Genomic DNA, 72,089 nt, shown 5'->3' on the forward strand with positions numbered 1-72,089 from the left:
TTAAGCAGGTTTTGCTTTGTTTTTATGACACTAGAGTCAATTTGTGAATTAGCCTCTGGGTGGCAGTGTTTCTAGGTTGACTTCCCAGGCTCTAAAGCCTCTCCAGCTTTCTCCCCCCCCCTCTCTGCGGCACTGCTCTATGGAGGGGGGGAGGGGGCAAGTCCAAGCCAACTGCAATCTCCCGCAACTTTCCGATATCCCTCTGAGCCAGATCCAAATGTGTTGCTCTTTAGATATCTCCCCATGTTAGGAGCCCCGTCAACTTTCATGGGTGACACCCACCCAACAGCAGGGGCTTCTACTTGTAATCACCACCCCTGTCCTCCAGTTTCTACGTGCTCTGTGCGCACTGGCCTTTGTCTTCGCCATGATCACTTACCACCCTCTCCCCGCGAAATCTGACCTTTTCGCAGAGCAGTGGGGCACTCCAGTGAGGCCAGGTGTTCGCGCTGCCTGGGATCCGCGTTCTGGGGGTCTCAGCTGCTTGGTGGTCGCTGCGGCTGTGGATATTCAGGCCTCTGACAAGATCCTATCTTCCTCTCAAGATGGCGAGATTTCCCCGTCCAAGCCGGTAGGTAGCTCCAGGAAGGGACGTAGCCCCCGCGTGGGTGCTTCCCTGTGAGGAGTACCCCTGTCAGCGGCCCCCCAGCAGTTTCTTCTGGTGTTAGCTGTCTCCCAGCTTGCTAATAAACACTCACAGCACAAGAGCATCAGCTGCTCTCTCTTTCTGCTTCGAGACAGGGCTCAGAATCCGCCCATCTATTCTTCCACCATTTTGTCTCTCTCAGGTTGTATGATTTTTGTCCAGTCTCTTCCTGCACCCTCATACCCTTTTCCCCCTGAGAATTGTCAGTCCACTTCCTTTCTATGCCCCTAAATCTTTTATATTCACCAGTTTATTCTATTTATCAGACTATTTTTCACTTAATTTTTAGATTTACTTGTGGATATATATGTATTTGTTGTTCATAATTTGTATCTTTACCTTTTTTGTTTTCTTCCTCTTCTTAAAGAACACCTTTCAGCATTTCATATAATACTGGTTTGGTGGAGATGAACTCCTTTAGCTTTTCTTATCTGTTAAGTTCTTTATCTGACCTTCAATTCTAAATTATAGCTTTGCTGGGTAGAGTAATCTTGGTTGTAGGTTCTTGCTATTCATCACTTTGAATATTTTTTGCCACTCCCGTCTGGCCTGCATAGTTTCTATTGAAAAATCAGCTGACAATAGTATGGGTACTATGGGTGCTCCCTTGTAGATAACTAACTGCTTTTCTCTTGCTGCTTTCAAGTTTCTCTCTTTGTCTTTTGCCCTTGGAATTTTAATTATGATGTTTCTTGGTGAGGTCCTCTTTGTATCCCTTTTGTTTGGGGTTCTCTGCTCTTCCTGGACTGGTAAGTCTATTTTTTTTTCACCAGGTAGGGAACTTTTCTGTCATTATTTCTTCTAATAGGTTTTCAAAATTTGCTCTCTCTCCTCTTCTGGCACCCCCATAATTCTTATGTTGGTATGCTTGAAGTTGTCCTAGAGGCTCCTTACACTATCTTCATATTTTTGGATTCTTTTTTCTTTTTGCTTTCCAGGTTGAATGTTTTTTGCTTTTGCATATTTCAAATCTTTGACTTCATTCTTTTTAAAAATATTTTATTGATTTTTTTTTTACACAGAAGAAGAGACAGGGATAGAGAGTTAGAAATATCGATGAGAGAGAAACATTGATTAGCTGCCTCCTGCACAGCTCCTACTGGGGATGTGCCCACAACCAAGGTACGTGCCCTTGACTGGAATCGAACCTGGGACCTTTCAGTTTGCAGACCAACACTCTGTCCACTGAACCAAACTGGTTTCAGCTGACTTGATTTTGTGATTCTCTAATCTGCTGTTGGATCTCTGTATATTATTCTTTATTTTAGTCAGTGTATGCTTAATTTCTAGTTGGTCTTTTTTAATATCTTCGAGGGTCTCACTAAATTTCTCAGAAGTTTTTAGAAGATTATTGAAAAACTTTATAACCATGGTTTTGAATTTTATATTCAGTCATTTGCTTTCCTCCATTTCTGTAATTTATGACCTGTTTCTTTGTCTCCACATTTTGGCCGCTTCCCTTTGTTGATAGAGTGGCTTTGTGTGCCAGGTGTCATATAGGGCCCTATGGCTCAGCCTCCCCAGTTGAGGTGGAAACTCTTGGTGCACCCCTTTGTGGGCTGTGTGCACACTCTTGTTGTAGTTAAGTCTTGATTGTTGTTGGTATCACTGGGAAAAATTGAACTCCAGGCCAATTGGCTGTGATAATCAGCTGTGTCTACAATGGGAGGACTTTTGTTCTGGAGACACCCTTATGAGGCAAGACTTGCTTCAGTGGGGCTTTGGTGCTCACTGAATCTGCCCCTTGAGTATGTCCCTTATGAATCTGAGGAATTGCAATCTGGATGGTCCCACTCTGACCACTGGGTACACTGGCTCTGAATCTCTAAGGAGGTCCTAATTTAGCCTCTGCCTGAGGTCACCCAGCAGGAACTATGGAGATATCTGCAGATTTCTCTTCTTTGATTGGGGTTTGGAGGTGCCCAGATGAGGCCCAGCTTTGAAGCATTGCAAGCTGCTGTGGGGTTTTGGGGCGTCTTTTGAATGTTTTGGGTCTCGCCGAAACCGGTTTGGCTCAATGGATAGAGTGTCAGCTTGGGGACTGAAGGGACCCGGGTTTGATTCCGGTCAAAGGCATGTACCTTGGTTGCAGGCATATCCCCAGTAGGGGATGTGCAAGAGGCAGCTGATTGATGACTCTCTCATCGATGTTTCTAACTCTCTATCTCTCTCCCTTCCTCTCCGTACAAAATCAATAAAATATATTTTTAAAAAAATAAAAATGAATGTTTTGGGTCTCTTGGACCCAACTGCAGTTTGTTAGATAACTTTAGATTGCAAAGGGCAAGGCCATTCATATGCAAAAGCCTCTGCACACAGCTTGGGTGGGGTGGGTTCTCAGGGGATCAACAGGGCAGAGCAAACAGCTATGGTTGATCCTCAGCCCTGCCCTAAGAGGCCCTGGGTTTCAGTGTCCTGCGGTAATCGCTGCATGCACCTCTGAGAGAAAGCTGCCCTCGAGTCCCACTTGATGCCAGTCCAGTTTCTCCCCAAATGAGTCTGGGTCCCAGAGTCTTTCCCAGAACTGGAGGTCAGATCAGTTGGGAGCTTGTGTCTCCCTCTTAATTGAAAAAGACAACCAACCGTGTACTCAGTTGCCACCCCTTTCAGATCGCATGCCTCCATACTCTGCACTTTACCTCCTCTGAGTCTCAGTGTGATTTTCTATTTTCTTCTAGTTGTAGAGTTTCCAATCAGCCAGCCTTTCTGTGGTTCTGGATGATGTCAATTTTGTCTTTTAGTTGTAATTTTGAAATGGTTGTGAGAGGCAGCAATTTCAGGTGTTTATGCCACCGTCTTGATTTCTCCCTAGACTGCTTTCTTTTACTTCTATTTTTTAATGTAGGATCTGTGAATATTTCAAATAAATGTTCAGTTATTCATGCATTTCATTAAAAATAAAATAAAATTTAAAATACATATGTTACAGTTCTCCTCTGAAGAACACACAGAAGATTAAAGAACTTCACTTTAATTTAAGAAAACCAATATATTTCCACAGTATGATACAGTTAGATATGTATTAGAATAATTTTTACATATGAGGATGTTCAAATTTAGAGATGTTAAAAAAAGTATCAAGGTTTTTTAACATATAAATACATTTTAAAAATATAATTTATACCTCCTGGCACACAGATTATTACTCTATCTCAGAGATTTTCAATAGGTGTATTGCAAGAATTTTTAAAACATGCAAATATCTGATTAGTCAGGAGCACTGACCACTTTTCCCATAGTTGTCAAATAGAAAAATGACAACAGCCAGTACAACAATAGCCATCCAGTGTGAATACATCAAACTTATACCTCTTTTTTGTCAGATCGGCAAAAAATATATTTTTTGGTATGCTGCAAAATTTTAGTAATTAGATTATGTATGCCAGGAGGTGAAACAAATTGAAAATTGCTGCTCTATCTAGTATACTCTTGTGTCATTGAATAACAAAATAAGTCAAGATAGATAGATTGATATGGAAACATTAGAGACCCGGTGCACAACATTTGTGCATGGGGGGTGGGGAATGGGGGAGGAAGGTGGACAGGGGGAAGTTCCTTCAGCCCATCCTGCACAGTCTACAATTCAGGACCCCTCAGTGGAAGTCTGACTGCCAGTTTAGGCCCAATTCCTGTGAGACCTCTCACAATCCAGAACCACTGGCTCCTAACTGCTCACATGTCTGCCTGCCTGATCACACCTAACTGCCCTCACTCCTAGCTTCATCACCCCTTAATGCCCCCACTGTGACCTGGTCACCCTCAACTGCCCCCCCACTGCTGGACAGGTCACCTCTTAGTGCTCCCCTGCCAACCTGGCCACCTCTCACTGCCCCCTGCAGACCAGGTTGCCCCCAACTGCCCTCCTGCAAGACTGGTAGTCCCATGCAGACTGCTGCTCAGTTGTTTGATCGTCCTTCACTAACCCTCTGCTGGCTTGGTCACCCCACCTAGACTGCTGCCTTGTCATTTGGTCACCCCTCACTAACCTCCCTGCTGGCCTGCAGCCCTGCAGCCAGTTTGGTCATCTGTTCTGTTGTTTTGGATGCGATGGATGCTTAGCCTTTTATATATATAGACTAGAGGCAAAATTCATGCATGGGGGAAGGGGGGAGTGTATGTGTCCCTCAGCCCAGCCTGCACCCTCTCACAATCCAGGACTGCTGGCTCCCAACCACTCACCTGCCTGCCTGCCTGCCTGATTGCCTTTAACCACTTTTGCCTGCCAGCCTGATCACCCCCTATCTACTCTTCTGCCAGCCTAATCGATGCCTAACTGCTCCACTGCAGACCCAATTGCCCCTAATTGTCCTTCCCTGCTGGCCTGGTCCCTCCAACTGCCTTCCCCTGCCGGACATCTTGTGACAGCCATATTGTGTCCACATGGGGATGGTCATCTTTGACCACATGGGGGTGGCCATATTGTATGTTGGAGTGATGGTCAATTTGCATATTACCCTTTTATTAGATAGGATGATTGATTAACCTAAATACATGAAATACTGACAATTTTAAAGAATATAATCTGAAACAAGGAAAGTAGTCCTTTGCATTACCATTACATATTATATATGCACATTAAAACATATAACTATAATATATAAAAATAATACATAATATATATTATTGTTATAGTTATAATAATATCAGGAAAACTAGGTAGAAATGCAGGAAGCATTATTAGAGGTAAAGGGAGCATTTTATACTGATAAAATGTCACTCTAGCTAGAATATATAATAATTTTTAATTTGAGGCTTGTTAGGTCACTGAAGGAGAAATGCATGAGGCCAAAAAATAAATAAATAAATAAATAATTTTAAATTTACTGTTATATCTGCTAGCAGAAGGGCTGAGCCCAAAATGTCATCAGCAGGGCAAAGTAGGGGGAGCGGGATATTTGTCTCTTGTAAAAGTCAGTCAGAGTAATCAGTGGGACCAGGTGCAGGTGGGGGCCAGATGTAGGTGGTCACTGGAAATTGGGTGAGGCGGTTTAGCAGAAGCATAAGGCCTTTAATCCTGAAATTAACAATGAGAAGAACAGGATAATTGCCGGTAGGGGCAAGAGGCCCCATCAAAGGCATAATAAGCACAATAATATACCTAACCTTCCAGAGAGGGGAGAGCTCCAAGCAGAGCATAATGGAGTGCATGAATGTGCCTAACAAAGCTTTTACAAATAAAGCCTCAAATTATATTAAACAAACAAATTATATATATGATCTTTAAATAGAAATAGAGACATTTATAATCACATTGGTAGTCTTTAATATGCCTTTCTCAGTAAATATTATACTAAACAGATCAAAAATATGTTCAGATTTAGAAAATTTAATTGACATCCTTACAAAATGTGACTTTATTCACATCCTATATAATAAAGGGGTAATATGCAAATTGACCCTTACTCTGTCATGTTATCACAAGATGGCTGTGCCCACAGTGGAAGCAGGGTTCCCATAACAAGCCTTAATGAGCAATCAGCAGGGACCTGAGGCCAAGTGGCATCAGGCTGGGCCAGGGGACCTGATGCTGCACAGCCTGCCCAGCAGGGCTTGACTGGGGCCCTGAGGCTGCACCCCCTGCCTGGCAGAGCTTGATGGGGGTGGGACCAGCCGGGTCTGATCTCACCCAATGGGGGTGTGGCCGGCCCGGTCTGGGTCTTGCGTGATTTCTGGGTGCACACAGGTGGGCGGGGACTTGAGTTTGGGTCCTGCAACATGCTCCAGACTCTGATAGGAGGAAGATTTTCATATACATTTTACTAATTTTCTCCCATCTATGACACTTATATTATAGAGAAAAGGCAAATAACAATATTAAAATATTTCCTCTAATTAATTCATTTTTAACGTGTATAAATTTCCTACACTGGGCCACTAGTATGTATAATATTTATTCAATTGCAAAAATATGCCTTTTTTTTCCAGTGGCATATGGGGCATTTATAACATTGACCATATTCTAGGCAATAAAGCAAGTGTCAACAAATTTCAATGGGTTTAAGTTTTATAGAGCATGTACTCTGACCTGAGCAGAATTAAAATAAATAAATAAAAAGATATCTAGAACACCACCAACCATTTGAAATAACCAATACATGAATCCATAGATGAAATATATAGAAAATATTTTTAAATAAATAATAAAAATTACACATATCAAACCTTTGTAGCTAAATCAATACTTACTGAGAGTTTTAAATCATTAAATATATACTAGAGACCCGGTGCACAAAATTCGTGCAGGGGGGAGTTGTCCCTCAGCCCAGCCTGCAGCCTCTCCATTCTGGGAGCACTCAAGGGATGTGAGGTGACTGGGCTGATCAAGAGAAGGCACCAGCCCCATTACCCCACTACTGCAGCTACTGCCAGCCACTGCAGCCACCAAGATGTTTTCATCACATCAACACAGACTCTCTCTAATCCCTTCACTGTGAAAAAATGACAACTTTCTTTAAGCATTATCAAAATGTGTCTTTCATAGGATATGACATTTCTTTTTCTTTTTCTTTTTTTAATCCTCATCTGAGGATGTTTCCATTGATTTTTAGAGAGTCTGGAAGAGAGAGGGAGAGACAGAGGGAAACATCAATGTGAGAGGGATACTTTGATTGGTTGCCTCCTGCATGAGACCTTATCTGGGCCCCAGCCCGGGAGGAGCCTGTAACCTAAGTACATGCCCTTGATCAGAATTGAACCCGGACCCTGTGGTCAGCAGGCCGAGGCTCTAACCACTGAGAAAAACAGCTAGGGCAGGATATGGCATTTCTTAGCCCTCCAGTAGCAGAGGGGCTAAGAAATGTCATTTTTTCCTCCAGGACTGTGGTGGAAAAACCCTAGAACACCTTCTTGGACTCGTATTACCTAAATTACCAAGAACAATGCAAGTGGTGGGCTACAGGGAGCTTAGCCAATGAGCTGTAAGAAAAGGTGTTTACTCTCAAACTGGTTTGGCTCAGTGGGTAGACCGTGGGCCTGCAGACTGAAGAGTCCCAGGTTTGATTGCTGTTAAGGGCATGTACCTTGGTGGGAGGCACATTCCCAGTGGGGAGTATGCAGGAGGCAGCTAATCAATGTTTCTCTCTCATTTATATTTCTAACTGTCTATCCTCTCCCCTCTTCTCTGAAAAAAAAAAAAATCAATTTTATATATATATAAAAGGTGTATTCTATGCAGCTCATGCAGCCCCTAGGTTGTGTCCACTGGGCTAGGGGCGTGTCCCTGCCACCTGGTGGTGGCCACCGGGGGTCTCTGCACACCCCAGAGGCCAGCAGCCTTCCCCCTGTGGAGGACACTGGGTTGTGGGCATGGACACGAACCACCACTTAGTGTGGGAGCATCCTATCTCCAAACATCCCCGAGGCCAGCAGCCAGCCCCACCATGGGCGCCAGGCTGGGGGCATGCAGGGACCCTGGGCAGCATGCAGCGGTGGCCGCCAAGGTCTCAGCACATCCCAGAGGCCAGCAGCCAGCACCCACTCCCCCCTGTCCTGGGAGCTGCCTCCTGGTGGTCAATCTACTGGGAGCGCCACTGAGCTAGAAGCCAGGCTCACAGTTGGCAAGCACAGCAGCAGTTGTGGGAGCCTCTCCAGTGGTGCTAAGGATGTCCCACTGACAGCTTAGGCCTGCTCCCCCCTCCCCCCCACCAGGGAGGGCTCCCAGACTGCAAGTGGGGGCAGGGCAGGCTGAGGGAGTGTATGAATTTCGTGCACTGGGCCCCTAGTCAATAGCATTGTCTTGATATTTATCAATGCTTACAATATGTCAAGCATCTTCTAGGTGCTTTATCACTTGGTTCCCACAACAGCTCCATGAGATAAGCACCATTTTGAACACCATCCCTGTCTACCTTTCCCTTCTCTCTTACTCCCCAGTATAGTCTGTTTATGGATGGACGGCTTACCCAGAGCACTTTGTCTAAACCTCACTGACTTCCTAAAACAGAATGAAAGGTAGTTTCTAACAGTGCTGGGAAATTCAGATTTGCAACCACAGAAGACAAGAATGGAGTTTGGCAGAGAAAAATATAAAGGGGGCAACAGGAATAAATAATCCTGAAGTTTCCAACTCCAAGGATGTTGTTCTGGTATTCAATTATTAGAAATTATGAATCCCTCACAGTGGTTTAAGTTTGCCCCAATTAGAGTGAGAAAGGTGAGGCAGGTATAAGCACAACCAATCTGCAGATGCAAGATAATGCTGAATTGCCCTTTCTTCTGACAAGCATCATGACTCTGTCCTTAAATTATAGCTTTACAGAGAGTTCTTTGTTCTGATTCTTGATGTGCAAATCTAGTTGCTCATTAAACAAATGTAATGGGTTAGAATATAGCTTCTCCTCTCTATAAAAATAAAGATATTTAGTAGTTTCTCAGTGCTTCAAAAGAAAATCACTAGCGAAAGGCACTGTGGCAAATGCAAATTATTACTAATATTATTGTACTTCATTTTATACTAAGTCCTGGTGAACAAAATTCATGCCCTTGGGGGTTGGGGGTTCCTCAGTCTTGCCTATGCCCTCTCACAGTCTGGAAGCCCTCAGGACATGTCTGACTGCTGCAGAGGCAGGAGAGGCTCTTGCCATGCCACTGTGGCTACACTAGTTAGCCTGGAGCCTGGCTTTTGGCTATGCAGTGCTCCCCTGTGGGAGCACACTGACCACCAGGGGGCAGCTCCTGCATTGAGCATTTGCCCTCTGGCAGTCTGTGCATCATAGCAACCAACCGTTCCCACATTCGATCAATTTGCATATTAGCCTTTTATTATATAGCATAGTGCCTTTCCTCTGAATTGCTACAAGCCCTTTCACAGAATATTTATTTGTAAAATGTCTATAGTCTGTTTCTTCTGAAGAGTTTATTTCCTAATGTCCTGAACATGAACATAAATTATAAGGCTCCAGATATTCCAAAACTGACACTCTTCTAATCATTGAGTTGTATGGCATTTCTATGGTACTAAGTAGATACAAAAGTGGCTATGATCAGACAAGGTTTATTCAGCATCCCAAAGCACCTACTCCTAAACCAAAACATTTTAATCTATTTTTTGTTTGTTTCTTTATTCTTGGTTTTTGTTCTGTAACATTTTGTTCTTATTTTTAAGAGAGAATTTTATAATTTGACTGGTATAACCTGAATACTAAATATTTAAAATTATTATTATCAAACTGATAAATTAAGTATGCCAATTTAGTTTAAATATAACTTCATATATCTATATAATAAAAACTTAATTCGAATATATGCAAATGAACTATTTGTGATATAAACTGACATTTTGAAAGTAACTTCTTTATCAATATATATATATATATATATATATATATATATATTGCTAAGTAATTTTTTTCTGCTAAGAATATGGATTACTTAATCTTTTTACTAAAGAAAGCATTTTAAATAGTTATTTCTGATTATTTTAAAATAAAATACAAATTTATTTTAAAAATTTAAAAACAAGCATGTGCCATTTATAATATGTTTTATTTAAAAGTTGAGGGATTACCTAGACAATTATTTTCCTACAAATACTCTAAGATCTGCTGGGCCCAGCTGAGATGTTCTCAGCTTGGGTCCTGGCCCATGGCTTATACTCAGGCTATTCCACAACTACTCCCATTCTCCTGAACCTGAGCTACTCCAGGCATCATCTTCTCTTGCAGATGGTAGAAGTGTGAGACATCAGGAGAAAGCATGGGTGCATAGTATAGCCTCCATTTCTATTACATCCACTAATATTCCATTGGCCAAAGCAAGGCACATGGAGAAACTCAAAAGTCAATGGTGCAGGGAAATTATGCCTCACCTATTCTAATGAGATTTTTACAGAACTGCAAATTCCATAGCAAAGTGTGCATGAATAATACTTTTACAGACAGGGCATGAAGAATTGGAAACAATAATCCACTACACCATTTTCAGGAAATCCCCATGCCCATATTTCTTAAAGAATAATTTCTGTATGCCTAATTGTGTGTTTTCAGAAATGAAAAAAAATCATAGTTATAATTTCATAGTTATATGTCCAACATATATATTTCTTGTGGAAACCTGGGAAACTAAATGCTTAGGTGAATTTTCTATCCATTTCAGTGGTTTAAAACCAGAGAAAAAGATTATCCAAGAAAATCAACAACAACAAAAATCTTTGTGGTAGAAGTAAAAGTGGACAGAATGCAATTGACCCTAGACATACAATGCAGTGGTTTCTAAAGATTCCTTCCCTGTAATATTTATTAAATTCTAAATGTGTGCCTCTCAATCAAAATAAAGTTTTTACATAAAAACATTGTAAAATATAACTTGAAATGTAAGAGTCCTACTTATCTTCTAATGAGTTTATTAATATTCCACTAAAAGTTATGTATAAAAATATTAAAACAAATTGCTTCACAAAAAAGTCTCTAAATATATTTTATTATATCATTTACTGTAACAATAACCCTAAATATATTTAAACTGAAGCAGCGGGATGAATAAAAATGTTGTGACTTTTTGTACATCACAAATGTTTATGAGAAGAAATTTGTATTCAATTAGGTTTATTTCAAGTACAAAGAACATTTACCTGTTCTATAATGCTTATCTTCTATGGATTTTTTTTAACATGGTGGATAATACTTTTTGAAGTAACAGAATCAGCTAATACCATTTCTTTTAATGTTACATAACTGGGATGTCACAGATTTAATAGCTTGATACAAATGAGTTCAAATATATAAATACTACAGGACTAGTGCACAAAATTTGTGTTCAGGGGTACATTGTCCCTCAGCCCAACCTGCACCCTCTTCAATCTGGGACCCCTAGGGGATCTCCTAAACATGCAGTCAGACATCCCTTCCACAATCCAAGCTTCCAACTGCTCGCCTGCCAGCCTGATCACCCCCTACCACTCCCCTGCCAGCCTAATTGAAGTCTAACTGCTCCCCCACCAGCCCAATTGTTCCCAACTGCCCTCCTCTGACAACTCGGTCACCCCCAAATGCCCTCCCCTGCATATTACCTCTATTAGATAGGGTTTTTCTTTAACATATTGGATAGCCCTAACTCATTTGGCTAGGTAGATGGAGCATCGGCCTGAAGACTCAATGGTCCCCGGTTTAATTCTGGTCTAGGGCATGTACCTTGGTTGGGGGCACATATCCTTTTCCCTTCCTCTCTGTAAAAAATCAATAAAATATATCTTTTAAAAAAAGAAACATTTATGATTCCTCCATATCTGCCTGGCTGGTGTGTCTCAGTAGTTGAGACCCTAGGCTGAGATCCAAGGCTGCCACTGCTGGGAGGGGATCTGGCCGTCTGGGGAATTAATCTGTTTTATATATATATATAGTTAGGAGGGCCTCTGGGCAGCATTCCACAAGGCCGCTTACTCTGCAGGCTCTCAGCAACAGGCCTCCCTGAGACTGGGGATTCCAATGGGGCTGAGAGGACTGGGCACCATCATCTTGTAGCTATGGGTGCCACCATTTTGTCATGGAGTGTCAGTTAATTTGCATATTTTACTCTTTTTAGATAGGACTAGAGGCCCAGTGCACAAAATTTATTCTCAGGGCAGGGGGATGTCCCTCAGCCCAGCCTGCATCCTCTCCAATCTGGACCCAGTGGGATTAGGCCTAAACGGGTTGTTGGACATTCCTCTCATAATCCAAGACTGCTGGCTCCCAACCGCTCTCCTGCCTCTGCCTGATTGTCCCTAATCACTTCTGCCTGCCAGCCTGATCACCCTCAACCACTCCCCTTCCAGGCTGATTGATGCCTAACTGCTCCCTGGCCAGCTCCATTGCTCCTAACTGCCCTCCCTGCTGGCCTGATTGCCCACAACTGCACTGCTTTATAGGCCTGGTCCCCCAAACTGCCCTCCCCTGCAGGCCTGGGTCCAGCCTAACTGCCCTTCTCTACTGGCCCAATCACCCTTAAATGCCCCCCCTGCTAGCCTGATCATCCACAACTTCCCTTCCCTGCTGACCCGGTCTCCCTCAACTACCCTCTTCTGCCAGACTGGTCACCCCTAACTTCCCTCCCTGGGTGCCTGATCACCTACAACTGCCCTCCCCTGCAAGCCTGGTTCCCCCCCCAAACTACCCTCCCTTGCTGGCCTGGTCTTCCGCAACTACACTCATCTGCTGGCCTGATCACCCCCAACTGCCCTCCTCTGCTGGCCTGGTCACCCCTGCAAACAACTGCCCTCTCCTGCAGGCCATCTTGTGGTGGCCATCTTGTATCTTGGAGTGATGGTCAATTTGCATGTTACTCTTATTACAGAAAAAAAAAAAAAAATATATATATATATATATATATATATATACACACACACACACACACACACACACACACATACACACACATACACACACTCACACACACACACACACACACACACACACACACACAAGGCCGCTTACTCTGCAGGCTTCAAAGTGTCCCCTTTGGAGTTCAGCATGGAGACCAGAGTTTGATTGCTTGCTATGACGTGCTGACCACCAGGGGAATATGCAGAACAAAGGAAGGCCCTGGCCAACAGCTGAGGAAAGGAGGTCCCATCTGACAGCCAGATGGCCCTCATTGGCCTTGATTGCTGGCCAGGTCTGGGGACCCTACCCGAGCATGGATTTCTAGTCCCATATATGATGCTCCAAACCATTACCCTAACTTAATCATACTCTAGTCTTTTTGTTTGATTCACCTCCCTAATATTTTAGAGAACATTCAGGCATACTTGAATACACACATGAAATGGCATGAATAATATCCAAATGAGCATAATTGAAACACACATAAGAAGGACAGAAGCTTCACTGATTGCCTCTGACCACAATTATATCTTGACTAGAAGCCTACTGCACAAAATTCATGCACTATGGGGGGGGGTGTCCCTCAACCTGGCCTAACCCTCTCAGAATCTGGAGACCTTGGGGGATGTACAACTGACAGCTTAGGCCCTCTCCCCCATGCAGTTGGACACCCTTAGTGCTGCCGCAGTGGAAGGAGAGGCTCCTGCCACCACCAGTGTGCTCGCCAGCCATGAGCCCAGTTTCTGGCTGAATGGTGTTCCCCCTGTGGGAACATACTGACCACAGAGGGCAGCTCCTGCATTGAGCATCTGCCCCGAGGTGGTCAGTGTACATCATAGTGACTGGTCCATTTGGTCGATTTGCATATTAGCCTTTTATTATATTATAGGAAAATATGCACAAGTGTTACACTGCCATTGCCTCTCAATACTCAGTGTTCTGAAAAAAAAATTCACAGAAGGACATTTACCATGTTCTCTCAGATATTCCAGAAAATGAGGTTACAAAGTGTGTCTAAGGACAGGCTTGTGTCTGATTTGTTAAATTTCCCAAAGCATTCACCCATCCAAAGTGGTTGAACTAAGCTGGGTAAAAGCATCCATCACTGTACCTGGTAGCTAAGAACTTTCTCCAGTTCTTGAGTGCATTTTGTTTATCAAGACCATATTGTCCTATTAAGTTTCATCTCCAGGGCCTTTTGTTTTCTTCTTACTAGTTGACAAAAGTTGAAGACTACTATATTCCATTATTCATATTTGCATACACCTAAATTGCATGGGGTCAGAGTAAAAAAGTTCATAAATTAATAATGCAAACAGAAATGTGGAAAATAGTCAAGACCCAATTCCACCAATCAGTAGGATTCAAGGCCTAATTAAAGTGGATATGTTTGAGATACAACCAAGATGGCAGCCTAGGTAAGTGCCTAAACTGCCACCTCACACAACAATTTCAAAATAACAACTAAAAGACAGAAAGGACATCACCCAAAACCACAGGAAAGCTGGCTGAGCAGGAAATGTACATCTAGAAAGAAGGAGAGATGCTCACAGATCGGACCGGGAGCTGCAAAGTGTTGAGATAGGGAGATACTCGTGCAGAGAGGAAGGGCTGCTGAGTTCAGGACTGGTGGGAGGGGAAAGGAAGCCGCCAACTGCACTGAATCCCAGCCCCAGCTGAAACCCCATGGACCAAGGCTCATAAGGATAGAGTCTGGACTATAGAGAAAGGCACCTGGAGGCTCAGAGACTGGGAGACTTGGGGGAGCCAGGAACCGCAGCGTGTGAGTGAATGCACGCAGAGTTGTCTGACAGTGGAGGTTGCTGCCTCTTCATAGCGGAAGGAGTCAGAAGCTCCTAACTGCACTGAATCCCCAGTTCCGACTGCACTGAACACTGAAACCCAGTTTGGAGAAAGCCCTTGGGGCACCCAAGCTCTTACAAGGGGAATCTGGACTGTCAAGCGGAAACTCAGGGAGCCATGGAAGGCAGAGGTCTGAGGCGAGTGCACAAGGGCAGGACTGACGGGAAGCAAAGACAGGTGCTCAGTCCTTAGACTCTGTCCCATCCAAGCAGAGCACAGAGGCTTTTGCAATTTTTTAAGTCTGATCCTATAAGACTGTCTCCAATATAGAAGGTATCCAGGTATAGACACAGCTGATACTCACATCCAACAGGCCTGGAGGTCAATTGCTCCCAGTGATACCAACAACAATCAAGACTTAACTACAACAAGGCTGTACACACAGTCCACAAAGGGGAGCACCAAGAGTGTCTACCTCAGGTAACTGGGAGGCTGACCCACCAGACCATACAGGACACCAAGCACACAAAGCCACCCTACCAACTCAGGGAAGCAGTGAAAATGCTGAGACAAGAAAAGAGATCTCAAACAAAAGAAATGGAGGAGAATAAAAGACTGGATATAGAGTTCAAAACCAAGGTTATAAGGTTTTTCAAGAATTACCTAGAAAAGGCTGATAAATTTATTGAGACCCTCGGGGATATGAAGGGAGAAAATGGGGAACATGGGAGGGGAACCAAGCAAGGCGAAATTGCTAAGGCAACCCAACTGGGCATGGAAAGAAGGGCACATGCAAGAGGCAAACTTTAAAATGTAAGAATGTTACTAAGACAGGCAGCTTTCAGATAGTATAACCAATCCTAAGAATGTTACTAAGGCAGAATTCATTGAAAATATCAAACAGGAGCTAGCAAGGCTATATCCACCCTCTAGATTAAAAATCCAGTGCTTCCTCTCACGCTCTCTACTCCCTGGGTACAATGGGTCCTGACTTTCCTATGGTTGGAAGCACAGCCCCTGAGTCCACGTGGCTTACGGCCATGTGGAACTCTACAGACAGACTCATGGACTGTAATACCTAACTGTAACATGAAAAGGAAGCTCTGCCACTGACCTGCTCCTGGAATCCCAGCTGCACCTATCCAGGACTGACTTCTCTCTATAAACTTTACCTTCGTTAATATTTTTGTCCATAAATCTATTCTTAGGTTTTTGGGAGGCAATGAATTTGGACTCAAAAACACCCCCACATTTTTGTTTCAATGGAAGATCATAGATAACTAAAGGACATAACTTCATAAGCATATTTGAGAATTTAAAACTATCTATACTAATAAAAGAGTAATATGCTAATTAGACCAGATAGACAGGACAAGTTCTGGACATCTTTCCAGACAAAGCCACAGTGGCAGGCCCAAGGCAGAGGCAGTTAGGGATGATCAGGCCAGTAGAGGAGAGTGGTTAGGGGTGATCAGGCAGGCAGGCAGTGGTGGTTAAGGGCAATCACACAGGCAGGCAGAGTGGGTAGGGGTGATCAGGCAGGCAGGCAGGTGAGTGGTTAGGAGCCAGCGGTCCCAGATTGCAAGAGGGTTGTCCAACTGCTAGTTTAGGCCTGATTCTACAGGTATTGGGCCTAAACCAGGAGTCAGACATCCCCCAAGGGGTCCCAGTTTGGAGAGGATGCAGGCCAGACTGAGGGGAACACCCCTCCCAATGCATGAATTTCATGTTCTGGGCCACTAGTAATTGTATAAAACACCTTAACTTCACATAAATTCATAGTAACATATACCAGAGTAATTAAACTTTAGAAAATCATTTTAACATGAAAGAAACCCATTATAGTTACCTGCAATTGCCAGGAAGGCGATAATGTAATTTATGTAATGTTAAAAGCTAAAATAAAAATAAAAATTTAAAAATGGGTAGCTATAGAAATAGATGTGGTGGTTAATTGGGTTTTCTGGTTAATTGAGCACTAAGAGCTTTTACTGCAATGCTGCATTTGAATTGAAATTTTATTTTAGTATAATCATATATTTTAATTGGCTACAAAACTAATTGGAGATTTCCCTTATTGTTCTTGTTGTGAATATAACATTTGGGAGGCATACATTCTAATAAACTTTTCAAACAACTGAAAGAAAAGCCAGTGCAAATATTTTAAATATAGGGGTATTTTAAATTTCTCTTTAGACTTACTCATTGACATTATTTAAGTAGGACTACCACCTGCTCTGCTGTTGTTCAGTGTTTTAGTGTTTTAAATGCAGGGGGACCTAACCCTTCTTAAAAGTCTTCCCAGAGGACACATATTTTAGCCTGTCATTTTACAGAAGATATTATTAAAAGTGAGCTTGGTACAATGTGCAATTCAAAGCACATTTGTTGCTGACGTTTTCAACATGCATTACATTTTTATTAGTTGCTGATGGAGGTAGAGGTGGGAAGTAGTCAGCTGATTCATCTGACTAAATGAAATTGCTTTCCTTTCCGTTAAGAGCAAGTCAGCTGTTCCTCTTCATTAAAACAAGATGTGTGCACTTTGAGTGCATTTGTATTTTTATCCTGTGCTTCCTGACAGCATGGATAAAAAGAAAAAAAAAATAAGTTACATAGCTCTTATTATATACATATATATATATATATATATATATATACCATCAGGAGAGAGAAAATTATTCCTAGAAAAATTACAAAAGAAGGTTCTTACATGAAGAGTGAGGTAGAAATGATCCGACACAGGAAACTGATGAAATAATTAGCAACCGTATAGTTAAAAATGAAACAAAATAACATTTTATCATTATGTTCCTTGAAAAATGAAGGCAATTTATCATTTACTTACATTTGAATAAGATAAATTATTTTTCTTTGCCAGGCTTCTATGGCCATGTTATAAAGAGTTAATGTATTGATAGTTGCTTGGGCATAAACACCCTACTTTTGGTTCCAAATGATATATAGTAGTTTTAAATGCATGCATACATCAAAAGACCTGTTGTTCTCCACATGGTAAAATTTAAATTAGTTTCATTTCCCAATATAGGTGTATGAATTACATTTTAAGGCAAGCTTAGTAAAAATTTCTAACAAAAATAAACTGTAGTGACATTTCAAGCATAATTATATATTGGGTTCTGCCTCCAGACATTTGAAGTCATACTATACTTTAGAAATGGTTGTGTCTGGAAATACTCTGTGGTATAATATACAATAATGAAAACAAGATAAAACACATACCTGAGGAAATGACTTGTAATTTTTGCATTGAGAGCATATGAAAACTTCAAAAAGTAGTGTGATTTTTTCCCTCTTACATCTATACTAATAAAAGGGTGATATGCTAATTAGACTAGGAGACCTTCCAGGAGACATTCCAGACAAAGCCATGGTGGCAGGGCTGAGGCAGAGGCAGTAAGGGGTGATCAGGGCAGGAGGGGAAGGCAGTTGAGGGTGATCAGATGGGGGGGGGGACAGTTGGGGGTGAGCAGGCCAGCAGGCAGAGTAGTTAGGAGAGATCAAGCAGGCAGGCAGGTGAGCGGTTAGGAGCTAGTGGTCCTGGATTGTGAAAGTGATGTCTGACTGCTGGTTTAGGCCTGATTCCACAGGTATTGGGCCTAAACCAGCAGTTGGACATTCCCCGAGGGGTCCCAGATTGGAGAGGGTGCAGGCAGAGCTAAGAGACACACACCCCATGCACAAATTTCATGCACTGTGCCACTAGCATTATATAAAAAGGGACATAGTTATATTATGTTGCTTATAACCCACTTCCTCTCTCCCAAACACATAAGTTAGACTTAATTTAAGATTTAGAATGGAGGGGTGGGTAATAAAACAATAATTAAATTGTTACTTTTAGAAATGAGCTATTTCTGACCATTCTGTATCTGGTACTTAACTCTGGTCTACAAGACTAAAAATTAACATAACATATGAGCCCCAACTTAAGAGTATACCTAAGTGAAAATTCTAATAGGATCTTAACAACAGAGAAAGACAATGGTGCTCAGGTTTTTTTGAGTGTTTTTTTCTTCTTAATAAACTTCAGTTTTATAACTATATAAGTAAAGCAAAAAGTTAAAAAGTTTGAGCTATAGATCCAGATTTCCTGATTTATCTGGGGCCTCTATTTACTAGTTGATTGCATTGGATAAGTGACTTGACTACTCTTTCTTATAGTTTCTTGCCTATATTTATAACATAAAGATGATGGTAGTATATAACTTGCATCATTATTGGGAAGAGTAAAGTTACTTCAGGCAAAGCGTTTAGAATATTGCCTGGCATTCACTGTAGTATGAAAAAAATGTTGGATAATTTATGATGATTCATAATGTTTTATAAGGGAAATTATCATTTCCTTTAATGTAAAGAGGGAAACAATAACAAAATTTCAGGTCAGTATTATTTCGCTGGAATGGTACTGACCAGGTGACATTTGGTGGTGGTGAACTGGGGTTATTGACTCAGGAGGGAGGGGAAGGAGTGCTTCCTGCCGTCATTTAGAGAACAGAGAGAGGAGAGGCTAAAGGTCCCGCGATGTGCAGGGAAGAACCGCAAAATGATAAATCTTCCTGTCCCAAATGCCGATAGCTCCCTAGTTGAGACACATTACTATAGGAATCAAACTTTAAAAACAAGTGAAAGGTCACTGTGGATGCAAGAGGTATTTAAAAAATAATCATTATGTGAGGTTATAAAAGGCATGTCTGGAGAAATAGATTGCAAAAAGGACACTCAAACATGTGAAAATAGGTTAAATGGTATGGGAGAGAAGAAGAGCATTAACAGGCATTTTTATATAATTCATTTCAGCTAGTTATTCAAAAAGAATGTCCTTGTATAATCCTAGTGAATCAGGAAAGCAAACTGTTGAAGTTTACAGCATGAATAGTATACAACCTGGGTTTAAAAGTAAAAACAGCCTCTCTTTATTAAATAGATAAATACATTTTTTTTAATTATTGGAAATAAAACATTTTCAGAAAAATACCATTTTAATGTTTATTATATATTGCTATATGGACTAAAAGCATTTCTCCTAAAGAATATTTGCTTTGTGAATTGCTAGTAATCACATTAATTAGGAGGCTTTCTCTGACCCAATTAATTCCTATTTTCTTTGTTACTGAGACTTATTTCTCTGTTACTAAGGCCAGTTGGGGGCTATCCCTCTCTTAAAAGCTAAGAAACATTTCTTAGTCTTTAGACAAGAAAGCTAACAAGTAAATTGAGATGCAGAAAACAGGTGCCATTGTAAGGTGCAAGTTTTCAATATATGTAAGCAAATCAAGTTATGAGACTTTTATGTAAGATCAATTCTAGAAAACATGTATAACAGCACTGTCCAGTAGAAATATACATACGAGCCACAGATACAAGCCACACAAGTAAATTTAAATCTTTAGTTTCTAAATTTTCTAGTAGCCACATTAAAATAAATTGAATAATCATTGGTCAAATTAACTAATTATTTCTATAACATATTTTGTATATCCAAAATATTTCAAAATATAATTAATGTAGAATACAATGAAGTAAGATTTTTTAATTATATGACAGGGCTTATGTCTTAAAATGAATTAATATTTAATAAAATTAATATTTGTACCATGACTCTATTTTGCAGTATTTTCTTTCTATTCATATTTCCATATCATATCATTTCTCCCAATACATGGATTACTAACAATGGGAATTTAATTTATCTTAGTTTCAAAACAGTTAAAGAAATTGAATATGTTCTTTATTTTAACAATCACATAAAAGTAAGAATTGTAAAATATATTTTATATGATAAAAACATGAATCTCAAAATAAAAATCAATGCTAGCAATCATTGAGGGAAGATTATAAAGGAAAATAAAAAAGTCAAAGAATAATTTATTCCCAAAGGAATTATTATATATACCATTATCTTTTCCCCCCTATTTATCTGATTTAAGTATAAAAAATAGTAACCCTCTGCTAATAATGGGTCTACAGAAAAATTCAGGATAAGCAGTTATTCCTTCAGCTCAGTCTTCATATTCCTTTTCATGCTATTAAATGTGGGAATTTTATTCTGCCCCCTTTATATATAAATCTTTAGTCTTAGCAACAAGTAAAGTCATAGAAGCTGAATGGATTTACGCTTTGCTGTCTCTGACATTTAACACTTATCTGTGGAATGTATATATAAATATCTGTGTTATTCTATGGGAGTTATATGTGAATGTTTATGCTTTATTTAGTAGTTATTTAGTTGAGGATTACAATGAATGAACAGATATACTTGCATCTCATACAAGTAGGGAGACTGCTTGGAGACCCAACTTGGAGTTAGAATGTCAAACACTATAATTGAGATTTTATTTTACTTGAAGTGCAAAAGGCCAATTTGACCTGCCCTGCTATTTACTGAATAAACAACACTAGTGGTATGTACTGTTGGAGGTATACTAAGTCTCACAGGTTACCTAAGCAGTAGGCATGAATTGGAAAAGGAAGCCAGTTCCTATGACTAAATTTCTATGGATTTGAGGTAGTTTTTCTCAAAGTAGGACAGGATAGAGTTTTCAAACTACAGAGTTTTGAGGATGAAGGTTCTCTTTGAGAGGAAGGAAGGCCTACCTATAGAGCATTATGGCTAGGAACCATGTTCCACAAGAGAATTCCCATGCATTAGGTTTAACCTTTGTATGCCTTGTCATTGGAATAAAGAAACATTCATATTTATCAAATATGCAATTATTTAGGTTTTAATACTGGTATGCAATCATCATACATTTATTTAATTTTCACCCACTTGTAGTATAATCTGATGCACTTGACCAGCCCTCAGTGAGGGTGGTGGGAGAGAAAAGGAATATGGGACATAAAGAGAAATGTGACCTGCTGCATATTCTTTCCTAGCCCAAGGCTCATGCGAATGTAGTGCCTTGTACTATGAGGACTGGCAGGCAGAAGTTTGAGCAACCGCAATGGGTCCTGGTGAACCTAGAATCAGCATGGAGGAGCATGAGCCACTGGGATGGAACTTCAGGTGCGGAGCCAGGGATGCATCTATGAAACATCCCACCTTTTTCGTGTATCCAGAGAAGGATACTTTTTATTGAGCAGAGATGACATAGCGTATAGAAGGGAAACTGGTAGAAGATGCACCTAATTTCTACCATTGTTATCCCTGAGGAGAACAAGATAGTAATTAAGAATTTGGATCTAAATTAGATATATTCTTGTATCCTATAACTACCCCTCTATATATGTGTGAACTAAGTCAAGTATCCTCTCCTGGTTATCTATCCATAAAAATGAAAATAACATTAATCCTCCTCTGAAGAAATAAGATATGGAATATAAAAATTTTAGTAGATTGCCTACCACAGTTAAATGTTTAATATATTTGGGCTTTTTATTTTAGTCTCTATATTTTCATGTTTATATATTGAATGTTTATTACTTTAATAATCAGGAAATAATTCAGCATACCACTCTGAATATTAATATTTCCATGCTGTAAAAAAAAAAAAAAAAAAGCCACTGGCCATTAAGTGAATGCTCTGAAATTTTAAAGTAATAGGTTTTTATTTTAGCAGAAGTTTTTGGTACTAAAGAACTCTTTAGCCAAATTGCAAATCACTATTAAAATACATTTATTTACTCTTTTATTATTCAATAATCACCCTAAGAAAACTTAAGACATATACTAAAAAGTCATCTTTAGAGAGGTTATTGTTGAAACACAAATAAAAGTAAGCAAACAAATAACAGAGAAATCTAGGAGACATGAAGATTGTCAAAACTGGGTAAACAAGAAACAGACTAGAAACTTCAAAGGGATTAGAGAATAAAAGAAAGTAAATATGTTGGAAGCTAAGAGGAAAGAATTTCAAGAGAGAAAAGATAATCAGTGCCAAATGCTACAGAGAGAACAAGGAGAACTGACAGGATTCTGAAATTAAATCTGGCAGACTGTCAAATTGAAATAATGAAGAAAAATCCACAAGCAAATTGCATAAATGTCAATTTTAGGCTATTTTCCAAGAACTTTGAAAAAAACTTAATAGATAGTGGGAGAATAAATCAAAGGAGAATCTGAAGGAAAAGGATGTTTTTGGTGTATAGGAAAGCTGATCAGTGTGGAGGCAGAGGGAAATTTGCATATGCATTTACTGGCCCTAAGACTTTAAGGATTCAAGCCTTTAAAATTCCTGAAGGGATGTGCAACCACCAAACTCTACAAAGCTGCCCCAGCACTCCAAAGTAATAAATCTTGGAAACAATCTAGATAGAAAAAGGAGCAAACATGTGTTTGTCACCCTCTGTTCAGGGTGGGCCTATCTGCATAGTGTTGTGCATAATAGCTCTCAATTCGCAAACCAAAACCACCAGAATCATTTATCTAGATTTATTATCTCTGATAAGGCTGTGCAGACTGTTAGGTCCCTTCAGTTTCCTTTCAAATCTTCCCTATCTGGAAAAGTGAGTGTACCCTCCTGATAATCAGAGGTTTTTCTTCATCAAACTAGAACCAGAGGGAAACTAACTTTACAAGTTGTTTCTCTTCTGAGATGGATCTCTCCCCTTTGAATCTTGAAAGGTTCATAAACCGTGCAGTTTTTGGAAAAGGGTTAAGAAAATCTCCCATGCTAATCCCACTCCCATACCAGCTCTAATACTGATATATTAAGTTTTTTAGAGAAATATCTTTAGAGTCACCATCATCATCTTACATATTTATACCACGTTAATGTTTTAGAACAAGATGAAATGTCATAGTGATTGACTTGCCCAAATTAGCGAAGCTCCTCATTGAATGTACTAGTATGTTTCCTAATTATTGGCTTTTTCAAATGAACCAGATTGCCTCTTACTTAATTTTTGAAAGGACTAAATTCTTAATACAAAACAACAAATTGTGGGATACTTCACTGGAGAATTCAGACTTTTTATTATGCCTGAAAATATTTCTAGTAGGCATCCTATTTTCATTTACATGTAAAAATGTTTTTATTAATATAATACATTCTATTAATAAATTACATGCCATGAAATTAATAGAATAGAAAAATCCATATTTAATAGATTAATAGGATAGAAAAATTATGAAGTAATTTATATGATGTACAATTTTTAATTTTTGAGAAATGTTTCTACCTGTCTAAGTAATTAGTTAGTTAAATGAATGTGCCTTTCCTTGCCATAACAAAGTGTACAATGCATAACTTTGACTCTGAATAAAATGATGTGAAAGAGATATGGTATACCTCATATTTATTCCTGGTATACCTCATTTTTTGAGTAATATCAGAGTTTTAGATTAAATTGAAAAGTTGTCTACCTGGCCTGGAAATCAGTATGTTTGAATAAAATAAGTTGAACTAGGCTTTGATGAAAAACATTTTAATTTTAGTTTTCTAGCTAATAGACTCAAATTCTGTAAGTTTTTATTTTTAAAATAAAGTTTTTAAAGAAATTTTAAGTCAAGATAATGTCATTATGAAATTGAAATAAAAAAAAACCCTTGGGAAAGTTAACATATTGGACTGTAATTCTGTCTATTTTTAAAAATTATTCTTCACAAGTTGGTTATTTGAATACAATAATAAAATCTATAACCTACTAACAAGACTAGTTAAGGACTAGAGAAAGAAAATTAAAATAACCATCATCAGGGATTACAAATTCTATGAAAAATAAAAGTAATAAAAAATGTAATCAACTACTTTATACCAATAAATTTGACAACTGTTGTGAAAAAACAAATTCTTTGAAAGACACAATTTACAATAAATAAATAAATAAATAAATAGACCTAAGATTTTAAAGCGGTGATTCTCAAAGTGTGGTTCCTGGACCAGGAGCGTCTGCATCACCTAAGAACACACTAACCATGTAAATTCGCATGCCCCACCCAGTCCACTAAGTCAGAAACCATGGCAGAGGGACTTATCAATCAGTGTTCTAACAAGTACTGCAGGTGATTCTTGTGGGTAATAAAGTTATTTGTGCTAATAAGAATAAACCTAGAGCACAGTATGCTAAGTGAAATAAGATAGTAACAGATGGACAAACATTATATGATTTCACTTATATGAGATATCTATGATAGTCAAACTCATAGAAGCAGAGATTAGAATGAGCTGGGGGGGGGGCGGAAAATTATTGTTCAATAGTTATAAAGTTAGATAGTATGTTGTACCACATATTTCTAAGGCTCATTTATCTTATGATTTATCTTAAATGAGCCTTAGAAATCTGTGGTACAACATACTATCTAATACACTATTGTTCACTTCAAAATAAAACAAAACAAAACAAGAGGATAAATGTTATTAAATATTCTTACCATTAAAGAAATACCACCTAACAGAACAAATGAGAAACTTTTTGGAGGTGATGAATATGTTTAATACATTGACTGTGATAATGCTATCAGTGGTGAATGTATATGTTCAAACTATTCAAAATGTAAACATTAAATATGTGCAACTTTTGTATATCAATAATACCTCAATAAAATCTTTCAACAAAGCAAAATACAGGCAAAAATGTTTCAGAGGTAAACTCTACCAAATATTTAAGAAAGAAATATATACCAACTTTATACCAACTCTTTCAGGTAATGTAGAAGCAGGAAACCTTCTGAATTTGCTTAGTAAGGCCTTTCTAACTGTACCACTAAAACCCAACAAAATAATAAAAAATAAAAATGTACAGAACAATATCCCTTAAAAGTATGGCTATAGCCCTGGTCAGCATGGCTCATTTGGTTGGGCGTCTTCCAGTACACTGAAAAGTTGCCTCCAACATTTCTCTCTCGCCCTTCCTCTATCTCTAATAATAATAATAATAATAATAATAATAATAATAACAACAACAATAATAATAAATATATCAATATATATAAATTTAGGGGCATAAATTTTCAAAATCAAATCTATAACTATATACTTGCTATATATTTTCCCAAATTTAAAAATCATCGTTTCCTATTACTGCTTTAATAAATTACAAAAAAAGGTCATGACATTAAAACAACACAAAGTTTTAATTTTTTAAAAGTTTTCTATTTCAGTTTATATTCAATATAAATTTCTATTAGTTTCAGGTGTACAGCACAGTGCTTAGATAATCATATACTTTATGAAGTGTTCCACCTCGATATTTCCAGTACTCACCTGGGACTATACATAGTTATTACGATATTATTGATTATATTCCCTATGTTGTACTTTACATCCCAATGGCTATTTTGTAACTACCAATTATGTACTTCTCAATTCCTTTACCTTTTTCACCCAGTCCCTTAACTGCCCTCTCCTGAGTCTGTTCTTTGTATCCCCTTCTCTGTCTCTCATCCTTTTATCTCCCTCCTATAAGGATCCTTGTGATTACTTTAGAGCCACTAAAATAATACAAAATAATTTCCCCATCTGCAAAGCCTCTTTTGCAATGTAGAGTAACATATTCACAGATTTCGGGAATTAGAATGTGGACATCTTTGGGATATTATTCTGGCTACAACAATACATAGAAAGATTACAAATCATGATCAACTGAGGGTTATCAGGTTATCTCAGGATTGAAATAATGGTTTGACATATGAGAATCAATACTATACCTTGTTAGCAGAATAAAGGAATATATATATATATATATATATATATATATATATGTATATATATATATGTATATATATATATATAGTCAGTATAAACCCAAGTAGCATTTGATCAAAGTTCAAATGTCATCAAGATTTAAAAAAAGAAAATTCCCCCAGAGAACTGAGATGCAAACTGCAGGCTCCTGATCCTTGTGACCTCCTGACACTGCAGCAGCTGCTACTGGTGGCCCAAAGCAGCTCCCCTCCTCTCCCCTTCTCCAGGCCCCTGGCCTCTCCTGCAGGGAGCCACGAGCCAGTGAGTGCTGGGGCTCCATTCACTGCTTTTGCCCTCAGGAGTGCCCAGCAAGCAGCAAGTGTGGGATGTGGGCAAGGGGCCACCTGAGCTTGGAAGAGAAGGAGGCAACTGAGCCAGAGGCTGGAGTCATGTGGGAGAAGCCCGCAGGAGGGTTCAGGCTCGGGGTTGGCAACCTGCTACAAAGCTTTAGCGGATCAACCTTGTACCAGGCTGCTATTGCCATCTTCCTTGAATTCTTTGCATGGGGCTTACTGACAATGCCCATGTTAACTGAGGAGTGAGAATCAGATATGCTTCTGAGCTGATGCAAGTGAGGGAACTGATTTCCACCCACATAGTCATCTCAAAATTAGAATGAAGAGAGTTATAAATGTGCAGGGAAGTGCTTGCAGACCAGCTTCTGTCCATTTTTAAACTTCTCCAGTCTTTTCTCCCAGCACAACCAGGTGCAAAGGGTTTTCTGCCCTGCCCAGTTGCTGCAGTCACTGTTTTGAACACCAGTGAGAGCTAAGTGGTATGGGGGAACAGAAAAGCACACATGGTTAGAGATGTGCAATGCCGCTGACAAGATAAAAACAACAACCTGATGGTCAGTCCCATTCAGGCATCAGCCACACACTTGCACAGTGGTGCACACACACATGTGTGCAACGGTCCATGTGTACACAAAGTGAACATGTGTGAACATGTTTTCATATTACCTGTCAGAAGGTTAACCAAAGGGTATGTATATCAGAGGCAGGTTTATCTTAAACAGCGTTTTCTCTGGCCAAGAAATGCATCCAGTTTTCAGGCAATTCAAGACTACACTGGTTTTTCCAGGAATGAGAACTGCAAGGAAGGCCAGATTTTCCAGGAAGGTCTTTCAGGATAACGGGGAAGAGAAAGATGACACAGTCGGTGAACACCATGCTCCATGGACACCAGGTCACATGCTGGTTCCTACAGCCTAAAGCAGCTCAATTTCTTCTGCGATAGACATTGGGTGATAAGCGCCTTTCCAAAGAGGCCCCAAGGTGTTGCAGCAGCATGGTGCTTTCCTCCACACTGACACCCCAGAAGTACTCCCCAAGACCACCTTGAAATTTAACTCTGACACTACATGCTCACTGAGAGTTGTTCTGGCAGGGCAAAAAATGGAAAGAGGTGTGACTAGTTCCCACTTCTGGGAGCTAGAAGTGGTTGTCAGATCAGCACTAGCCAGAGATGCAGGATAAAGACCTAATCATATTGCTTTCCCTGGGACTGAGGAAGAAATTCCTGCATGAGAAACATGTGAGTTATGAGGCAATGACCTCATTCTGCACTTTCACAGGGGAGCATCATCTGAGGGCACACAAGTGCCAGGGAGGCCAGAGCACCTGCCAGTGAGGGAGGAGATGAAAGGAGATAAGTGAGGATTGATGCAGAGCACTTTCCACAGGGAGCTCAGTGGCTTTCTGTGGTCACCATTAGGGCTCTTCCAGACAGAATCCTTTTCCATCTTGGTTTAAATGTTTTATAAACCTATGTGAAGTGCCTGATGCTTCCCATTGAGCAGATGCATATGTCTAAATGTTTTATTTCAATTTTGATTAATTAATAAATTTAATTAAATGTATTAGGGTGGCATTACTTAATAACATTATGTATGCTTCAAGTATATAATTCTATAATATATCATCAGAATATTTTATTGTGTGCTTGCTGCCTCAGGCCTAGTCTCCCTCAGTCACCGTATATTTGACCCCCAATACCCTTGTCCTCCTCCTCTAACTGATTCCTCTTCTAACCACCATATTGTCTATGTCTTTGAGTTTGTTGTTTTCTGTTTTATAACCAACATCTTAGTGCAATCATAATGTTCTTGTCCTTTTCTATAGATTTATTTCACTGAGCATGATACGCTCAAGTTCCATCCATGTTGTTGCAAATGTCAGTATTTCATCTTTTCTTATGGCTGAGTAGTATTCCGTGGTATATATGTACCACATCTTGTTCATTATGGCATTATTCAAGGTAGCCAAGACATGGAAACAATCTAAGTGTCCTTAGATAGATGATTGTCTGTGTGTTTGAATGCGCACCTCTTTCCCTCAGAGAGGCAACTAAAAAGAGCGATGGGAGTCTATTATGTAAATCTGTTTTTCTGCATGATTTTGACTGCCAGATTCTGAATATAGATAAGAGAATTAAACTGTGTCACAGGAAAGAGTTCTGGTCATATTCAGTTTTTATTTCCTTTGTGTTGACTCAGGCATTTTATACCTGTAATGAAGTGTTGGAGGGGCCTTGCCTGTAATTGGTATTAGATGAACGCCACACAAATTTTATTTGAGCTGCTAAAATTTTAAAAATACACATATAATATAGAGAGAGGCTCAAAGCAAAGATAGGCATGCATACTTTCTCTCCAGGCTCCCCTGCCTTCTCACTGAGGTCTTTCTAATTTGAAACAAAGCAGTCAGTTGGGGGCCTATAGACCCATCCAGCAGGGAAGAGGCCAGGCCAGTGAAGGAGAGAGTTGGTTGTCCCCAAGGTGCTGAGGCTGGAGGTGGCCTGCTGGGCTGAATCTCTTTCCCCATCTCTGAAAAGTTTGGGCATGGAGGCCCAGACTCCAGGGTGAGCACCTATTGGCTAGTGAGAATGTAAGAGTCTGGTGAGTTTCTGTGAATCCCCAGACTCACTACACTGGCCAGAGCACAGTGGCGTGACCACATTTTCCTTCTTCTGGATGGGCTGTCCCTGAGTACATAAGTGTCCTGCAGCTGCCTGGGGCCTTCAAGCATGTCTCAGAGTCCTACACACAGTAGGCCCACAGACAACTTGCTGGGCTCTACAGCCAGAGATGAAGGAACAAAAGGGCTGGACACACTAAGACAACAGAGGACCCCAAACTCTGCAGAAACTAGGAACCCTCTGACAGGAAAGAGTTGAGAGATGCAGGCAGCTGTTTCACATTGAAGACTGAAGTAAGGATGGAAAAGGCCCAGCATGACTGAAGGGCAGGAAGGTGCCGGAAGGGAGTCACTGGCCTTTGAGCACAGCGAGCATCTGGCTGCACAACAAGCAGCCAAAACAGGCCTTGGCACTTGTGCCTTTCTGTTTGAACATAAACACTCGAGCTAAGGGAACCAAATTCCCCCAACACACTAGAAAGAGGGAGAAAGAACTTCTCAATCTAATAAAGAGCATGTGTGAAAACATACAGCTACTATCCCACTTATTGCTGAAATGTTAAATCCTTTCCTCCTAAATTGATATCCTGGTAGGATGTGCATACACAAAAACTATAATTCAACACTGTACCGAGTGCTCAACCCAGTGCAATAAGAAGAAATAAAACCCATGAAGAGTGGGGGAAAAAAAGTGTAATTTCAGATGACATGATTGTTTATATATTAAACCCTAAGTAATAAACAAATCAATTATCAGAACTGCTAATCCAATTTAGCAAAATCAAAGAATGGGCAATCAGTATATAAAATTAATTGTGTTTCCATATGCTAGCAGCAGACAATAGGAATAAAATTTCAGACATAATTAATTTACAATAATCTGAAAAACATAATTCTTAAGAATAATTTATCAAATATGTATAAGATCTGAACAGTAAAAAATAAAGAATTTTTCTGAATGTAATTAAAGAAAACTTAAACAAGCAATATTTCATTCTTTTGTGTTGGAAGATTTAAGATGTCAATTCTCCACAATTATATTGATAGATTTGTTAGGGACAGGAGGGGGGAATAGAGTAGTGGGAAGTAGCTATAGTTATCTTCCTCTCTAAAAAAGAGAAACATACAAATTGACTGTATCTTCGCTATACCCACAAGCCATGCCCACCAGCCAATCAGGACAAGTATGCAAATTAACCCAACCAAAATGGTAGTTAATTTGCATATCCAGGCCAGAGCAAAGATAGAAGACAGCATAGAAAGAAGCCAAGCGCTGCAGAAGGGAGTGAACCTGCAGAAAAGCAAGAAAGTGGAGCAGGGAGAAGGCAGGGAAGCAGGTGGGGCAGTAGAGACCAGGAAGCCCTATTGCAGGAATCTTCCTTCAAGGGGCATCTAGTATCTAATAAAAGAGCAATATGCAAATAGACCATACCTCCAATATACCCACAAGCCATGCCCACCAGCCAATCAGAGTGAGTATGCAAATTAACCCCAACAAAGATGGCTGTGGCCACAGAGAGCAGGAGGGAGGCTTGGGTTTCTTTGTCAATGGAAGAAGTGAAGCTTTCTGCTTGCCCTGGCTGGCCTAGGCCTCCACTCAAGGCTATAAAGTTTTATTTATAGAAGGTAAACAAATCCAAATAGAAATGGCTGCAGTCACTGAGCAAACAAAGGCTTGGCTCCACTCCAGGCTACAAAGATTCAATTGTAGAAGGTAAATAAATTCCAGATACCAGGGCCTCTGCTTGGGTCGCCAGGGGATGTGGCTGGCCTGCAAACAACCACAGGCCCCTCGCCTAGGCCACCCCACACCCCAAGGGAACCCCCATTCTGATCCAGAACACCCTCAGGGAAAACCAGCTGGCCCTTACCTGTGTCCCAGGCCTCTATCCTCTCTAATAAAGGAGTAATATGCAGATTGACCATCACTCCAACACACAAACTGACTACCTCCATGTGGTCAAAGATCCGGCCCCATGTGGACACAAGGTGGGGTACCACAAGATGACCAGCAGGGAGGGCAGTTGGGAGGCACCAGGCCTGCAAGGGAGGGCAGTTGGGGGTGATCAACCCTGCAGGGAAGGACAGTTAGGGGTGACCAGGCCAGCAGAAGAGGAAAGTTGGGGACAAACAGGCTGGCAGGGGAGCAGTTAGACATCAATCAGGCTGGCATGGGAGTGGTTAGGGGGTGATCAGGCTGGCAGGCAGAAGCGATTAGGGGCAATCAGGAAGACAGGCAGGCCAGCAGTTTGGAGCTAGCATTCCTGGATTGTGAGAGGTATGTCCCAGGTTGGAGAGGGACACCACCATCCCCCTCCCCCCATGCACGAATTTTGTGCACTGGACCTATAGTAAGAAATATTAACCATGCTCTGTTAACCACGGTTGTTTTGTCCTAATTAAAGAAAACATATTCTGACCTGGCTGGGGTTGTAAACTCCAAGACCTGGAAGTTACTTTGAAATGTGGACCATTTTCCTTATATGAGAACTACCTATCATCATGAAAAAATTAATGATCTTGTTATTAAGACCTGGCCAGTGTGGCTCAATAGTTGAGCATTCACCAATAAACCAAGAGTTCCAAGTTTGATTCCTGGTCAGGGCACATGCCCGGGTTATGGGCTCAATGCAAGGAGGCAGCTGATCAATGATTCTTGCTAATCTCATCTGGGAGCTAGAAATGGTTGTCAGATCAGCACTAGCCAGAGATACTGGTTTTCAACAGGATAAAGACCTAATCATATTGCTTTCCCTGGGACTGAGGGAGAAAATTCCTGCATGAGAAAATGTGAGTTATGAGGCAATGACCTCATTCTGCACTTTCACAGGGGAGCATCATCTGAGGGCACACAAGTGCCAGGGAGTGCCAGAGCACCTGCCAGTGAGGTTTTTCCATCTCTCTCCCTCTCCTTTCCTCTCTGAAATCAGTAAAAATATATTCTTAAAAAGTATCAATCTTGTTCCTGAAACAATAGAGTCCCAGAGCCGCCTGCCCTTTGCAACTCCCCAGTGTCTGCTATCTATAATCATTTTACCCATTCATATTATTTTTGCCTGCTTCCCCATGCCTGTAATATCCCTCTTTTTCCCCCCTTTTGCATGCCCATTCTTATCCTTTTGCCTACTTCTCCATGTAATCTTTGTTCTTCTGCCCAATATAAACAGCAGGTTAATGGGGGTAGAGCAGATTTTTGTGGATGACTTGCTGCTTTCCCAGGCTGTCTGAAATATTATAAAATAAAAATGCTCACATATTATTCAACCCTGTCTCTGCTTAATTAGCTCAAGTAGTGACAGTCAGCCCAGACCCATTCATTGCCTGGTTTCAGAATTTCAGTCAAAATTCCAAAATTGGCAGACACTCACAAGCTGAACCTAAAAGTATTTGGAAATGCCAAGAACCTGGGATTTCCAAATGACTGAAAATAGCAATGTCAAAGTTGACCTGATTTCAAGATTCACTATAAAGCTTCAGTAAGACAGTTTGGTATTAACATAAGGCTAGAACAATGGAACAGAATAATAGAAATAGACCATCTATATAGATTCAATTAATTTTCAGCAAAGATATCAAAGCAAATCAATAGGGAAAAGAAAATATTTTCCAAAAAGAAGTGCTGAAACAATTATATATCCATATGAAGAAAGAAAGGAAGGAAGAAACAAGTGAAGGAAGGAGAGGGAGAAAGAAGAAGGAAAGAACTTGATCTCTACCTCACCCTCTCAAAAAAAATAATTTTATAAGAATTGTAAAAAGAAACATAAAGTATAAAGCTTTTCAGGGAAAAAACCCCACTGAAAATGGCTTTGCTAACTTACGGTAAACAAAATAAAGAGAAAGAAATATCATTGTTTAAAAAGCTTAAGCCTAACCAGTGGTCACAGACAACAAGTGGGTGGGAGCATGTGTGGGGAGGGGTTTGGGATGGGAATGGGGAGATGAAAACAAATATATGATACCTTAATCAATAAAGACAATTTTAATAAGTTAAAAAAAAATTAAAAATGTAAAAAAAAAAAATAAGCTTAATATGTAGAACTTTAACCTTCTCTAAAATCAGCAAAACAAAAACATGGTTAAGAAAATGAATAATTAGCCCTAGGCGGTTTGGCTCAGTGGATAGAGCATCAGACTGCAAACTGAAGGATCCAGGATTTGATTCTGGTCAAGGGCACATACTTTGGTTGCTCTCAATCCTGGCCCTAGTGGGGGGTGCATACTGGAGGCAACCAATCAATGTAGCTCTCTCACATAACTTTTTTCTCTCCCTGTCTCTTCTCTTTTACTCTTTCTAAAAATCAATGGAAAAATATCCTAAGGTAAGAATTAACAACAAAAATTAATAATTAAGACACAGACTTGGAGGAAATATTCTCAGAGTTAAACAATGCATAAAGAATACCAAAAACACTAAGAGACAACACTAATTTTATTTAGTGAGCAAAAGATTTGAAAAATTCACAAAGAAAGATATACAAAATTTGATAGACATTAAAAAATTCTCTATATCATTAATTGTCATGAAAATTCAAATTAAAACCACAATGTGATACTGATATGGACACAGCAGAATGGCTAAAATTAAAAACCCTGACAATGCCAAAGTTGCAAGAGACTCATACCTTGCTGGCAGGGGTATAAAATGATACAATTATGTAGAAACAAATGCTTTTTCAGTTTCATATACTGTTCATCACAACTCTAGCTTCTAGCAGTTCCACAAATAAGCTTTTACTCAAGAACAATTACAAGATATGTCCACAGAGAAGGCTTATGAAGGACATTTGTAATTGTATTTATAATAGCTCTAAACTGCAAAAGGAACCAAATTCTATAGAAGCAGAGATAAACAAATATATATATCTAGATAGATAGATATAGATATATAGATATAAATATGGATATATAGATATAAATATGGATATATAGATATAAATATGGATATATAGATATATAGGTATATAGATAGATATAGATACATAGATATTCATATGGATATATAGATATAACTATGGATATATATTGTAGATATAAATATGGATATAAATATAGATAGATAGATAGATATCTGCAAAGATACAATAGATTCAGAGAAAGAGAAAAAAACTAATGTTTGCATATGTAGTATATACATGAATCCCTAAGATTTGAACTAAATGAAAGAAATCAGATACAAAAGAGTATATTGTATAGGATTCCATTTAGATGAATTTGTAACAGGGCAAGACTGATCTATGATGAAAAAATTCAGAAATGCTGTTGCTTCTTAATGTTATGCGGTGACTGGGAAGTTGCACAAAGGATGTTACTTATGTGATAGAACTGTGTGTGCATTTGCCAATACAATGATTTCTAAATTAGGGCTTGTTATTTTCTCTAATGTATCTAAAAATAACTGTAAATACACTAAAGTTTAGTCAGTAAGTTTGTTTTTTGAACTTTTGTAGGTTAATAATTCTGAAAGTACTTGTTTTATATTCTACACTTGAACAAATAGGTTAATAATGAGAATTATGTGAGTTCAGTCTGTCATTGCTCAAGAAAGGAGCTACATAATATAAAAATTAAATAACCACTATGTGGCTGAAATAGAGTATGAAATGACAGTATTTATAGATCTAGATATAGATATATAAACATATAGATAAAACATATATCAAAATTTAGATGTGTGTGTACATACATGCATCAATACTCACACACAAACAAACAGCTCTGTACAGTGATTAGTCTTAAAAGCAATGGCACCAGTAACAACCAAAGATCTTGATTTATTTAACCAATAGGGCCTAGAAGCAATAATACACAAGTGGCAATTTACACACCTAATGTCCAGACTTTGGTTTCAAAATACCATTATTCACTAAAAGGATGTAGGTCTCTTTTGGCAAAATAGCTTATTTTATGGATAGGACAGGGAAAGTAGATGAGCCCAGAACATATTTTGTGCCTCAAAGTGGCAGAAACCTATCAAAAGGAACAGGAAGCATCTTGAAGAGGTTCCTATTTCTTAAATCTGGGACAATTTGAGCATCAAAACAAAAACTACAGCAATTTTCATAGACTAAAATAAGATTCTATGATACTGTTTGTCTATCTTTCTATCTATCATCTATCTATCTATCTATCTAACTATCATCTATCATCTGTCTAATCATCTATCAGCAAAGAAAATAGAAGAGATATTTCTTCCTTAGAATAGAATGGAAACTAATAAATATAGAAAAATCATTAATAGATGCTATAAATATGGATAAAAGTTTGATAAGTGCAGTATATTTATAAATTTTAAAAATATCTACTAACACATTAAATTAAAAAGACTTTAACCATCACTAATATCAGAACAAATTGACATTTTATGCCTCCAGATAGGACATGTTGAGTAGGGCATATCACTTTTGTGGAAATCTTGTCAAAAATTTATAAAAATAAATCTAATCATATAGAAACTCAGATAAACCCAAATAAGGAAAATTCTGGCAATTTAAAATGTGAGTAAAAAAAAAAAAGACTATAGCCGAAACTGGTTTGGCTCAGTGGATAGAGCTTTGGCCTGCAGACTCAGGGGTCCTAGGTTTGATTCCGGTCAAGGGCATGTACCTTAGTTGGGGGCACATCCCCAGTGGGGGGTGTACAAGAAGCAGCTGATAGATGATTCTCTCTCATCGATGTTTCTAGCTCTCTATTCCTCTCTCTTCCTCTCTGTGAAAAATCAATAAAATATATAAAAAAAAAAAAAGACTATGGATGAGGAATGAGTCCATTAAATGCATGACAATTAAATGCAATGCTTGATCTTGAATTAGATTCTGAACAAGGGGATTAAGGAAACTGACATGACAAAGATTAATATGTAATGTTAATTAGATAATATTATATCAATACTAGAGGCCCAATGCAGAAAATTCATGCATGGGTGGGGTCCCTAGGCCTGGCCAGGATCAGGGCCTATCGGGGCCATCTCGCTTAGTCCCAATTGGGTCCAGGGGAGGGGAGGGACCTGGGGAGGTTGGCTAGCCATGGGAGGTTGGTACATCATAGTGACTAGTCAACTGGTCATTCCAGTTGTTTGGCTTTTATATAGAGAGCGATAAAAGTTCTTATTTGAAATTTATACTGTTGCTATGTGAGAGAATATCCTCTTTAGGAGATACATACTGAAGTATTTATTGAAAAAAGGTACTATATTCTATATCTCTAATCTGCATGAAAATATTTTAGGAAACAAATGTAACTATATTGAGAGCTGCACATATTTGTGTGTATACATAAATATATATTATAGGAATACATAGATAGATAATAGATAGAATGATAAAGAAATAGAAGTAGAGCAAAATATAAACAAGTGTTAAGTCTGGGTAAGAGTATTTAGAATTTTATTGTACTGTAAATATAACAATTTTAAAAAAATACAATTTTTAAAAAATATATTTTTGTTGATTTTTTACAGAGAGGAAGAGAGAGGGATAGAGAGTTAGAAACATCGATGAGAGAGAATTATCTTTCAGCTGCCTCTTGCACACTCCCTACTGGGGATGTGCACGCAACCAAGGTACATGCCCTTGACCGGAATCAAACCCAGGACCTTTTAGTCTGCAGGCGTATGCTCTATCCACTGAGCCAAACCGGTTTCGGCAGAATAACAATTTTTTTGTAAAAAATTTATATGTGATATAAAAAAATATTTGATAACTAAAAATTATTTTAATATGTAATGTAGATTATTAATTTATAGTCTATGTTATAAAGAATTAAATAAACACAACAGGTAATTTCTACTATTTAAGCTTTGATAAACTAAGTATTTATTTTAAAAGTGAAATTTCTAAATAACATCTACATTTTCCTCAACTAAATTTTGCTATCACCAGTTCAGATTTAATATCTGTTATTTTTATTTACAAACATTATGAAAATGAACATTGATTAATAAAACAATTATTTATCTCAGAAAAGAATTAACATATCTAAGTGGGCAGTGTATGGGTCCATCTCTAAGCAAAGTACAATTTAGAGTAGAAAATAAAATTACATTTTGCCTCCATTATGCACAGAAGTCCAACTTTCTTAGGCTTTCAATTGCCTTTACACATCATTACCCTGCTGACTAGGCCACTAGCCCATGAATTTCAAAATAACATGGGATTTCACCATGTAATTTCTATGGACATTACATGGACAACATTCTTGCTTTTGGCAATGAAAACCTATAGGGTTTACGGACTTTGGAAATGAAAACGTTTCATTTGGTCATCCTGACCATTATTTTGAAATATTTTTACTCATTATACAGTCTCTATTTCCAAATTGTTTACCCAATCAGCCTTTTAACAACTCTGCCATTACAACTTTCTTTGCTGATATCTGAAGACCATTTTATAGTACACTCCAGATTCCTTTAAAGCCTATATGTATATTTTCCACAAAAAAATTAAAGGATAAAGTACCACATTTTCTTGTACCTGCATCTAAACTGAATTTTTCCATTGTGTCTTTATTGTATTTTCTTATTCTTTTTTTCCAGAAAGTCTCACAAGTAGAGAATCTAAAATGCTATTGGTGAGATTTTTTTTTAATGCTTGTTATTTGACTGGTCAATGAATATGTACCACAAAAATAATATGGTTGCAAATGCTTCAGCCATTAAGAGAAGTTCTATCAATTATAATACAATTCAAAAACTAACACAGTGACTATATTGTTCTCTAAAGTAAAATTTCACAGCAAAAATAACTTTTGTTTACTATGTAATATGCTCAGATAAATAAGCCACAAAATAAAGCTCAATTTTTCTCAAAAGCATTATTTATATAAAATGACACTGGACCAATTTTTATTTACTTCATCTATATCCTAGCATTACTTATAAATTGGCATTTTGGAAACTAAAATATTCTTCTTACTTAGATTTTGCCTCCAGAGAATGGTTTCACAATTGGATTTGAGATCAGGGATTACAATCTTCACTAAAGTATTTGAAAATAGCTATGAAGAATAAAATATCACATTTCTAAAATATTTAATAATTGAGTCTATATTTCTATATTATTTTTATATTAATGCAACATAAATAGAACATTTTGCTATTGCCTAGAAAATGTTAGTTTCTGTGATAGCTTAAAATTAATCAAATTATATGGCTGTCATATTTAATCACCATGAAATATTCACTTTGAAATGTTTCAAATAATGACTTAATAAAATTATTTAATTAATTTACAATTACTTAAAAAAATGCAGTATAATCTCAGACATTTCATGTAGCAATATTTCTTGCCACTACATCTTCTAAGGCAAGAGAAACAAATGGGTCTACATTAAACTAAAAAGTGCCTGCACAGCAAAAGAAAACATCAACAAATGAAAAGGGAATCTACTGTATGGGATAGAATAACATATTCACCAATGATACTTGTGCTAAGGGGTTAATTTTTAAAATCTATACAGAACTTATACAACTCAATACCAGAAAGACAAACAATCCAGTTTAAAAAGGGGCAAAGGACTTGAATAGACAATTCTCCAAAAAGGACATATAGATGGCCTATATTCATATGAAAAAAATCTTCATTATCACTAATCATTAAAGAAAGGCAAATTAAAACTACAGTGAGGTATCACCTCACAACTGCCAGAATGGCTACCATAAAAAAAAAATCAACAAATGTGTGCTGGTGAGGATGTGGAGAAAAGGGACCCTCGTGAACTGCTGGTGGAAATGCAGACTGATGCAGCCACTGTTGAAAATAGTATGGAATTACCTAAAAAATTAAAAATGGAATTGCCTTTTTGACACAGTGATCCTACTTCTGGGAATATATAGCAAGAATCCTGAGACACCAATCAGAAAGAATATACACACCCCTGTGCTCATATCAGTGTTATGTTCAATAGCCCAAGTGCCCATCAGTAGATGACTGAACAAAAAGGCTGTGGTACACTTGCACAGTGGAATACTAAGCAGCTGTAGAAAATGAGCTCTTTCCCTTTACTATGCTAAGTAAAATAAGCCAGTCAGAGAAATATAAATATTACATGATTTCACTTATATGTGGGGACTAATCAACAAAATAAACTAATGAACAAAATATGTCCAGAGACCTAGATGTATGGAACAGACTGACAGATCCCAGAGGGGAGGAGAACCCAGAAAAGATTAGCAAAGAACACATATGCATAGCCCATGAACACAGACAATTGTGTGAAGGCCTGAGGTGGAGTGGGGGCTGGGTGGAGGGGGACAGAAGGGGAAAGAAGGGGACATCTGTAAAACTGTCAACAATAAAAATATAAGTTTAAAAATTTAATCCACAGTAATCGTCAGCTGCAGCTTCAAGAATTCTATAACAGATTAAAGGTCAAAATCAAAATCTTCAATATTTTTAGGAAGACCTGACATAGAATCAGCAAATATAATTTGCATTTCTTAAATCTAAGGAAAAAGACCTACTAATCATAACAGTAATGTGAAATAAGTGTAGTTAATATGTACATAAAGATAAAGAAGGGAGCATATTCATGATAAAATACAGTATTATAAAGAAGGAAAAAAGTTACAAAAAGCATAAAATTCAAAGCTATCAATTTAAATACATATACATACATATTTATTAAATATATACATAATTGTTAAAATCCAAATATGTATCCTTATATTTTTGAATAGCATAATGGACAGAATGAGTTAGTGTCTTTCATATTTAACCTGAAAATCACATTTCCATAAATTTCAAGTTGAGAAATGAGAAAAATATCAAAAAGTTTCAATATCTATCTAATGGGATTTTTAGAAAAGGAGCCATGTAATTTTTACATACTTGAGAAAGTCATTGACCTTCCATCAAAAACACACAACTTGAAGTGACCTCCAAGGGGAAGAAAAATTCTTCTTCCTCCCAACTATCTTCAGCAGTTAGTTGGTCAAAATCTATACGTAGACAGAGACCATGGGAGTCCTCCTGATACAGTCACACAAGTTAGCTTCATGGGTGAGAAAGTACCATAAAGAAAAAAGGGAATCATACCAAGAGAGACAAACATGTCCACACATCTAATTGGGTTGTCTTCTTCTTGCTAATTCTAAGATATAATATTTTGTCTTCACTCATTTGGCAGCTTAACCTTTTACTCTTTGAGTTTATTTAGAACAGAGACTTTACTTTTATATAATTAAACTTACATTTTTCTCTACTGACATTTTTATGAAATATTATTTTTAATTCTCACAGAAAATATATGTTGTACATACCACTGGTTTTTCTTAGTTTAATGGATAAGAAAACAGCCATACAGATGAAAAATTAACCTTAAAAAAAAAAGTCAAGCAAAATATAGAGGCACATCAGTAATGAAAATTACTTAATTGTTTACTTAAAATACTGCTATAGTACTTACTGTCAATCACTAAGTGTCTTACAAAAGTCAAGTCATTAAATACTCACAACTCTATAATGCAGTTGAGAACTTGATTTGCTAGCCCAAAGAGTAGGAGGGATTCAATTCCAGGCAATCTAGTGTCAGATCTACCAACACAACTATTGTTTCTCTTCTTGGGCTGTAAGACAGAGGACCAATCTTCTCTCTTGCCATAAAACGTGGTCATTTTTATTGTCTAATCAGACCTCGTCAATTTTATCAGTTACCTATGATAGGAAATCACCAAACTTAAATTTCCAGCCCGATCCCTTACCCTAACTTAATATAAATAATTTTGTTTATTGCTTTTCCTGAGTTATAAAATTAATTCATAGTCATTATAGAGAGTGATTCATTGTTAATGTACATTTGAAAACTGGATATATTTTAAAGAATAAGATAAAATTTTTATTTTATTTATTGAAACATATTTGTTACATAACATTGTATAAATTTAAGCTATACAATATGTTTATTTGATATATTTGTTATTATAATATGATTGCCATTGTACCAATAGTACCTCTATCATGTCACAAAATTATTTATTTTTGTGTATGATGGAAATAATTAAGATGTAATCTTTTAGCAAGTTTGATAATTATAATACAGCTGGAGGCCCAACACATAAAATTTGTGCAGAGTAGGCCTTCCTTCCCCTGGCTGCTGGCACCGGCTTCCCTCTGGCAGCTGGGACCCAGGCTTCCTCCAGCCACAGACTTCGTCCAAAAGGTGGACCAGAAGGATGTCTGGTCTAATTAGCATTTTATGCTTTTATTATTATAGATATATTGTCTATATTCACTATACTTTGCATTAGACCTCCTGGACTTATTATATATTATTAGTGTAAGTTCGTACCCTTAAACTCTCCTATTACCTCATCCTCCGGGCTACAAGTTTACTCGTAGATAAAGATTTTTATCTTTCTCATGTTGTGATGTACCCAAAATCTCACAAAGGACACCTCAAAAAAAGGTTGAATTATGGAGTCATTTATTAAAGGCTGGTGGCATATGAGGGGCTAAAGCTCCAAATCTCGCAACCTCAAACAGCTTGCCACATCTGGCTTATATTAACAGAACATCACAAAGGTATCAATTACATCTTTGGGTCTGGAATGAGGAACTTGTTTCGTGCAAAACTTTTACAGAAGGGAAATTGAGCAAATTAGTTATCTAAAGTATCTAAGAATCACTGAATCAACAGAAACACATTATCTGGGACCACCAGCACAATTTAGAGTAATTGTGCTGTCCAGATTCCAGGACCACTGAGTAAACAGGAATGCATGATCTGTAGCTACTGAGGTAATTTAGGATAATTGATCTGTCCTGGGTCCCAGAAAAATGCGCTTCGATGACCAGTGATATCACAATCAATGGGACATTCAAACCATATCAATGGAGTATTGAGATAGCATTCATAAGTTCAGAAAATCAAAATAACTTTTAAATGAGTACAGAACCCAAAATAGCAAGGTTAAAATATTAAACAGCAATTTTTACCCAAGTATGGTTGCTACCATACTTCAGTTGCCAAATAATATTCCATTGCACCTGTATATCACATCTTCTTTAGCCATTCATCTATTGACAAGCATGTAGGTTGTTTCCATATTTTGTCTATTGTGAATAATACTACAATAAATATGAAAGTGCATATATCTCTTCATTATCCTGTTTTATTTCCTGTGGGTATAAACCCCTAACCGAAATTGCTGGACTTCTTTCTTTCTTTCTTTTCTTTCTTTCTTTCTTTCTTTCTTTCTTTCTTTCTTTCTTTCTTTCTTTCTTTCTTTCTTTCTTTCTTTGTCTTTCCTTCGTCTTTCATCTTTCTTATTTTGAGGAAAGTGCATACTATTTTCCATTGTGTCTGAACCAATTTATATTTACATTCCCACCAACAGTGTACAAGTTTCCCTTTTCCCTACATCATCACTAGCACTTACTAGTATATTTTTTGTCTTATTTATTTTATTTTATTTTATTTTATTTTATTTTATTTTATTTAGAAAGTGAGAGAGAGGAAGGGAAAAGGAAAGAAGGAAAAGAGAGATAAGTATTGATCTGAAAGAGAAACATCAATCTGTTGCCTCCCACATCCACCCCAATCGGGGATCAAAGTTGCAACATGGGTATATGTCGGAACTGATAATCAAACCAGCAACCTTTTTGTGCCCAGGATGATGCTCAAGCAACTAAGCTTTGTCTCTTAATGATGATCATTCTAATATATGATGACTCTTAATGATATGATGACTCTTAATGATAGCTCATTGTGTCTTTGATTTGCATTTCCCTGGTGGTTAGTGATAAGAATCTTTTCATGGACCTGTTGGCAATTTGAATTTGTTTTCAAAATTTCCTACAATTCCATCACCCATAATAAATATTATTAACTTATAATGTATTTCTTTCTGGTCTTTTCACTGAACTATATATATTCATAAAATTGATTGTACTATGCAATCAGTTTGACTTCCTACTAAGTATAACATTATTTTATAATAAATTTCCCATTTTGATATATTTCAGCAATAATAAATAATATTGCATTTTATGGGTGTACCAAAATTCATTTAGAAATTCTCCTGTTGTTGAACATCTGAATATCTTACAATTTTTTCTATTATAAATAATTATTACAAAGCCATGCTACCTTTCTTGATCCCATCTTACACATATTATTCATTCTGCCCTGACTGTATTTTCTCATTTTTCTCCCTGAAAATCTCTCACCTTCTAACACTCAGCTCAACTGCCATTTTTTGACCACTATACACTATCTCTGTAAATATAATTATTCTTTTTTTAGTGTTCTTATATAAATTTGTTAATGAGTCTGCTATAGCATTTATCATTATGTGTTACAATTTATCTTTCTGAATGTCAACTTCTGTGAGACCACAGGATACATTATTGTAAATATTCTGTCATACTCATTGATCTTTCCCCAATACCTAGTACATTATCCAACTTACATAGACCATCAAAAATCATGTGTAATTATTAAATGAACAGGTGAATAATGAAATAAATGAAGTATTGAATAAAAAAGCACACGAATTGAAAAGTAGTACATACTTATGTTGACAAAGGTCTGTGGGCCCTGAAAAAGTGTTAGCCAAATATTTATAGACTGGAGGCCTAGAGCATGACATTCATGCATTCAGGGTGGGGGATGGGTCCCCTCAGCCTGGCCTGTGCCCTTTAGCAGCCTAAGCTGACAGTGGGACATCCTTAGCGCTGAAGTGGAGGCAGGAGAGGCTTCTGTTACCTCTGCTGTGCCTGCCAGCCACAGGGGGAGTGGACTGACCACCAAGGGACAGCTCCCTCATTGAGCATCTTCCCCCTGGTGATCAGTGCACATCATAGCGACTGGTCGTTCCGCCATTTGGTCGATTTGCATATTAGCCTTTTATTATATTGGGTAATTAGGAGCCAATAAAGTGTAAAGCAGGTTAATGCCCTGATTATCATCACTTTTGTGTTCACTTCCTATCCTTTACTCATAAAGATCTTTTTATATAATTTACCCATTCATAGCATAGGCCACTATATACATACCAATATGTATATAGTATATATTTCCATGTATGTAGCAATACAAAACTATATAAGTCCAAATTCCAACATACAGCCGGGACTGGTTTGGCTCAATGAATAGAGCATCGGCTTGGGGGCTGAAGGGTCCCGGGTTCGATTCCGGTCAAGGGCATGTGCCTTGGTTGCGGGCATATCTCCAGTAAGGGGTGTGCAAGAGGCAGCTGATCGATGACTCTCTCTCATTGATGTTTCTAACTCTCTATCTCTCTCCCTTCCTCTCTGTACAAAATCAATAAAATATATATATTTTTTAAAAATCCAACATACAGATAACTTGTGACAATGAAAAGATTTAATAATTGGCATTACTTTATGATTATGAAATAAATAATAGCAGCAATAGCAAACAGAATTACCATTTACTTGATGCCTTCTCTAAAGAGAGAACTATAAAATTGTTATTATAAAATATCCATATAAACATATGAAGCATAGTTTTAATTGCAACTAGAGACAAAAAAAACACTGATTTAGAAAGAATAACTAGGTTCCATGGGGCTTCATGGAAACGCAGTGGAACTAGTATTCAAACTGGAATCATATATCTGGTCCTAAAGTTATTTTTTTTTTCATCTCATGGCAAAAAGGCAGCTTGAACCTGTGTTTTACAAACCTCTTACACATACCATGTTTTCTCTTAGAAGTGAACCAGTTATATTTTGTTCAACAAATAATTTCAATATTTTTTACAAGGATAATTTCTGAGAATATATGAATTTTCCTGAGGTTGTAAATGAAACAAATTTATTAAACAACGAAGAGTTATCTTGTATAAATGTCAAAGCATCCCCAAATTGTTAGTAATTTATTATTTAATTTTGAAGGGGAAAAAAAATAGGTCATAAACTAGCCTGATAAGAAGTTTAAGTAAAAGCTGCTCCTGGAGTAATTCCAATTCCTTCTCCTCTTCTAACTATGCTGCCTTCACAGTGAGCCTGTTCAGGTCACATAGGAGAGATGGGAATTGTCCATAATGCCTACTCATATGTCTTGAAAAAGTAAAAGGTCTTAAACACACTGAGCATTTCCCCTCAACTAATTATCCTGAAATTTAAAAAATATTTTTATATTACCGCACTAAGATAATTTAACTTTGTGGCACTACTATAATAAAGGTTATTTTACAAAACTGCTTTAGAAAGACATCATTGCAATTGGAAATTCATATAATTTTTACACTTTTTATTTGACTGCCAGGTAATTTGAGATATAAAATGCACGGTTACTAAGACAAGCTCAATAAAGAGGGAGTGCTGGTTGTGTAGTTTATTTATTAAAATTTTCCAAATAGTATAGTGTATTTTTTAATAACACTGCAGAAGATGTTTTTATGCCAAAGCTTACTGTATTAGCTTTTCTGTATGCATTACTACATCACAGAATTACTGATGAGTTCTTTATGTATTCCATTTACAAAACATAATTATTTCAAGAGCTATCCATCAAATTATGAATGTTGTGAATACTCAAAATTTATCTCTTTTCACTCCTGTGTAAGTTTTTAAGTAAAGTCTGTACTAAACTCGTCTGTTATTGAATGCATTAGGAAACAGCTGCAGCCTGGTGATTGCACGGATATTTTATGTGAAAATTTGCCCAATATTTCCTATAAAAGATCATTCTCTTAAATGTGATGAGAGTTTTTGGGAAATCATCATAAAATTAAAGTTAGTTTCCTATTTTCCAGAATGAATGGCTTTAATTCCTAATGTAAAATAGTCTTTTGTAGGTTGCGAACAATGCCTTCTTAAGGGAGTGCTTGTAATTATGCTTGAGCATCAGTGGGAAAGAAAAATAAATAAAATTAGACAATGTGCATAGAATGTCAGAGCATTAAGTTGTCAATATATTTATGTTCTCAAGATTATTCACATCAGGACATTACATTTAAAGACCAAAGTAAAGTTCAGTGAGAGCTGTAAGTCTCTGCCAATGCCTTTAGGAAGTGAATAGAAAATGTATTGTTTCAGCTTAGAATAACTTTGTATAAATGAAAGCTTCCAATGCTTTTAAGTTTAGACCTTCACAAGAACAAACTGTTCCCCTGAAATTTCAACATGTCTCCTATTTCAGCCCTTAATGTCACATGCTCCTCTCTAATATTGGTCATTCTGATCAAATTCAGCAAAATTATTCTGGAACAACACATTTATAGAGAAGGGTCTCACGATGAGGAAAAGTTAACAGATGAGAACAAAACAGATTGTTGTAATTTGTTAGTGTATTTTCTTGATCATCTTTTAGTAATGACACTGTGCTATAGAAGTCCTTATATCCCTTTAAAAAATACTACACAACATGTACTAAAATAGATGTACATTTTCTACATGAAATAGGAAAAAAATAATGTGAAAAAAATAATGTCCCATTTTATTCTTTTGAGTTATCTTTTCCATGAGCTGTTCAATTCATCAGTGTTGAAATATATGTACATATATATTGTGTGTCTATGCATACCTTAAAAGATATTTGTAAAATTACATTTGGTGAAGTGAATCACATTTCTCCCTAAAACAATAGCAATTGAAAAAAATCGTTCTAAATGCCTGAGTGAAGAATTACTGCAGCTGAACCGAGGACACAGAGAGATTCCTAACTCCAACTCCATTACCTTCCAGCATGGTTTTGGCAAGTAAGTAAACACTGGTATGCCAGTGCTTCAACTAATCCTATATACTAAAAGGCTTATCTGCAAATAGACCAAAGGGTGGAATAACCAGAACAACCGAACAACAGAACAACCTGTTGCTATGATGCGCACTAACCCACCAGAGTCATGTGTAGAATATGGCGGGCATTTGCTGCAGAGGATGGTGGAGCAGGTGAGTGGGGGCACCATTGGGACGAGCCTCTGGTGGTTATTGAAAATTCTTTGCTCCCACTTGTGCACTGCAGTCCCACCCAGCACTCTCACCTGCTGCTGGTGCCCAGCTCTGGTTCCAATCACTCAGCGGGTGCAAGTGGTGGCTGCTGGCCCAATCACCCCTGAGGGCTTCTCCACCTCCTCCTGCTCCTGAGGGGCTATCAGGGCAGCAGCCACTGCTGATGGTGCTGGACCCACTTGCACCAATCACTCTGTGCTGTGAGCAGGTGCAAGCAGGGTCAGCACTCCCTGTGTATGGGAGCAGAGGCAGCAGGAGCAGGGCTGCCAGCAGACAGGGGACCAGGGTTGTGGCAGGAGAATGGGTTGAGGGCATGGAGGATGGTTTGAGACCCGCCCCTGTGTCTACCATAGCTCCTAGGCCCACAGCTTCTTTAGTTTCTTTCAAGGTGCATGAACTCATGCACTGGGAGTTTATACAAAGCAGAAATGGCTAATAGGTTTTTCTTCATGGGAAAATTCTGAATTGACAGCGGTGGTTGCATAAAATACATGTTTAAATATAATCAAAGGTTGTATGACCTTAAAACTCAAAGGGTAAGAATGTGATGTGTTAGAAACATCTGCTTTAATCATGTGATGGGTCTGAAATTAACCTTCACTAGGCTACATGACAGCCAAATGTCTCCTAAATTTGTCTACAAATCCAGTCCCTCTGCAAATGTGCTTCAGGGACTGCAATAGGGAAAGAAATAGGGTCAACTTATTAGGACTCCAATCACCTATCTACAAACACATGCAAGGAGAGGAAAAGGGAGAGAGAAAGAGAGAGAAAGATTTTCTTTCAGGTTCTTTTAAATATTAAACTTCTCTTTAAAGTTGTTTACTGCATACATAACATATTAATGCTTTAAGTCATTGTATCAGAGTAAAGAATGATTTACTTTTATGAAAAATTTAGCTTTCTCCTGAGTAAATGCTATGAAAAACAATTCTATGTGGATAAAAAGACTTAAGTTCCCCCAGCTCTTAAAGCCTCGGGTAATTAGAGAGAGGTTCTGATGGGAAAGATATCAATTCATCTCTTTCTCCATGAGTGGGCTATAAGGTCAAACCACTTTTCACAATCCCCTTAAAAGTAGAGATTATCTTTCTACTGACAACACTGGAGAATCTAGATTTAATTTTATTATATATTTTTGCAGATTATTTAATATATGGTTCCAGGGGTGAATTAGCAAGTAATTCTCAAGAAAAGATGGATCTTGACCATAATAGCTGATTGCAAGGTTGAGCCACTGTCTGTAGAGGAGATTCTGAAAATCTTGAAAACATAAACTTTATAGCAATCAAAAGTCTCCCTTATAAAAGATGTGAATAAATACAGTGAGGGGGTGCTATATATTTTATCTCATCTGTCATAGAAAATAAATCTTGAAAGGAATTTATATACTGAACAAATTAAATTATGTTGATAAATATTATAAAAGAAAACTCTGGGGACATAAAACAATACTTATCTACTTTCTAGGGGACTTAAGAAAGCATCTTTGAGTTAAAAAGCTTGAAGAGTGTACCAGGTAAAACAATAGGGATGAAAGAAGCCATATGCTGAAGGCAGTATGATAAAAGATAGCTTCTAATAAGAAGGAATTCTCATGCATTGCTGGTAGGAAGGAAGATTGGTGCAGTCAGTGTGTAGAACAGTATGGAATTTCCTCGAAAAACAAAAAACAGAACTCCCATTTGACCTAGTGATCCCACTTCTAGGGCTATATACCAAGAAATCAGAAACACCAATTAGAAAGGATATATGCACCTCTACATTAATAGCAGCACAATTTACCATAGATAAGATTCAGAAACAGCCTAAGTACACACCAGCAAATGAGTGGATTAGAAAACCATGGTACATCTACACAGTGGAATACTATGCTGCTATAAAAAGCAAGGAACTCCTACCATTTGCAACATAATGGATGGAGCTGGAGAGCATTATGCTAAGAAAAATAAGTCAGTCATAGAAAGATAATTATCACATGATCTTACTCATTTATGGAATTTAATGAACAACATAAATTGATGAACAAAAACAGATCCAAAGACATAGAAGCATCGATCAGATCGTCAAACCTCAGAAGGGAAGGTAGGGGAGGGTGGGAGTAAAGGGGAGAGATCAACCAGAGGACTTATATGCATGCATATAAATCTAACCAAAGGACACAGACACCAGGGCGATGAGGGTATGAGCAGCAAGTAGGGGGGTAGAGAAGGGGATAAGGACACACATGTAATACCTTAATCAAAAGAAAATTAAAAAAAGAAATGGAAAAAGTCCATGAATGACTAGAACAAACAAAGAAATGGAAAGGATTATAGAAAACTAGTGGCATGGAGGGGGGCGGGGGGGGGGGAGGGGTGCCCTTAGCCTAGCTTTCATCCTTTCCAATTCAGGACTCTTTGAGGGATGTCCAACTGCTGATGCCCTTGGGATCACACCTAAATCAGCAGTCAGACATCCCTCTCACAATACTGGACTGATGGCTCCTAATGACTCACCTGCCTGCTTGCCTTATCTCCCCTAATTAACCCCTCATGCTGGCCTGGACACCCCCAACTGCCCCCCCCCCCACCAGCCTAATCGCCTCTCATTGCCCCCCCTGCCAGCCTAATTATCCCCAACCGTCCCCCTGCTGAACAGGTCACCTCCTACTGCCCCCCCTGCTGGCCTGGTCACCCCCAACTGCCACCCCCCTTCCCCCCCTCCGGCCAGCCTCATTGCCCCACACAGCCTGCTGTTCTGTCTTTGATCATCCCTCACTAACCTCTTTGCTGGCCTGGTCATAGGCAGCCATCCTGTGATGGTGTAAGGGTTAATTTGCATATTTTTCTCTTGGGACTGGGGGCTTAAACAGAGATCTTATTATAGAGAACTTTAGAATGATATTATGGACTTCAATTAAAGCAATATATGTTTTAAGCAAGCAAATGCTTGATCATATTTGTATTTTGTACATAGCATCCTGGCTACAAACTAGATGACAGGCAAAAGTAGATGCTAGAGCTGAAACCGGTTTGGCACAGTGGATAGAGAGTTGGCCTACGGACTGAAGGGTCCCAGTTTCGATTCTGGTCAGGGGCATGTACCTTGGTTGCGGGCATATCCCCAGTGGGGGGTGTGCAAGAGGCAGCTGATCAATGACTCTCTCTCATCGATGTTTCTAGTTCTCAACCTCTCTCCCTTCCTCTCTGTAAAAATCAATAAAATATATTAAAAATAAAAAAGTAGATGGTAGAAAACCCCTTAGATTAGAAGGCTATTGCTTTAGCAATGCAGGCAGGAGTTGATAATAGACTTGGTTAGGGTGGTAGTAGTGGGTTTAGAGATATATATGGAATTTTACATTTACTTAATAATTTGAGATAAAAATGAACTATGGCCTCCACAGGAAAACATGGCTTTTTCTTATTCAACTTTGTACCTGCCACCTACATGATATAAAATGGAAGTTCAATGAATTTTACTGAGTTGAATGTAAATTGAGATAAATCATTTAATTTACCTGTTTTTATAAGCACTAAATAAATCTACAGGGCACAACAACAAAAATTTTTGAAACAATAAATTGCCATTACAATGTATATAAATATAATTGAAAGATTAAAATTAAAAACCTCTATTTTCTGTTTTATTATTATAAATCATATAAATGTAGCCATATATTCATATATTTGATGGTAATAAAAGAGAGTTGTGAAAAACATGCTATTAATATTCTCAGAGTGCACTGGCAATTTTCTAGTTAGACTTTGATTTTTAATTTTTTTCACAAGGAAATATGATATCTGTCATGATGAGAAAGCAAGATTACATCAACACTGACTAAAATAATTGCAGTATTGTAATAAAAGTGAAACCCATGAGTATACATGCTTATAACAATAACATCATACATAATTATGAATTAATTAAAATTCTTGTAATTATATTGCATAAATGACTGAGTGAAAATCCTTTCTAAATTATACACATGAGGAGAATACCTAACAGCAGTTTATGTGAAGCACCAACCTCAACTGGAAGTAACAACACAATATTTGACTATATATATGTACAATATGAAATAATTATGGGGCAAATCTGGGAAATAAAGTTGATTTGAATCTCCTTCAGTATTAAAGTCATTCTCAGAAGTATAGCATATATATAGGTATATTCCACTACATTGCCGAGATAATGTCTGGCAAGAACTTTTAATAGGCATAGTGACATAACTGATAGACTATCTTTAGCAAGTTGAATCATAGAGTAAGGTCAGAGCACACTTCCATAAATCATGGAAAGTCATCCTTATTCCCTTCCTGTGATAAGAGACCTTCTATCTGTGTGAGGTCAAATATTAGTGGGATGCTTATTATGTCTATAGTGGACAGTCTTGCATATGTTCTCTCATAAAAAGAGAGGGAAACCCACCATGTTTATAGGACCCACACCCCTGTTCTCTATTGGACAGTCTGAAAGGTATTCCTTAAGATAAGGGGGATATCTGTCTATATTATTCCAAACTATAAAAATGACTTATAGGTGTGTTATGACACAATAAGCCTGGTCTCCCAACCTCACAGATCTTTATTGAAATCTTCCTTAGTTGTTCCCTAGCTGTTTCCAAAACATACGTCCAAAGAACCAGGTGGTAGGGTATGCCCCCACAACCTCTTTCTGATTCTGCCCTTCACAGATAATCTTTAATGATCCTCTATCATCAGAATCACCACATTGGATTCTTCCTTTACTCATGAAGAGTATTCTATCACCTTTGGGGTTCTTGAGTATTATTTCCTATCACTTTCCAACTGTCAGAGCCACCTCAGTCCATGGAGATATTAAACAAGAACTGATCTGCAAAGAGAAGAGTCTCAATAGCAGTCCTCCCAAAAGAGCTCTTAGTCTCTGTGCAAATTGCATACCACAATCTCAAAACTTTGCATTTTGTGAGTTCAATTGGTGTGACATGTAGTTCAATATAGACATAAAGCTGGAATTTTAGCCTGTATACCTCACTCAGAACAGTTGGTATCCATTCCCTTTTAACTGCATAATCAAAATGAACCGCACAGCTGGATAAATGATTATTCATGGGAATGCGATGTCTTCACTTCTAGAAATAGAAATGGATGCCACCTTCTCTTATAAAAATGCAAACAATGCCACCAACAATAGCAACAGGAATGCAGGGACTCACAATTGTGATTTGGGTTGTTTTCCTGAGCAAGATGCAAGGGTGATTTCTTTCCCAGGTCCTTGTCCAGATGGGTTTGAAGAATGAAGCCACGTTCAAAAAGTGGTAGATGAAAAGGGTGGAAATTTATTGGAAGCAATTACAGACTCCAAGGTAGGGAAAGGATCTTAAGGGGATAGAGAATTCTCCTCCTTCAGTGGAGAATTCTCTATTTCCTATAAAAATCTGTTTTCCTCTTTCTTCCAATTTTTGGCATTTCTCTATCTTCTGTGACAGTTTGTTTCCTCTTTCTCCCCATACCCTGTGGTTTTTCTCTGTCTTCTGTATGCTTTCTGGCAGTTCCAAGCTCTCACCTATGCCTTCCTCCCCCATGGACCTCTTTGTTCCTAAAACTCACTAAACCTGCCTATTTTATCCCTAACACACCTTTCAATTTTATTCACTTTTTAAATTCTGAAACTTAATTTGCATGAATAGGTGTTCAACAAATATTTGGTGATCAACTGCTAATTACAATGTGAGGTAATAATGTACTCTAAGTGCATTGTGCTACTATTTCTTCTTTCAATTTTTAGCCAGGGGTGAAAACAGCAACAACATGCAGTTTCACTAAAAATATGTTATCAATTAAGTATTGAAAGGTTTGGTTTTAAGTATATTCATAACAGTGAAATAATATAGACTAACAAATCAGACTTTTTAAATTTGATTAATGATTTCTAAATGATAGTGAAACATGCAAAATGGAGGAGTGAAAGATCAATTCTGAAAAGCATATAGGGTATCATTTGCACATAGATGATACAGAGCTGGCACACATGTGGCAATGGAGATCAAAAGTCCTAGAAAAAGATCTGCCTCCTTCTTACCTGGTTATATTACCCCAGGGATTTATGCTAAGAAAATAATTCAAAGAAAGAAAAAGAATTTTATTGCTGTATATATTTTTAAAATTTTATTGTTACATTACATATGTCCCCTCCCCCTCTCCCATGTACTTCTTCTAGCTCAGCCCCCACCCTTACCCCAGGCTTTACCACACTATTGTCTGTGTCCATGGGTTATGAATACATGTATACAAGTTCTTTGGTTGGATGTTTGTTTATTTTTTAAAGAAAAAAAAAGAGGGAATAGAAAATGCTAAAGGCTCATGAGAAGCAAATGGAACTCGCATTCATTGCTAGCAGGCATACAAGATGGCTGAACCACTTTTGGAGACAGTTTTGCAGTTTCTAACAAAGTTAAATATGCTTGTACCATACAATCCCCCGATTGTAAATAGATTTTTATAACAACTTTATTAGCAATTGACAAAAGTTGGAAAAACTAAAATGTCTTTAATAGGAAAAGGATAAATTGTAGTACATCTGGACAATGGAATATAATTCAATGAAAAAAAAAGAAATGAGTTATCACATCATGAAAAGACATGAAGGAATCTTAAATGCATATTACTAAGTGAAAGAAGTAAATCATAAAGGTTGCATACAGTGGTGGGCAAAAATAGGTGTGCAGATGAGATTCCATGAAACACAAAGCTTATTCTAGTATTTTATTTATTTATTTATTATTACATTAATTTCTGTATGAACAACTATAAACGTACTTTTGTACACCCCTGTATATTCTACAGAAAAGACGTATGCAAAACTTACCTTAAAACAAACAAATAAAATGGGTGTCTCTGATCTGTTAGGAGGTGAGGAAAGACTTCAAGGAGGAGACATGAGCTGAGTTCAGAAAGATGAGTCAACATTAATTAGGTAGAAATGGGAGGAAAAACACACCAAAGAGAGAAAATCAAGCATGTGAGAGCCCTTTGGGCTGAAAAACAAGTAAACATGGTAAATGGATGAGATTAGGTAAGTTTAGGGTTACTGCAGACAGAGATAAGATAGGTACAGCCTAGTCAATGCAGAACTTCAGGGACATGGTGATGATTATCATTCTAAGAGCCACCAAAAGCCTTTGCGAAATTTTAAGAAAGGATGGTGATAATTTAAAATCTAAATTATGAAAACATCGTGGTTAATAAAATTTTAACTAAGTTGATATAGAAACTATTTCAGAGTTTTAGACAAAAGATTGGAATATTTTAGACCAGGTGGCAGAGATAGAAAAAAGGAACAGATTTGAGAAGTAAATAAAATTCATCTAGTGTATTGACATGGACAGATGAAAGACAGGGCCCAGTAGGACACATGTCATTTTCCTTAGTATGTCCTAGAGGGACTTCCCTAAGTTGTTTCTAAGCTACCACTATCTTCATGTTTTACCATGACCTTTTTGCAGCCTCTGCTCCATTCACATCGGACCACTCACTCTCATCAGTGGAAATTGGTCTCTCCCCACTGAGTGCTGGGTGTGGGTTCCTTATGCTATCTCAAGAAAAATAATTTTCTAAGACTCAGAAGGGAGGATGAGTGGTTTTTATTTGTGTGGAATTACATCCCTGGGTTTTCAAAGTCCCATTTTCCTTAATCCAGTCCTGGAAGAAATATAGCTGGGGACTCAAGAGAGCTGAAAGCAAAGCCAGTGTCTAAAGTTCCCTTTCCTTGACGGAGTAGGGTCTGGTACAGCTTCAGGCTGTTTTCAGTAGATCAGTCTATTGTGCATGTGATACACCTGGCTCTGGGCCATGTAGATGAATGCAGGGGAATCAAGACAGTGAACCCCTGCAACAAGAGTCCCAAGAGAAGCAAAGGACCAGGAGCAAAAAGGAACTGTTAGGTCGAGGCAGGGGGGACGCCCAGAGCCAATGCAAGCATCTGCAAGGTGGATGGTGACAAAGATAGCTGGCTAGCTGGCTCCTTCCTAGGGCCTTCCTAGACCCCTGGCCCGAGGCAGGAATTCCACACCTCTCATGCCCTCCACTCTCCCCTCCCTAAACAGCTGTATAAAAGAAGTACCTATGCCGCTTTTTGGCCGAACTTCCCTGGCCCACCCTCGGACCAGCGAGCTTTGCCCAGGAGCGCAGATTAAAACCTTCCCCCCCTTTTAATGGCCTGGATTCCGTGTCTTGCTTCTGCGTCGCAAACCTCTCAGCTGGAACCTTACAGGAACCATGAGCCAAGAGAGCAAACCCTTTTGTTTAGGAGATTAAATACTCAAATCTTCCAGTGCTTGTAGTAGCCACTACTTGCCAATGACCTGTTCCCAGGTATGACTGGCAAGAAAGTACCTTCCTTGTGTCACACTGAGTTTACTGGGCATGTGTCTATTCTCACCCTGTTCAGTCCCTCCCCCCAGCGATCTGTAAAGAATAGACCAGTGGCTCCCTGAGGAGTAAAAAGCTGCAGCTTCCTGGCCAAGCTGCACACTTAACATGCCTATAATATTTGTCCTTCCCTTTGCTCCTTTTCCATTATTAATAAATATGCTAATTACAACAGTATCACCACCCTTCCCTAAACATGGTGCATTCTCACTTATCTGCTTTTTCTTATTTTTAAAATGTTCTATATTTTTTTTTGCTCAAGACTGACTAGCTTAAATGTTATCTCTTCTAGGAGTCTTTTTAAAAATTTTATTCAGATAGAATTAAGTGATGTCTGGGATGTCAATTTAGTTTTCATATGTGTTACTGATGAGATAGACAGAGAGTAGGCAGTTAGGGATGGGACCCAGAGAGAGGAAGCTAAATGGAGAAGTCTAGAAGGACATGAGGCAGTTTGCTGGCTACTGCTGGCTGCACCTGGTTTCAAAAAAATCGCTGGAATAAGTAGGATGACCCAGTGCTGAGCCCAGTGGGGTGGGGAGGACTGAGCCTGGCTGGGAGGGGACAGTAACAACCTTGGACCTGAAGTGAAGGTTCCAAATCAGGTCCATCCAGCCAGGGGGAAACTCATGCTCTGAAATGATTGGCTATCACACAGAATAGACCAATCAAAAAGCTGTATCTCTAGACAAAGAGCTCCAGCGTTAACCTGCGTTGGGCCCCTTCCCGCCACCTCTTGCTGTAGTGAAAGTGTCTCTTTCTCAGTAAACTTTGCTTCTGCTTTCCATCTTTGCTCCTGAATTAATTCTTCGATTTTATGAGGCAAAGAACTCAGATTTGACCACCGCATTTTGGTTTCATTACCACATGTTATGGACTGAATTATATCCCCCTAAACTTAATATGTTGAAGCCCTAATACCCCAGTACCTGAGAATGTGATTGCATTTGATGAAAAGAATTTTAAAGAAGAAATATAAATTAAATAAGTTCATCAGGGTAGAGCTGGTGACCTGATGAGGTCAATAGGATTGGTGTTTTTACAAGAAGAGATACCAGGGGTGCATATATGTCAGCGTAGACAGCTAGTTATTAATATAAGGAAGAAAGCAAAAGGGAACTAAGTAATCTTAATAAACTGGGAAGCTGAAGCAGGTAGCAGGACAGTATTCCATCTAGTATACTGGTAAACAGACTCAAACACACACCCCAGGGAACCTCCACCAAGGAGATTTAATCCTGGGACCAGTCAGGAAACCCTCGCTGGGGTGCTAAAACCCCAGTACTGAAGGGAGGGAAGGAAATGCCTCTGCTGGTCAGACATGTCCTAGGAAGATGGGAGGTAGAGGCAACTAGAGAAGGCCCCAGCCCATTTAAAAAAAAAAATGTTTAATAATCCAATAGGAGATAGCAAGACCTAGGTGACCTATTAGGAAATAGGTGATGAAATAATACTCAGCCAATGAGGATCTGGAGGAAGGTCTAAATAAATAGCCTATGTCCCCTGCCCCACAGGTGAGCCATTTCTCCCACACACCAGAAGACATCTTACGATATTATTTCAAAACAAAAATGAAAACAACCCATAAATTAAATAGATGAGTCTCTCAAAAGGAGGGACTGAGACATTAGCCTTAGACTCTTACTCACACTAACCCAGCACAGCAAATGACCTTCAGTCTGAGTGGCGCAAAGTCCACACAATAGAGACAGAGGATCCTCTGTGTTCATAAAATAGCAAAGAGTAAACTAAGTCCCCAAAAGATAAGAAAGAAAGCAAAGAACATCTGCAACCAAAGTTATATTGCAGACAGACAAGAACTCACTAGCTAGGTGTTTCAGGTGGCTGATGCCTTGAGAGGGAGGGCAAGGAGGTTCCCCAAGGCTAAGCACTCTAGGCAGAGAGCACACATGCAGGAATAAAGACGCCTTTTGAGGAGAGGAGAGGAAAGGGAAGGGATGGAGCTTAGGGTACTTGGTAGGCGCTGATTGATGGTTTCATATAAGGCACATGATTAGGCACTTAGGGACTTAGGAATCAGGGTATTTGGCAGGTGCTGATCGATGGTTCAAGGTACAGTCCATATAAGGTGCCTGGTTAGGTGCTCAGGAATGTCCAGGCCGCAGGTACAGTCTATGTCATACTCATTAGTTGGGGGAAGGGAGGATCTATCATGAACCAGATCCCAAGGCCCCCTTTTCTCTGACTTCCTTGATAACTAGGGCAGCCCAGCCTAGGCTCTCCTGTAGCTTCCTCCATGCTAAGCCCTTTCTTATTTGCAACTCCAGCTTTAATAAATGTTCCCTCATAGTCTTCTGGACCCATGTTGTGTTATGAAGTTTTTCCTGCACGAAATTAAGGACCCAAAGACTAGAGGTCAGGTCCCCTTTTTAGTAACTGAGACATTTAGGTATCATGACTACAAGCCATCAGCATGCAAACTTTGTGTGCAGTCCATTTGCAGTTCTCTGAGAACTAGCTAATTTGAAGGGAATTATGTCTTATGCTCTCTTCCCAACACCATTATGTTTCTATTTCTGTTCTTTTTTCCCCCCATAAAATAATAAGACAAGATGTAATAACTGCATTAAGCAAAGAGTGCACAGCTCGGAAAATGTACTTTGCTATTGCTATTAACCAAAAAAATGTTTCAGGGATTATCTCTGAATTCCATTTAATGGTGGAATATTTGAATTGAAATTAAATAATAAAAGTTTACACCAAGGTAGATAATTTGCAAATATTATTACTGAAAATAAATATAAGATTTATGAAAAACAATTTCAGTTTATTTTCTTCTCCCTGTCAATATATTGAATTCAACAACCTATACCATCTGTTAAATTTTAGTTTTCAGCTTATTTTAGACTTGTTTAGCTGATCATTTTTTTTCAGGTCTGCCTTCATAAAAGTCAAGAGATTTGATGAGACTTTTTTTTTCTTTATTTTATTTTTATTGTTTTTGTTAATCCTCACCCAAGGATATTTTTTCCATTTATTTTTCTAGAGAAAGTCTAAAAGAGAGATAAGAAGGAGAGAGAGAGAGAGAAAGAGGGAGAGAGAGAGAGAGAGAGAGAGAGAGAGAGAGAGAGAGAGAGAGACATGGATATGAGAGAGAAATATCAATCGGTTGCCTCCTACATGCGCCGCAACCAAACGAGGGATCAAACCTGCAACCCTGGTACATGCCCTAGACTAGGAATCAAATCTGAGACCTTTTGGTGTGGAGGCTGACACTCTAACCACTTAGGCACACCAGGGCTGGTGAGACTTTTTTCTTCTTTTGCATTAGAGAAAGTATGATTGTTATTCTAAGAGATTTTCAATATTTATTTTGAAGAAAAGCACTTCTAATAAGTAATGTTGTTGCTAAGAACAGCGTAAGCTGTCCAAAAATAAATGGTAAATTGTGTAGTGAATTTACCGATTGAAGAATTTAAGTGTGTTTAAATCAAAGTAATGGATTTATCCTTTAAAATCATATGTAGTCATGGTTATTTCCAAATGAAGTTAAAAGCGATAAAAGCTCTCTTCTATGGGTATAAAGTAAGTTTATAAAATCTAACCATCATAATAAATAGATGTTTTATTAGTGGTTTCCAGTCTGTCCTCTGGCTCACAATAATTAATATTCTTCCCAAAAAACACTCAACCCTCCCAACTCATCCCATTTCTAAGTCCAAAATCCCATCATCTCATTAGTTCAAAGTCCAAAATCTAAATTTGGTCCAGATGTGGAGGAGGTTTCTTCATTTAATCTGTTAAGGACAGCTGCTGAGGAGCAATTCCTCTTCATATGTTGTTGACATGTGAAACCAAAGAAACAAGTTATCTGACACTACCAACAAACAGAAGGGGGGAAAGGGGCAGGAAAAGAGTAACAGTTATAGATATTCTAGTCCAGAAATGGAGGAGATGAATGTAAAGAGAGCATAACAGTTCTGAAATCCAGCTGGACAAATGTATTTTTCTGGATTAAGTTTCAAGGTTTGGGGAAAATTCCTGGTGGTTATTGCCTCTACTTTCTGGGCTCTTGACTCTGACCTTTGAGTCATCTTTTCTTTTTCATAAAAGACAGCATATGTGTGCAGCTGCCCATTTGAAAAATTGAAAGCTATCATGGCTGATGGGACAGTGGCCTTTTTCTGCCACTGGACTCAGACTGGAAATAATACCATCGGCTCTCTTGCAAATCTTGGTTGATTCATGAAAAAACAAACAAACAAACAAACAAACAAACATTTACCCATGTTTTCAAAGGCATGGAGGGTAAAAGCATAAGTAATCTGCTCAATATCTACAGCATAAGAACAGAAGATGCAGAGTTAGAAAAATTAGTCAAGTTGCAATATCTTTCATTAAAATAACCATTAATTTCAGCCAAAGAGAAAATTTTGCTACTGGAAAAATATGTGTATTCTTCCAAATATTTTATGTAAAAAAAGAATGATTTCTCCTAGAGAAAATATAAGGTGCATACTTTCCTAATTTGTGTTAGGAAAAGATTTTAGAAAAGCCACAAAAAAACACATTAAAAATCAATTAGATATCACCAAAATTAAAAGCTATACTCATCAAAAATAATCATTAAATAACAAATAGGCAAGTCATCTCAAGGTTAGATGATTCACTAGGAGTACCCACAGTATCCAAAATATAATTCTACTCAGAACTATGATTTATTACAGAAAAAGAAACAAGACAAAATTAGCAAATGGAAAAGGTATAATGTAAAATTCTAGTGGAAAATGGTACAGCACATGTGTCAAACACAAGGCCCGTGGGCCAAATCCAGCCCGCCAGGCCTTGCAATGTGGCCCACACCGCGCTGTCATCACTGCACTCCGCTGTCAGTTTATGACATTGTCAGTTTATGACTGTTCAGTAAACCATTCGGCCCACAATTTAGGCGGGATTTTAGATTTTGGCCCCTTCTCTGATTGAGTTTGACACCCCTATGGTACAGGCTTCCAAGAGATTTCTCCAAGTGGAATGACAAGATATATTTAATTCCCCTGGCAATGAATTAGGACAACATATGAAATTTTGCCAATCACAAAAGTACATGAAATGGTCAATGCCCAGGGTTCTCCTTGAGAACTGGCCACATAGACACACCCTGCCTGGCTAGTACCCACATTCAGACTTCCAAAAGGAAAGCAGTTTTCTCAAAGAGACATAGTGAACCATTTATCAGTTATTGCTTAGAATCCTCTCAAAATCCAAGTTCTCAGTTGCCAGCCAAGGGCCAATCATGTAAACAGGGCTTTCAAAAAATAGCAGTAAGGTATACTATATTAACTTTTTTCTGTACATATGTTGAATATTGTTTCATATGCTTATTGGCCTTTTGCATATCTGTCCCGTGAAGGGAAAGCTTTAAAATCACTCTTTTTTTTTTTTTTTTTTAAATTTGGTTGCTTGTCTTTTTATTATTCCAGATACAAGACCTATGCCAAATTATCTGTTGTTTCTGCTTCCTCCTATTCTGAGGTTCTTGGGGATTCTCTAACATAAAATCACTGATCATTAACAAAATGCAAATTTAATCCACAGTGAGATACAGCATTTAGTCTTTCCAAACTAGCTTATTTTATATACTTTTATTCTATATCCACCAGAGCAGCTAATGTGGATGTGTTTGACAACACCAAATGTTAGAGATGTAGAGTTCAGTGGAACTCTCATATGGTGTGGAATGTAAAATGATACAACCGCTTTGGAAGAGAGTTTGATAATTTCTTTAAAAGTTAAAACATACATTGCCGTCTCACTCAGTAATAACATTCCTAATATTTATTCATGATAAATGGAAACAAATGTCCACCAAAAGCCTAGTAAAACATGTCTAGCAGCTTTAATCAAATTAGCTAATAACTGAAAACATCCCACCTGTCCATCAAAAGGAGAATGGACAATCAAACTTAGATATTCCCATATAATAAAATATTATCTCACTTTACAATGAGAATAAAATACTATTTGTAAGAATGTGGATGAATCTTAAAAATATAATACTGAATGGAAAACAAAAAATAAAAGAAAATAACATATATGATGATTCAACTTGAAAGAAATTCTATAATATGCAAAAATAATCTATAAAAGAAATAAAAATTTTTCTAAGAATATGTCCGTTTCCTCCAGTTTGTCCAGTTTGTTGAAATAGAGTTGTCCGTAATATTTTTGTAACAATACTTTGTATTTCTGTGGGGTCTGTTGTTATTTCACCTGTTTCATTTCTGATTTTGTTTATTTGGGTCCTCTCTCTTTGCTTCATGGTGAGCCTGGCTAGAGGTTCATCAATCTTGTTTATACCTTCAAAGAATCAGCTCTTGGTTTTGTTGATCTCTTGTACTGTCTCTTTGGTCTCTATGCCATTTATTTCCACTCTGATCTTTATTATTTCCTTCCTTGTGCTTGTGCTGCCATTTGTTGTTTCTCTCTTTCTAACTCTTTGAGTTGTAGGGTTAGGTAATTTATTACCATTGCTTGTTTTTTTTTGTTTGTTTGTTTTTGTTGTTTGTTTGTTGTTGTTTTGTGTTTTTTTGCAGTAGGCTTCTAGAGCTATGAACTTCTCTTTCAAGAGTGCTTTCGCTGTGTCCCATAGATTTTGGATTGTTGTGTTTCATTGTAATTTGTTGCCATGAAGTTTTTTTTTTTTTTATTACTTCCTTCATCTCTCTGGTAACCCAGTTATTGTTTAAAAGCAAACAAAAAAACAAACAAAAAATAAGCAAAAAAAATCTCAGAAAAAAAGCATAAAGAATCTATATTATCAACATTCAAGCAAACAACATAAGAGAGAGAAAAACAATTTTGGATATTTAAGACAGAGAAGAGAAAGGTGTGTATAAACTTGGAACAGGGGATTGGAAATTACATATATGAGTAGGGTGAAATTTTAACAGGGGGCAAAAAGAAAGAATATGGAAAATTTAAAGGAGGAAAATAGTAAGAAAAACAGGACACAAAAAGGGGAAAAGTTAGGAAGAGAGTGATGGCAAAATGGTAGAGTTGAAATAGAGTAAAATGATGCTAAAGTAAAGATGAAAATAAAATGTAGAACACTAATCCCAAAGCAAAATAAAGAGAAAATAAAATGACTCTTTAAAAAAAAAAAAAGAAAAGATAAAATAGTAGTAGCAATAATACTGATTGAAAATAAAAATGTAAAAATTAAAAAGGTAAAATCAAGCGAGGAAAACAGAAAAAAATTAGTTTCTCAAGTAAAAGATGAAAAAATATTTTCAAATAAATAAAAATAATGAAAAATAAAAAATAATATGTGCAGTAGTGAAGGTCATTCACTTTCCCATTGTTGTTTGGCATGCCTGTATCCCAGTAAGGACAACATTGCAGATCTCTGTGTTCCATTGCTCCTCAGTATTGTAACCCAGTCCTGATTTTTAAGCAGGCTGTCTTCATTTCTCATATTCCTTTATTTTGATTACACAAGAGTCAATTTGTGATTCAGCCCCTGGGTGGCAGTGCTTCTGGATTTACTTCTGGTTCTATACGGCTTCTATAGCCTGTGTTTAGATCCTTCTTTCCCTGTGGCACTCAATACCAGTTTGTGGGAGTGGGCTGCCTCAGAGCTTGCTCTTTGACAGTCACTCCCCACTCCAATCCCCAGGTTCCAGAAAAATAACTTTCCCCTGCAGTCTCCCAGGATGACCCCAACTAGGTGATCCTTTGTATTGGGCTTAGTAATCAGAAGCAAGGATTTGAAGGGTAAAAATCCCAAGACTGTGCAGATCCCCTTTCACACTTGGGCAACCCACTTTTAGGATTTTTAGGCTATCCTTTTGTGTCAGAACAAAATGGGTTGCTTTTTTAGAGGTTAATATCTCTGAGGATCCCCTTCCCCATTCATGGATCACGCCAGCCCCAACAGCCATGGATTTTTTATTTTTTATTTTTTATTTTTGGCACAGACTTCTCCATTCTTCAGCCCCTGTAGTGCGGCGTTTCTCTCTCCCACCAGGACCAGAGACTTCACCTTATCTCAGGCGAAATCTGACCTTTCCATGGTGGAGTGTAGAGCTCTTTTGATTCAGCATGTTTGCCCCTATTGGGGGCCGGTGTTCTGGGACTCACAGCTGTTCAGTGGTTGCAGCAGTTACAGCTTTTCAAGCTTCTGATAAGATCCACTTTCCCCTTCAAAATGGCCCATGGTCTCCACGTCTGAGCCCGTAGCTGTGGGAGGGGACCCAGCAGCAGTGAGGGCTGCCCAATCAGGTGAACCCTGTCCAGCATTCCCTCACCTTCTCTTGCAGTTTAGCTGTCCCTTAACTCACCAACAAATAATCTCCGTGCGACCCTCAGCTGTTCTTTCTTTCTGCTCCAGGACAAGGTTCAAGACCCGTCTGTCTATTTCACTGACATATTTTTTCTCTCCATAATTATTTATTATAGCTGAGATATGGAAGCAAACTATGTGTCCTAAGATAGACCAATGAATAAGAAGAAATGTAACATATATGCCATGGAATATTATTCTGCCATAAACAATGAAACTTAATCATTTGCAACAACATAATACCTAGAGAGTATTATGTTAAGTAAAATAAATTAGACAAAGACAAATACCATATTATATTACTTATACATGGAGTCTAAAAAAATAATATAAACAAACAGAAAAAGACTCAGAGAATCAGAGAACAAACTAAATATTAGGATTAGGGTTAGGAATTGCATATATATATACATATACATATATATATATATATATATGGCCTGATGCATGACATTAGTGCAAGAGTAGGCCTTCCTTCTCCAGCTGCCAGCACCAACTTCCCTCTGGCACTCTGGCACAGGACCCGGACTTCCATCTGGCCCCAGCTTTGTACAGAATGACTTCTGGTCTAATTAGCATATTACCCTTTTATTACATATATTAGAGGCCTGGTGCACAAAATTCATGCACAGGAGTGGGTCCTCTCAGCCCAGTCTGCACCCTCTCGCAATCCAAGACCACCGGCTCCTAACCGCTCACCTGCCTGCCTGCCTGATCACCCCTAACTGCCTCTGCCTGCCTGCAAGCCTGATTGCATCTAACTGACCTCTGCCAGCCTGATCATTCCTACCTTACCCCCCTGCCATCCTGATCACCCCTACCCTGCCCCTCTGCTGTCCTGATTGCCCCTAACTTGACCCGCTGCCAGCCTGATCACCCCTAACCACTTTGTCTTGGCCCTTAGCCTAAGCTGCAGTCTGGCCTCCCTCTGCTGGAAGCAACCTGGCTAATCCGGGAAAAGCGACCCCCCCCCCACATCTCACTATTGCTGCTGCTACTGGTGGCCACCATGGCTGCCTGGGTGTTGGGCCTTGCAGCCAGACACAGCTTGCTGAGCATCAGGCCGGCCCTTCCAGCAGCAGCCACCATCTGCATTTGCCTGAGTGTCAGGAAGCCACCATGGCTTTATCTGGAAAGATGTCCAGATGGTCATCTGGATGGTTATCCAGAAGTCGTCTGCCCTACTTAACATATTACCTGTTTATTAGTGTATATGTATATGTATATGTATATACATATATGTATATGTATAAAATTCCCATGGAGATACATACATATTTTATTACTCTAATAAAAGAGTAATATGCAAATTAACCATCACTCCACTACACTCACCAGCCACACCCACCAACCATGCCCACCAACCAATCAATGCAAATTAACCCAACCAAGATGGCTACAGCCACAGGGAGCAGAAGAGAGGATTGGGTTTCCCAGGCAATGGAAGAAGCCAAGCTTTCCGCCTGCCTTTGCTGGCCTAGGCTTCCACTCGAGGCAACAAAGTTTCAGTTATAGAAGCTGAAATCCAAACAGAAATGGCTGCCAGCCACAGAGTGAGCAGGAGGTTTGGCTCCACTCCAGGCTACAAAGTTTCAATTGTAGAAGGTAAATAAATTCCAGATACCAGAACCTCCACTTGGGTCACCAGGGGATGTGGCTGGCCTGCAAACCACCATAGGCCCCTCATTCAGGCTGCCCCAAGGCCCAAGGGAACCCCCACCCTAATCTGGTACACTCTTCAGGGCAAACAAGCTGGCCCCCACCAGTGCACCAGGCCTCTATCCTATCTAATAAAAGAGTAATATGCAGAGTGACCATCACTCCAACACACAATATGGCTGCCCCCATGTGGTCAAAGATCCTGCTCCTATGTGGACACAAGATGGCCACCACAAGATGGCCAGCAGGGGAGGGCAGTTGGGAGGCACAAAGCCTGCAAGGGAGGGCAGTTTAGAGGAACCAGGCCTGCAAGGAAGGGCAGTTGGAGGCAATCAACCCTAAAGGGGAGGGTAGTTAGGGGTGTCCAGGCCGGGAGAGGAGGAAAGTTGGGGGCAAACAGGCTGACAGGGGAGCAGTTAGACATCAATCAGGCTGGCATGGGAGTGGTTAGGGGGTGATCAAGCTGGCAGGCAGAAGTGGTTAGGGGCAATCATGAAAGTAGGCAGGTGACCAGTTGGGAGCCAGCAGTCCTGGATTGTGAGAGGGATGTCTGACTAAACAGACAGTCGGACCCCCCTAGAGGGGTCCCAGATTGGACAGTGTGCAGGCTGGACTGAGAGACAGCCACCCCCCCCCACAGCCCCATGCATGAATTTCATTCACTGGGCCTCTAGTATAAAATAAATATATAGATTGTGTGTGTGTGTGTGTTGCCAGAAAAATGTATACACACACTTGGAATAATTATAAAGGCAATGATTATTAAAATACATTTTATTTTCAAAATTGAGCTATCAGTTGTTAAAATGTGCTTACATATTTTAAGACACCCTGTATATGTCAGAGAGGATCACTCTGAGTTCTTACTTTTTTACTTATCATATTCATCTCTTATGGTGAGTGACTAAAAGTTGAGTTAATGGTTCATAAAATCCCCTGAAGTAAATCCATTTCAGGTTGCTCTCCCATTTCATATTTGCACATGGCATGTTTTACAGAGGCCATCAAAGTCATGTTTTTATTTGGTGTGAATTAAAAACAAATAAAATATGAAATCCAGCAATATAAAAATCTAAACATCTTGTTGATGTGCCATTTACCAAAGCTATTTATAATCTCATATTTCACCCAGAGCAATCATATGCCATATTTTGAGATTTATTTGTTTGTAAATGAAGAAAAGTCTGAAAAATAGTCAATTAACCTTTGTGTAAGAAGCAGTATGATGTTATGAATTAATATGGATTTCAGATGGGTGAGGATTTCAGCACTCCCTTGAATACCAATTTTCTTAGTTATAAAAATATAAAAATTTGATTTTGCAAAGTTTTTGTGGAGATTTAATGAGATGCCATAAAATAATAGCAAGTGAGTGAGGTATAATAGAAATATACTTTCCAACAGAGCTGTAAGTAATCATTAATTTACAGAATCTAATAATGCAAATAATAAAAATCCTTTACATTTTAAAAATTATACACACACACACACACACACACACACACACACTAGAGGCAAGGTGCATGAAATGCATAATCGCTGGTGGGTTCCCTCAGCTCAGCCTGCATGCTCTCCAGTCTGGGACATCCCTCTCACAATTCGGGACAACTAGCTCTTAACTGCTCATCTGCTAACTTCCTGGTAGCCCCAACTGCCCCCCTGCCAGCCTGGTTACCCCCAAAGTTCCCCCTGCTGGCCTGGTCAACCTCAACTGTCCCCCTGATGGTGTGGTCTCTCCTAACTGCCCCCCTACCAGCCGGGTCACCCCCAACTGCTTACCTGCCAGCCTGGTAACCCCATGCAGCCTGATGTTTGGTTGTCCCTCACTAATCCCCCTGTCAGCCTTGTTGTCCCACGCAGCCTGTGCTTGGTTGTTTCAATCATGATGGCCCCTGGTTTTTTATATATGAGGATATATTCTCCTATATAATAAAGATGGAATATGCAAATTGGCTGTCACTCCACGAAAAATATGGCAGTGTTCTGCTCTCCCCTCGGAGGGCTTCTGGGTAGCACATGCAGGTTCAGAGCAGCCAGGTCAGGCAGGCCAGTGGGCAACACATGTAGTCGCAGAGTGGTGGGGTGGGGCATGCAGGTGTGAGGCAGAATCTGACTGTTTGGAATGCTGCCTCTTAAAAGCTACAAAAGTAGCTAAACTTTCCTGAGACCACAGTATGAGGAAGCCCACATTAGCCACAGGAAAGAAAGGCCCTGTTGGAAATCTGATCAGGTTCTAGCCTCATTTATAGAAAATGCATACTGAAGTATTTAGACACTCCAGGCCGGTGGAGCACCCGGAACAGGATGCTTGTCTTCGTTGCCAAGGTGATGCCAGTATTCTGCCCCCCCCCCCCCCCCCCGCCACCCCCCATGGTGGCTGGCCTGTGGGAATTTCCACCCCCACAGAATCAGCCAGAGTCAGCCATTGGTAAAACACCTCTCAGTGGCCTTGACAGGCAGGACTCTCATTTATCTGCAACTCAGACTGTGACAGCAGGGAGGTGGGACTATGTCTTAAGAGCAACTTTTGATACAATGTAGCTCTGTAGACGAAAGATGTTGGTGTTATCAACAGAAAATGTCTGAAAACCAACTGCATCTGATCTTGGGGGGAAAAAAAGAAAAGGTGATGCCTATGACAGAATGTATCTGAAAATCTATTGGCAAAACATAGCTCTGAAGCCAAAAGAAGCTGGCATCTTTGACAGAAAATATCTAAAGACCAATGTACCTTTGAAGTTGAAAGAAGGTGGTGTCGATGACAGAATATGTCTAAAGAATAGTCATCAACAAATACTACTAATACTGATAGGAACTGCCTTCTCAGCAAAAATGGAGTACATGAGGATGCAATTCATAGACATAATTGTGGTTGAATGACTGTTAGATGTCAATTTTGCCTTACACTAAATTTCTCTGTTGAAAAATCATCTGATGGGAAATTTACTCAATGTTGTAGCAAAGGTGAAGTCTGTTCAAATGGTATACATTTTCCAGAATACCCGGCATATTTAAAAAGATTAATGACAAACAAAGATTCTGAGAGTAAAAATTTCATAGAAAATATTCATTCGTTCTTTTGCTTTTGTATCCATGGGTGCAAATATTGCATCAACATCAGGATATGGGCTATACTATTTTAGAATACACGGACAAGTTTATTACCAAACTAGAACTTTACATCCTTCGAATGGTGTTTCTCAAAAGTTTGCTCAACTCTATATTTTGAATACAGCCAAAGTAACAAGTAAAAGATTAGCCATGTCAGGAAACCAGGGCTGCTCAGAAAGACTTACGATTAACAACAACAACCTCATGCATGAACTAAATGAATAAACAAAATTGTACAAGATGCTACATGAGTTAGAAAAGGAAGCCCAATCTAAAGTAGTAGCAAAATGGCCAGGACCGGTTTGGCTCAATGGATAGAGTGTCGGCTTGGGGACTGAAGGGTCCCGGGTTCGATTCCGGTCAAGGGCATGTACCTTGGTTGCGGGCATATCCCCAGTAGGGGGTGTGCAAGAGGCACCTGATCGATGATTCTCTCTCATTGATGTTTCTAACTCTCTATCTCTCCCCTTCCTCTCTGTATAAAATCAATAAAAATATATATTTTAAAAAAATAAAATAAAAAATAAAAAATAAAGTAGCAGCAAAATGTATTGCTCCCATGGAAGTAACAATGGCAATTAAATATGGTCTTAACAGTGACCCAGGTAGATATAATTCTCCCCATGTAACCGAGGTTGCTGTCATATTCAGAAACAAAGATGGAGAACCTCCTTTTGAAAGGGACTTGCTCATTCATTGTAAACCAGATCCCAATAATCCGAATGTCACTAAAATGAAACAAATCAGTATCCTGTTTCCTACTTCAGATGCAATGACATATCCTATTCTTTTCCCACATGGTGAAAAAGGCTGGGGAATGGATATTGCACTAAGACTCAGAGACAACAGTATAATTGACAATAAGACTAGACAAAATGTAAGGACACAAGTCAGACAAATGCAGTCACACAAATGGATTTCATCTCTCTGTGGGCCACATTCAATCCTATTTTAAATGCAGAAAATTAATTCAACAGTTTATCATGTATTCATATTAAAAAATGGAGGCCAGCCGAAACCGGCTTGGCTCAATGGATGGAGCGTCGGCTTGGGAACTGAAGGGACCTGGGTTCGATTCCGGTCAAGGGCATGTACCTTGGTTGCGGGCATATCCCCAGTAGGGGGTGTGCAAGAGGCAGCTGATCGATGACTCTCTCTCATCGATGTTTCTAACTCTCTCTCTCTCTCCCTTCCTCTCTGTACAAAATCAATAAAATATATTTTAAAAAAAATGGAGGCCAATCAGAGAAATTTCATCAAAGCAAACCAATCTAAGTTGAGAATTGAAAAATATAGTGGTTTGATGGATTATCTCAAATCTAGATCTGAAAATGACAATGTGCTCATTGTAAAATGATACTTCCATCATCTTTTGAGAGTAATCCCAGATATATGTAGCAGCGATAGTAGGATGCTATGGCAATTTTAACGAAGTATGGCAAGCCCGATTTATTCATAACCATGACATGCAACCCCAAATGGAGCAATATCACAAACAATTTAAAATGCTTGCCAAAGTTGAAAACAGACCTCACTTGGTAGCCAGAGTTTTTAACATTAAGCTGAATGCTCTTTAAAATTATATATGTAAATTCCATTTATTTGACAAAATAATAGTTAAGATTCATGTCATTGAATTTCAGAAATGTGGACTGCCTCATGCTCACATATTATTGATATTATATAGTGAGTCCAAATTACATTCAAAATATGACATTGACCATATAATTAAGGCAGAAATTCCAGATGAGAACCAGTGTTCTCAACTTTTTCAAATTGTTAAATCAAATATGGTATATGGACCATGTGGAATACAAAATCCAAATAGTTCATGTATGGAAAATGGAAAATGTTCAAAAGGATATCCAAAAAAAATTCAAAATGCAACTGTTGGAAATAATGATGGATATCCCAAATACATTAGAAATAAAGTTGCCAATAACACTTAGATTGTCCCTTATAACCTGCTGTAAATATAACTGCCATTTTAATGTTCAAGTCTGTGCATTGATTAAAAGTGTCAAATATTTACTTAAATACATCAAATATGTAATATTTTTATCAATAAATTAAAAAATATAAATACATCTACAAAGGGCATGATTGCACCAATATTCAAATTTCTGAAAAAAATATTATCAATAATGATGAAGTACAGGACTTCATTGACTCCAGGTATGTGAGTGCTCCTGGGGCTGTTTGGAGACTTTTTTTTTTTTTTTAATATATTTTATTGATTTTTATACAGAGAGGAAGGGAGAGAGTTAGAGAGTTAGAAACATCGATGAGAGAGAGTCATCGATCAGCTGCCTCTTGCACACCCCCTACTGGGGATATGCCCGCAACCAAGGTACATGCCCTTGACCTGAATCGAACCCGGGACCTTTCAGTCCCCAAGCGGACGCTCTATCCACTGAGCCAAACCGGTCCCGGCTGTTCGGAGACTTTTTGTAATGCAAATGCATGATCAATCTCATGCAGTCACAAGATTAGCTATTCATTTGCCAAATGAACAAAATTTGTATTGTATTTTCGTACTGATGATTTTGTGAAGTTTTACAATAGATAGGGCTAAAAGGTATAACTCCACTTTGATGGCTTGGTTCTTATTGGATAGAGAATATTCTGATGCACATGATTATTATATTATTGGGAGATTCCACAGCATTATGTGTTTAATAATTCTTTATGGACAAAACATCGGAAGGGCGGTAATCAAGTATTAGGTAGACTGTTCACTGTGAGCTTTAGAGAACCAGAATGATATTACCTTAGACTTTTGCTTCTGCATTTAAAAGGTATGATAACTTTTGGTGATCTGCGAACTATAGAGGTGTAATTTATGATACATTTTGTAAAGCTGTTAAACACTGAGGATTATTACTTTACTACACTCTTTGGAAAGATACAATTAATGATGCAATCATCGTTAATATGCCCAAACAATTATGGCAACTCTTTGCACACATATGTGTGTTTGGCTATGTGTGTTTGGATGCAGACTAATTATGGGATGAGAATAAATATAATTTTATTGAAGATTTCTGTTGGAAATTACACCAAAGAGAAGTTGCCTGTGTGAATTGTGAAACGCATGCCCTTAATGAAATTCAAGAGGTATTCACATTGCATGGAATGAAATGTTCCCCTTTCAAACTTCCAGATTTCCTTTATTAATGAATGCAAATACATTTGATCAATCATATGAGCGACAACAGGCAGAGATTTTGATAAATTCTCTGAATAATGAACAGTTGGAAGCTTTTCAGACAGAAACTTCAGCCATCGAAGATCAAACTGTACATCCCAAATGCTTTTCCTTGGATGGTCCAGGTGGCATCTTTATAAAGTTTTAATACATCATAATAGGGGTTGTGGTGGTACTGTTTCGCCCAC

The sequence above is a fragment of the Pipistrellus hanaki genome (genome assembly GCF_964339955.1).
Source record: "Pipistrellus hanaki genome assembly, chromosome: 1".
NCBI lineage: Eukaryota > Metazoa > Chordata > Mammalia > Chiroptera > Vespertilionidae > Pipistrellus > Pipistrellus hanaki.